We start from the raw sequence: 70,470 nt of genomic DNA, 5'->3' as shown, positions 1-70,470 counted from the left end.
TTCCTCTTCTGACTGTTCCTCGTGTTCCTCCTCCACCTCTTCTTTCTCCTCCTCTCACTTCTCCTCATGTTTGTCCTCCTCCTCCTGTTCTGTGTCTTGTTCCTCCTTGTTCTCATTCTCCTTCTGTGTTCCTCGTCCCCTTCATCCCCTTCCTCCTCCTCCTGCTGTCCATCAGTTCATCCTGTTTGTCTTCCTTCTTGTTCTCCTCCTCCTGTTTGTCCTCCTGTTAATTCTCTGTGATGGGGTCATCACAACGTGGTTGGTTGGGTGCCTGGGAGTCGGTGATAGATGAAGGGATTCCCCGTTTAGAAGCGGCTTTCCATATGCCCTTTTCTCCTGTCAACGTGAGAAAAATGACAGGCTGACAGTGGGGGTTTTAAAGGGTTTGTGGGTTGGAGAGAGCAGGGAAATGAGCTTATTCCACTGGGTACTCTGTCCTGTGCTGCTAAAAGGTGGTCTCGGGCTAATCGATTCTGTGTTACCATTTGTGGTGATAAGTTGATTTTTTCCTGTAGGGCTGTAATACTCCCTGCGGTTTCATTAATGGCTTTTTCTAGTTCTCTTGACACATTTGCAGTAGCTCGCTCTAGTTTTGCAACCCCTAAGCATGGGATAAAAGCTGTTACAGACAGGGAGAACTTAGTGCCACATGCCATCAGAGGGCTGTAACGCTTTTTCCCATAGCTATCAGTAGCTGGGAGCTCCAGAGGCAGAAGTGATGCTGGTTCTAACCTGTGTGGGAGGTATTAATGCACTTAGAATCCACTTTTCAGCTCAGGTGGAAGGTAAATCCTGGAATGCCCTTTCTTCACCTATCCAATATTGCCCTGGTAGTTGTGCAAATAGGGCAGTCTGATCTTCAAAGGAGTCTGAATGATGCAAATGATTTCCTGTGCAAGGGTTAGCATGTGCCGGATTGGGCTGTTCAGGTAAACCAGTGAGGTTGGGACCCAGAGGAGATGGCTCAGAGCATCAGGATCCTCTAGGCCCGTAGTGGCAGCCAAGTACCATTACCTTTAGTTTGATTGTGGCTTCCTGCAGAACAGCAAGTGAATCTCTCTGTGAACATCCACGTTGTCTGGCAGTGTGCAGGGCCGGATGAACTCCCTCCAGGAAGAAATGGCCAGCGTGATGGCTTATTCGAATGGGTTTCACGTAAGGGCTTCTGGAGAATCTCCCTTGCCCGCTCAGTGGATGTGGTAGATGGGAAGGTTTGGAGGAATGTGTGGAGGAATGGCGATTGCCTTTAGGGAGAGCTCAGGGTTAGGAGGAAGAGGGCGGGGCCGCCGTGCCCCCATGACGCGGGCCTTTTGTCATAATGCGCTGGGTGAGGTGAGGCGCTGGCGGCAGCAGGAAAGCCCTGGGTGGAACGCTGAGGCCAGGCGCCCGAGTGGCCGTAGTGAGCGGTCGGGCCTGGGAGCGCTGTGTGCGAGGGAGGGAGCGGAGGAGGAGCCGGGGCCGCAGGGGCCTCTCCCCATCGTGTGGCCGCCCGGCCGGGCTGCGAGGACGAGCATGTCGTGCGTCCACTACAAGTTCTCCTCCAAGCTGAGCTATGATACTGTCACCTTCAGCGGCCTCCACATCCCCCTCTGCGACCTCAAGCGCCAGATCATGGGCCGCGAGAAGCTGAAGGCGGCCAACTGCGACCTGCAGATCAGCAACGCCCAGACCAACGAAGGTGCGTGGGGGCGGCAGGCGCGGGGCCTTGGGCACCTAAAGCTGCCTGTTTATCTGCAGATGTGTCCTGGTTTTGTCTGGGCCAGAGCTGGTTTTCTCCCTAGTAGCTGGTGTGGTGCTGTGGTTTGGATTTAGCATGAGAATAATGTTGATAGCACACTGATGTTGTAGTTGTTGCTCAGGAGTGTTTGTGGCAGTCAAGGACTTTTCCGCTTCCCATGCTCTGCCGGGTGCAGAAGAAGCTGTGAGGGGGCAGAGCCAGGAGAGCTGACCCAAACTGGCCGGAGGGCTGTTCCATACCATAGGGCGTCATGCTCAGTATAGAAAGTGGGGGGAGTTGGCTGGGGGGCAGTGATCGCTGCTCGGGGACGGGCTGAGCATCGGTCGTCGGGTGGTGAGCAACTGCGTTGTGCATCACTTTGTGCTTTGTATGTTCTTCTATCATTAGTAGAAGCGGTATTACTATTTCTCTTCCTCTGCTGTCCTATTAAACTGCCGTTATCTCAACCCATGGTTTTTACCTTTTTTCCCCCCCAATTCTCTCCTCCATCCCCACGGGGTGTGGGGGGAGGGTGAGCAAGTGGCTGTGTGGTGCTTAGTTGCCAACTGGGGTTAAACCACGACAAGATATTTAAACTATGTTCAGGAGAATGTCTGTGAAGAGACTTAAGAGCACACTGTTAGGGGTCTCAGGAATGCCATTGGATTGCATGGCACGCGTAGGTAGAGATCCATTTCAGAAGTCTTGTATTTTTCTACTACTGTTGAATGAAATTGTCAAGAGCTTTTGAAAAATGGTTACTTTGCCTGAAGGGCTTTGCTGCAGAAGGGTCTGTGAATGTTGTCTTGGGTTGCTAAGGTACTGTCAGCTTCACACATGCCAGCAGGCTGAGTGGCCAACTGGCTGGCGTCACTACTGGAATGGTTGGGTCTGTGTCAAACAGAGCCTTAAAACCAGACTGATGGATGGTCCTAAATGTGATGGAGCCCAATTCTTATCCCCAGGAGAAAAAACGTTTTGAGATAGGCCGAACATGTGGCTTTTCTTATAGCAGGTGAGGAACAGAAAGCAAAGTTTTAGAAGAAAAAGTGATGCTCATAAAGATGTTCCCCCATAAAGTGTTACTCTAATGTACGTCATACCAGTTTTACAAAGTGTGTTGCTTTGTTTCCATACGTAATCAGAATCCGGTGAAGAAAAAGTGTCTGCTTCACTAGGTTCTGTTAAGTGTGGTGTTCCCTAAATGTGAGGTTAAACAAGGAGTATCTGTTATGCTTTAAAGAGCATCCCTCTTGTTCACCAGTGAGCAGATCCTCCTCTAGGTCGGTTGTGTTGCCCTTTGACCTTTGTAAAAGGAGTCTAAAATTTTCAACTTGGTCTATTAGTGACACAGGTGCTTCCTGAAGCTTTCCTAAGGGTGTTTCCCATGTGAAAATGCAAAAATCCCCCCGTGGTTTTCAGAGCAAAGCTAGAGAATACATTTCAGTGTAATGTATACGTATGCCAAATTTTTGCTTGAAATGCATAACCATGAATTTCAGTTTTTATTCATCAGATGTAGATGCTTAAACTCACTAGAAGTAAACAGGATTTTAAATATGACTGGAAAAAAATGATATGATGGACTCTTTTGAAGATCTGGGAAGGCAAACTGGATGGTTGAGACCTATTTTGAATGTTGGGGGGGCAGGGGTGTCCTCTTCCATGCTTCCTCTAGAGGCGTGTTCTATAAAGGCAGAATTCCCTTCAAAAAGCCTGCACTCAGGAATGATGCATTTCAGCTTGCCTCCTCCTCTTAATGTGATCTGAACTTCTTGACCTGTCTTTTAGAATAGATGTTCTCACAGTGTTGTGGAAGAACTGTGAACTGCAGAGCTCAGGATTCCTGAGTGCTCTTTCCTGCCCTGTAACATTCTGACTCCAACCCCTTGGAGCATGTGCTATTCTGCTTCTCAGGCAAGAGACAACAAACCAACAACCAAACAACAAACCCCAGCTGGGACCTGACCTGGTCTTAGTGCAGATGGCAGGCTGTCTTCTGTGTTCTGTCAGTCCTGAGTGACCTTGGAGACCAGTGTGCTGCTGGCATTCAAACTGTTTTAAATGAATGGAAAAGATTTTGCTGCTGTGTTTGATTATCAAACGTGAAGACTTCTAGGAATGTCCCATTAGTGTGTTGAGACGATAAAAGCGCAGTGTTACATAGAAAGCTTTGCTTTCATCCCTGTGAAGGGATTGCCTGAAGTGCTATGCTATTACATAGTAATAGACATTCTTACAAATTGACTAATGTCTTTTTCCATATTTGTGTTGTTTTCAGAATACACAGATGCTAATGCACTGATTCCAAAGAACTCATCAGTGATCGTTCGAAGAATCCCTGCTGGAGGAGTCAAAGGCACCAGCAAAACCTATGTTGTGTAAGTATCCATACAGCTTTGTACCCTTTGTTAGGGCTTTCAGTGTGTTAGCTGGTTTTGTGGATATTAGTTTACAGAGGCATTCCGATTGCATCTTTGTTGTTAAAGGTGCTGTTAATTTTGGTTGTCATGAGGTAGATTGTAATGTATCTGTCCCAAAGTCGACTGGGACATGGGGTTTGAACTGGAGCAATGGTAACTTTTAAGATGAATCTCTTGGGCTTCTTCTTGGGCTTGATTTTGCTGAGACCCAAGTTGTAGGTGCTGTTTCCTCTACCTGAGTGGTCATTATTAAATCTTCTTGCTTCTATTGCTTTTATAGTGAAGAGAGATAGGCATTGTAGTGTGAACTGAGAATTTGTTCCCATGTCAGAAGAGTCTGATTGTTGGGGTTTGACTCTTTCTTGCCTTTGGGGGAGGGAGGGTGGGATATGGCAGGTATTCTTATGCCCCAGGTCTGGGGTTTTGCATCCTAGCTGTAGAGGAAAGAGCAAGGGTTGCCAGCTGGCGAACCATGCAAACAAGAAGTTCCATTCATAAGGGATTTGTATCAGTTTCCTAAAGACAGCGTCCGTTTCAGGCAAGAGAAAAAGAACAATATCCCAAAGTGTATTGCCTTTTGAGCGAGTACAATGAAGGAATAGTTAATCCTTTCCAAACCTGAAGCGCAGGAAGCAGTTTAGCACATTGCCAACTGTTGCTAGTTCTCTTTCTACATCTGTTTTTACCCTAAGCTGATATCTGTGCTCCAGGTTTTAGTTCTGTATTCCCAAGATTTATGGAGGACAGATAACTGGGTGTATTGATTAAAATGACAGCCACTCAAATGCCATCCTGCCTACAGCATCATTGCTGTCATTTCTGTATTCACACAGTCCAGTTGTGTATCAGCTGCATTAGCACTGTTTGAATGGTCACGTTTTCCAGCCTTCTTAAAGATAGACCTCTCCACCACAGTTAGTAGGTGTTATTAGCTTGTGGTTTTGCCATGTCCTTCTGATGTGGGTTCCCCATAAATAAAGTATACTGATGAGTTACAGTGTGTCTCGAACAGACAGTACAGCAGCATCCTGGTGCCCGTGAAGCACTTGCAAGCAAAAAAACCCTGAATTTGTGTGGCTCTGCATGTAAACTTTGGGCACATTACTGCAGCAGTTGTTGCAATGCTTTCAGGCACTACTGAGTAATTCTGGACGCCACGGCGTTGTGCTTATAAAAACGTGGCCTTGTTTTGGGGGTTAATTTAAGGATGTATGCTCAGTGCTGCCTTGTGAATGCATCCTCCGTTTCTGGTTGGGTGGCATCCTCTCCTGGTATTGTAATGCTGCCCTAAAGTGAGAGGACAGATGCTGCTGGCATCAAAGCTCAACTAAATCCCTGTGTGTGGGGACAAGGAAAGAATGGCACTGCTGTTGTAACGTTGAAAATTAGCCGTGCAGATTAGCTTTTGATTCCTCCAGCTGGAAACATTGCAGAAACTGCTGGTAGAGTGGTTAATGTTAGGGAATGATGAATGCATGCTGTAATGGTGGAGAGGCCTTGAAAATGTGTTACTCGCCTTGCAGTATGTTCTTGAAGGGAAATGCACGAAGAAACCACTGTGTGGTAATCTACAAGTATTTCCTTGTACTTCCTCATCTTCAGGAGGTATGGGCTCTATTTTAAGTTCTGATCACCTCCATTTCTCTTCCAGAAGTCGAACGGAGCCAGTGAGTGGACCATCAAAACCAGTACGTAAAAACACAATCTCACACTTTTTTCTGCACACTGCACTTAATTCTACACAATGTAGCCTGGTATAAATTTTCCAAACAGTAACTTAATCTATTTTCCAGTGGAACATAGTATATGTTGTAAATAGAATGTATTTGATTCAGCATCGTAGTGTGTATGTTTGTATCGGTTGTTGTGTGCTTTTGTTCCTTGCAACACAAATTGTCTGGAGTGCATTTTTTGCCATTTTCACATTGTATTACTTAGCTTTTGTATTGAAACACTTTTTTTTTTTGCCTAATGTTTTTTGAAAATCCATTATTGTTCAGCTTGGTACTGTTCCTTAGTTCTGATTTGGGGGTTCAAACAAATATGATAAGTCACATATCCCATACATTTTGAGGACAGTTCTGTGCAGCTAAATGATTCCTTTCCATGTCCTTAAATACCTGGGTATTTGTTCCTAAAACTGAATGATTGAAGTGATATTGCTTGGGCCCCTCTGAGTGCATAAATGTCTTTCATAGATTGCTGTGAATTTAAACATCGTTGCTACACAAAGTGCTATTGTCAAGTTCTGCATTTGATCTTTCCACTTTCTCGGATGAAGCAGTTTAGTTGAATAGTTTGTCTGCAAATGGAAATACCTAAACCCCAGTGTACAAATGTTGGCACAAGTTTAGAGCCTGGTGCATTTGTGGGTGAAATCCCTGTGTTTTGTCTTAACCTCTGCCTGCAGTATGCTTTTGGAGCTGGGTGACTTCAGGGTTGGATGCTGCTTCAATTTCGCAGAGGTTAAGCCTGTCTTTAGTGTACCACCATATGATGCTAAACATATGGAGAAGGAATGATGGAGTGAGGAATCTTTTTCTGCATGCAGAGATCTTTTTTCCCAGAGTCTGCTAAAAACTGCTGCCTTGAATTCTTCCACTGCATTAGGCACTAGCCCTTCTGTAGGTAGCTGGGAGGGAGGAGTGTGGCTGCAATTTATTCTCAGAAATCCCTTTTTAGCTGCAAATTGGCAGCTTCCTTACCCCTGTGACTCTTAAGCAGTTGTGAGCATTTGACAAGGGTCCCTCTCTGAGATAGTCTGGAGCAGTAAGTTGATCTCAGGCGGGTTTGGTGAGTTTGGTTTCTTCTCATTAACCACAGAGGAGCTGTCACAGGTTTGGACGCTTTTTTGAACAAATACCGATTACACTGGGTTGGAAATGCCTCTTTCAGTGACACTCAGAGGATATGGTGCAGCCTTTCAGACTGCAGTAGAGGTGAACTATTGCTGTGTTTTGATTGTAGAACTTGAATATGTGTTTAATGTTTTGTGCACAGATCAATGACTCTTCTGGATCTATTTCTCTGGCCCAGCTTATTAAGGTATATCTAGATATATTCTTGTCAAATGCTTAAAACCAAAAGTGTTTGCTTTGTATTTTAAAATCTTATACGGTGATCTATGGCTGGATAACTCTTGTAATGTGAACAGAACTTTAATTTAGATTTTACTAATTTAAAAGTATTTATCTTAACTGTAAAATATGTGCGTATTTTGATACTGTCCTGTAAAGAGTAGTTGCCAGTCTGGGAAGATAGAAGGGGAGTACCTTATCAGCCTCAACGTAATGTTGCCATATTACTCACCTTCAAGACACAAAGAAGCAGCACTGCAGAAGCTGTTTACCGTTTTTCATACGTTTCATTCATGTTGTGTTGGAAACTAACACAACTTTCAGAGAAGAATTATATGGTCTGTAAGTTATGGACATTTCAGGGCGGGTTGCAACAGCCAAACGAGAAGCGTTTCTGGAACATGGACGATTGCGTGGCTATTTTTGAATTTCTAGTCACGATAGTTATAGTTCCGTTCTGTGAATGCTGCAGAGTTTCATACATCGTAGTACATCTACAGTGGACAGCACAATCTAATTTGTTTGAGCGCAGGCTGTGTCAATTGTGTAAATGTACCTGACTGTTTATAGGAATATGCCAATGTGTACGTGTGGCATATTAGCAGATGTGACCTTCTGAAACTGTTGCAGTGCCGTGTTTTGCTGTGGAACTGCTTGCGTTCTGTGCTCAACAATGTGTAGCTTTGCCTGGTGATTGCACTAGTGATTGCACTAGTTTGTGCAAAGGCGTAGTGCTAGCCAATGGAATGAGTGGTCTTTCGAGTGACAAAGATGAGAGAAGGCCGGGCCTAGTGCAGAGGAGCTGCTTCTTTCTTCTGAAAATAAAGGCTGGAGTTCATTTCCAAGAAAGAGAAATCTCTTCCCACTCGTAACTTCTTCCCTCACTCACTGCAGAAATTACACTGTGTACCTTTGGCCAAAAAAAAACCCAACCAATTAGTTTGGAAGGTATCCACCAGAAGAAATTGGACTCCATTAGTGCTGTGCCTAAATGTGTCCTTGATTCTGTAAACTCATGTGAAGTTTTCCTGTGAAATGTGAAAAACTGTCCAAGTGGTGTAGACATTTCAGCTTTTGAGAACATTTAAAGAAAAATACAGGAAAATAACATAAAGCAGCTCAGAACTGTTACTTGCTCTGACCTCCTGAGTGCAGACTGGCTTAGCATGGAGGCAATGTGTTGTAAAAAGTTTTCCGGTTTGTTATTCCTATGTATTAAATGCCCTATTTGAGTTTTGGTCTATTCCTAGGATGTGTTATTTTGTGTTTTGGAAGTGTTCTGTAAACCGTTTGGGTTCAAACAAACTAGTCAAGTATCTGTAAAGTTGTCTGTAAATGTTAATGGCAGTGACTTCATAGATGTTGATCTGGATGATGTTACAGTTGAGAAAAAAACTGTCTATATGAATGACTTGACAGATGTTGATGTGAATGATGTTACAGTTGAGAAAAAAACTGTCTATATGAAACAACCATTTAATAAAATACTGAAACTAGATGGTTGCTTTTGTGAATGAATGCATCTAAAAGCAAAAACATGCGCTGTTGATCTGAAAGATAGGTGCTTGAAGGTCCAAGTCATTTACAGTCCCTCCCTTCGTCCCTGCTTATGTCTGGACTAGCGTGCAATAAAAAAATCTGACCAAATACTGGTTAAACAAAAGCAGCTGGCTTCAAGAATTTGAAGACGTAGTTGTGCGTAAGGTTTATGAAGAAGTTAGTAGGGGGGAACATGCAGTTTGGACTGCCTACAGCACATGATGGTGACATTTCTACTGAAAAGAATCCTTTGTCTTGCTGAGGGATTCTAAAAAGCTTGATTCCTTTTCATGCTTCTGTGTCTGAAGCTCAGTTTCAGCAAGCAGAAACCAACTTCCCTGACTGCTAAGTTGAGTGTCCTTTTAATGCTGCAAAAGGTAAATCATGATAGTGGCATACATCTTTCTCAATTAAATGTACAGCGGAGATCTTCTCCTTCACATAGTCTGGAGCTTAATATCAGTTCAAAAATACTGGACAGTGTAATTGTTTCTACGCGGAGCTTGAGTCCACGTGGAAGAAAATGGGACTGGTTCCACAAGCCTTTATGTAAGGTGCAGACAGAGCCTAAGGTTTTGGGTGCCCAGGAATGCTCTTGTCAAGCAGGTTACCGGGCACCCAACCCCCACGTAAGGGCGTAAGGACTCCCCAGAACATCTTCAGCACAACTCTGTTTTATATGAGTAGCTGTTTTGGTGCATCCTCAGCTGGCGTTGTGCTGCTCTTTATGGGACTGGGTGAGTGCTGTGGTCTTTGGCCGTGGGGGCTTCACTGTGTTTCTCATGCGTGTGTCAAATCCTGACCTGTTAAACAGACTGCCAATCTGGCTGAAGCCGATGCTTCCGAAGAAGATAAAATAACAGCAATGATGATACAGTCTTGCCAGGAATATGATCCATCCAAGTAAGTGTTGCTGATGTCAGATCTGTTCTTTGAAGATGATGGAAAAGCTGCAGAGATGCTTGTTGGAACAAGAGAGACACCTTTGCATACCTTTTTCTTTCTTTCCCCAAAATCTTTCAGTTACCTGAAGAAAGCCTTGGGTCCACCTCCACCATCTTACACTTGCTTCCGTTGTGGAAAACCTGGCCACTATAGGAAGAACTGCCCAACACATGGGGTAAGATTGTGGGGGACTGCTGGTGTTCGGTAGTTTGTCATTGTTTTTACCTTGGCAGTCACGGAACAAATACAGAAACACTCCTATTAAGAATTGTTTCTCTTGGGGTGAAACTCAGAGGTTACCTGGCAATGTTGCAAAGCCCTTCAAACTTCCAGGGAAACCTGCAATTACAAATGCAAAAATGTCTTTTTTCCAGGCCATAGACATTAAATATGTCCATAGACCTTTCTCTGTGGACTTTCACGCACATTTTTGTATATTTCAATATCACTGGAAATGTTTCTGGTTTTAGCTCTTTTTAATGACTGGTTGTAGACAGGTTTCAGGATTCCGTCTAAACCCAAGATGTTTCTCTTGACCCCATCTTGTGACTATGTGCGTGTTTTAGGTACACAAGCCTCTGGTTGAGTATTCATGCCATTGAACGTTCGTCACTGAATGCATATGCATGAGGTCTGAATTCAGCCTTCATCTAGAGATGGTGAACACAGGTTTCCCCAGCGAGTGATTCAGAGCAGCGAACTGAGCTCTCGCGCTGAATTGCGCTGGGGAGGAGGAGCGGGTTTGTGTCTCTTCTCCGAGTGGATGGCGAGCGCAGGGGTATTTCCCCCTTCAGGAACCTGAAGTTAAGCCAAAGAATGTCAAATGAGTTCAAAACGCTGCTCAAGCCTTTTGAACGTCCTGGCTCTGTTCTTTTAGGAAAAGAAGTATTTTAGTTGAGCAACCCTTACGCTGGGTACAAGGAGAGCACTAAAGGCTTTTGCTGCTTCAAATAGTCCTTGAAATGTCATTTGAAGTGTGGGTCCTGAGATGAGATATGTCTGCATTTCTTTCCTTAACAGGACAAACAATTTCAGTCTGTTCCGAGAATTAAAAAGAGCACAGGAATTCCCAGGAGTTTCATGGTGGAGGTGGAAGATCCCAACACCAAGGGTGCTATGCTGACGAAAAGTGGAAAATACGCAATACCAGCTATTAATGCGTAAGTAGGGAATTAATTGGACTGACCACAAAGGTAATAAGAGAAACCATGGGTAAATGTTTGCATGGCAATGCAACCAAGTTGGCCAGCATCTGGAATTACGGGGGAGGAAGCATTGTCATTGTAGCTTACCCTTAAAATCTGTGATACTTTCTACCATTAAAATAGGGCGGTCCTTCTGTTCCAGCCCCTGCAAGTTGGTGAAACTTGCGGTATGCTAAGAATCTGTATTTCTGCAAAACGTTTCAGTAGTGTTTACAGCGGAGTCGGTCTCTTTGAATGCTCATTTTGCTTCTGGGTTATGCTTCAAAGGCTTCCTGCAAAATGTAACAAAGAGCTGTTGGACTGAGCTTTCCTGCCCCCCTGACTTTTATCCAATCCCATGTGTGAAACAGACTGAAGTTTTCCTGAGGCTATAAATTAAGAAAACACTACTGTGTGCTGACAAGAGTGGCTGTTTTCAAATGCACTTGGTAGCACTTGTGTTTTTCTGTCATGGATCTCCTTTTGTAGAAGCTGTAACACAGGCTTCCTCCATTAATCAAACGTAATTACTCAGAGACTAACTTTACCCTGAGCCTGCAATTTACACTTACCCTCTGGCAAAGGAGAGGTGGGATTCATTTCACCTGATTTCTAGGTGTCAAGGAATTCTTTTTCCAGTCTGAGCTGGTTTCTGAGTTGATCCAATGAATGGGAGAGTTCTGCAGAAGGAAAATTCTTCCGCCCCTCCCTCTTTTAGTGCTGTGGCTACAGAAAAGTAGTTCAAACGAAATGCCTACATGTTAGAAGGCTAATGGGGAGTGAGAAGGATTCCATCTATTCTCTTCCTTTGGTAAAATGCTCTCAATTCCAGACCACATTCACCCATTAATCATAGACGTGTTTTGAGAATTGATTAGAAGCCAACAAATGTCCTCACTTTGGCTAAAACCTGTTTTGATGGTTCTAATTATTCACAGGCATTAGAACAGCGTTGCTGGAATCTGAGGAGCATACCTGCCCAACGTGCCACCAGACAGACGTTTCGCCTGATTCTTTAATTGCCAACAAGTTCCTACGCCAGGTGCCATGATGCCTTTTACGTAAACTGTTTGTAAGACAAGTCTATTTGTGAAAAGGTGAAAGGGAAGCAAATCCTAATTTACATCTCCTTTAAGCAAGGCTAAATGGAACAAGGCCAAATTTACTTTTGAAATCCATGATCTGTTGTTACAGAAGCTTACAGCCTGGCACATTCAGGTCACACTTTTGTTTAAGATGATTGCCTCACTTTCAGATTTGGTGTTAACACTGAAGGACTTTAAATACAGATACTCTGAGTCACCAGTCATTAATATCAGTGTCTAATGGGATGTGTTCATATATCTGTATGGCGATTTATTTTACGGTTGATAGCATTTACAGGAATACAAAAGCAATTTTACTCTGTGGAGGCTTTTGTTGGTGTATCTCCTGAAGTTCCATATTACCTTTTTGTCAATGTTTTTCTGCCTCTAGGCTGTGAGCAACTTCAAAAATGGAACTGGCTACACAAAAAGGCTCCATACCCAGATTCGGCAGCAGCAGCAGCAGCCACCACCACCACCACCACTCCTGCCCGTCACCCCTCCTGCTGCTCTGGTGAGTGCCGCTCAACTGTCTAAACCTTCCCCTCTGTCAATCAGCAGTCTGTTGGAAGAGAAGGTAAGTTTTGTTTCAACATATGTGCTGATTCCTGTATTTTCATAGAGCTTATTTTCCAACTGTTTGCATTTATTCACAAGGGCTACCAGGTTCCTGTACAGAGACAGCCAGCAGTAGCAAGTGTTCTGGGCCCCCAAGGACAACCAATACCCACAGCTGGTAAGTAACTGTAACTTCAGGATTTCCTGAAAAGAATTATCTTCAGACCAACTGAATGGATTTTTTTTTTTCATTTTGCCTCCCCACTCCAGTAGATCATCCAGTGAGAGCCAGAACAATTTGCTCAGCAGGTGGCAGAGCAGGTTGGGAACTGTGAGTATTTTACAGAAATTCAGTAGATGACCACTTGTAACCTGTTAAACGAGGCCGTAACACATGACTTGTACAGCAGCTGCTTTATAATGAACTGAGTATGCACAGATCGCTGTTTACACGTGCTTTTGCTAAGGAACTGATGAACTATAAGAAGATTCAAGAAGAGCGTGGGCATTCATTTTGCAGGTAACTGCTTTCCATGTCCGTAAAGGAGAAGCAGGTTGTCTGGAAGAACCAGGAGGAGTTCCACTCCACCTCTCTCGTTAGGTGGATTGGGTGACTCAAGGGATCAGCAGTGATAGGAGTTGCACATGTAGGTTGCTAGCTCAGCTCTGGCAGAGATTCAGGTTGACCGATAGTTGTCCTTTGGCAGCCGTTGTTAAGGAACAGGCGTCTCTTTTCCTAAAGCTGCTCTGCAGTGACATCCTTCACCTCCTGACAGCCGTGAGAGGCTGGAAACTGAGTAGTGTAGTTGCTGGATTTTCTGTGTCTCCCTATTCTGACTGTAACCATGACCTCAAAGCACTTTGGAGGAGGTATGTGAGAGAAATTGTCTTCATTTCCTCTTTTGTTTATTTCTGGAGGATACATGGAGAGATTTTAACCTGGACTGCAAACTGGTGGCTTTCGCTAGTATTCTGTTGACATTGTTGAACTTTTCGTAGGAATTAAAAGATCAGGCTTGTTTAAGGAAGTCTTAAATTGGTGAAGGACTTTGAGAGGAGGAATGACGCTAATGGCCATAGGCGGAATAATGTGAAATAATGTTTCTTTAAAAAACTAATAAAAGAAAAACTTGTGAAGAAAAAACTCAGGGTAGCTGATGTTTTCTATTCCTCAAAATCACTTGGGCAGGAGTCTGAATAACTCTGTTGTTCATGCTCTCAGGATCTTTCCTGGAGTAATGGCATTGAGTCACATGTAACCAATCAACAGCTGTGGTAGTTCATGTGGTAGAAGTGAGTGGAAATAGCCTTACCCTTCCTGGATGTTTTTACACTAACAAAGCAGCAGCTGTTGTGTCTTGTAAGCAGAAACTCTTACATGTTAGCAAGTTCTTTGCTTTGCAGTAGCATCATGTCAGCAGCTGAAAGCTTTGATGTAAGCATATGGAGAGGAAAAAGTAACCCAAACCAAACTTGGGAGGAAAAAACCTGGGAAGAATGACTGTTTTGACTTACCGTCAGTATTCTTTTCTGTGTTGTGGTTTTTTTAAGGTCCATGTCTCCTTGCAGTACTTCATCTTGCTCTAGAAGTTCATATACCGACTCCAAATCAAGATCTGGTTCTTCCCACACTCGCTCCTCCTCTCGATCATATAGACGTTCCTGTTCTCGTTCCTACTCAAGATCACCACCATATCCAGGAAGAGGCAAAGGGAAGAGTGGCAGCTCTCATTCTAGGTCAAGGGCACATGGTTCTCACGGGTCAAGGTCAAGGTCACCCCCATCCAGAAGATCCCGTTCACGGTCAAGATCACCAGTATTTAGAGGCCAGTCTCCCACTAAACAGACAACACCTCAAGGGCAAGGAGAAAGGGGGTATTTTAACAGACAGAGAGAAGTTCCACCGTATGATAAGAAAGCTCCCCATGGCAGATCTGCTGCCTTCCGACATCCATCTGAAAAGGAAAGATACAGCGCGTGGGAGAGGAAGGTGGACACCAATCATGAAAAATCTGCTCACATGGAACCTCCTGTGAAAAAAGTGAAGAAGGAGTAGCCAGACACAGACATTGTTAGAACATCTTCCTTTTAAAAGGATGAGAATACTTTGATACTATCTGTAAAGAGTAATTCCCACTTTGGGAAAATAGAAGGGGAGTACCTTTTGGGGAGGGGGGTGTTGCAGAAGCCGTTCTGGAACATGGACAGTTGCATGGCTATTTTTCTCTTTGTTTGCTAGCTATACTTTACTAGTTATACTTTGTGTATAAACACAAATCACACGTTGATAAATAAAGTTAAGATTCTTTTAGCCTCGTCTATTCCCTGGCATGTCTGTATTACATTTCTAAGTAGCATCTTACCATAAGGGAACAGAGAAGTCTCAAAAAAAAATTAAACCAAAGGAAAAATCCTGGAGTGGGAGGGAAGACTTAGAGTTAGTTAGAAGGAATTCAAGTAAATGAAAGAGAAAGCAAACCCATTCCCTTCTTGTTTGCTCTGACTGTCCCTGATTTGGGCTGTGGGTGGCTGTCGGCAGGGTGGAAGCCTTGCATCTCTCTTCACAAGTCCTCTCTCCCTCCCCTGTAAAAGCTCTGCAGCCTCAGGTGCTTCTGGGCTTGGAGGCACAATGAGCTGCATTCTTAAAGCTACCTCAGGTCTTGGTCTACAGAGAGGGGGTTTGGTCTTGGTTTTGGTTTGGTTTCTTTTTTTTCATACACATATCCCTGTATGAACTTCAAAGCAGAACCTGGATCTGTGTGTGGCAGGAATAAATCACTGGAAAGCTTGCCAATTCTTGTTGAACAGCAAAGCAGCAAAACTAAAATTAGTCAAGATTTTTTTGAAAAGAAGATGCACAAAAGCTTATGCTTTGTGTATTTCTTCATTGCCTTATGTTTGCTGTCGTTCTACACTTGCAAATTTGTGCTGCCGTCCTGCTGTTCCTGCAGCCAAAGCAAGCAAGTGGATCCTTTTTGGTTTAGTATGACTATTTCAGTAAGTGCAGGGATCTCTGGTTGGTGTTTGTCCTTAGAGGCTGCAGAAATGCAGAGTCATGCCCGTTGTTTTAGCGTGGTCAAGCACAGCTGTGATCCTTCCTGGCTGAACTTTGAGTTTAGCCAAGTTATTGGGTTTTAGGAAACCACTGGAATTTACATGCAGCACTGCAGCAGTGAGATTAGCCTTTTCCTGCTATTTTCTGTCCCCTTTCCCACTTGCTCTGTGTTCGTTTCTTTTTAGTCTTCTGTTGGAAGTGGGAGTTAATACATTGACTGTCAGTTCTGGGTTTTGGGAGTTTGTCTTTTCTTCTTCTGGTTTTTTTTCCCCAATTCTTCTGCAGTATTATCTTCGGGTTGTATCCAAGCTGCATACATCACCTGAGGATGGAAACATTTACCCTGCTCCTGGGAGCAGGGAGGGCTCAGGAGCATATCTGAAATGCTTGTACCCCAGGGCAGGCAGTGTGAGAAACAACCAAGCTGAACTGGAAGCCTGGGTCCATTCCCAGAGCTAGGATATCATTGGTATCGGTGAGACTTGGTGGGGCAGCCGGGTGTCAGCTACAGCTGCTCACATGCTGGAGTGCAGGGCAGTCGCGGGAGAAAAGCGGGAGCCAGGCACGTGCGTTGCATTTGCTGAGCAGGGCTGGGTCCCTGGAGGGCAGAGAGCAGTGGCTTGAAGAATGGCAGCCTCAAAGGGCGTGCAAGGTGCGGGAGCTTCCTGCTGCCACCCTGGCTTGTGGGGATAGAGCTGAGGCACCCAGCCGAGTGCAGCCTGGTCCCTAGGATGGCAGGGCAGGCTCTGCCTGAAAGTGGAAGAGCTGCTCTCAGGGCCCTTGAGGCGTAGCATGGCTTCATGGGCACCAGAGCTGGGCCCCAAACCAACTGGCTCAAGGCTGCTTTGGATTTTGGAATGGACCTGAAGGTGGTGCCCAGTATCTGCTCAGAGCAGACAGAAGGCGGCCTTAGAGCAGACAGCTTGTCTCCTGTGGATACTCTGCTGTTGCAGCCCCAGATTTTGCAGGTGGTTAAGGGGGATGGATGTGAGAGGTGGCCACACTGGACAGCAAATTGAAGGAGGAGTTGGGGTCTTTTTGGGGAGAGGAATCTGGCAGGGACAGCAGTACCCGGGAAACCCCATCAGTAATGGCATGGAAGTCCAAGAAGACCTAGCTAACAGCGCCTGAAACACCACATCTGTTCCCAGGTGTGTCAAACGTGGGAGGAAGGGGGAAAAATAAGCAGGGGTAGGTGCCTTGTTTGGGAGGGGGCATGGGCGCAGAAAGGCAGGAGCCAAGGAAGCTGAGGGGGATGTACAAGCATGGAAAGTGGAGAGGAGTGGGGATCAAGGATCCAGCTGCTGCTTGGTTTGCTGGTTTGACTGAGCCCTGCACCTAATCCCCACAGCCCGTCCGACCTTCTTTTGGAGGGCGATTCCAAATCCTTTTGTGCGTGGCCCCACTCTGTGTACCCGGTGCGGGGGTGGGTGCAGAGGCCTGGCTGCTGCAGTGGCAGAAGGGAGCACAGGGCATGGGGACCCAGCAGCTGGAAACACCGAGTGTCCAGGGCCAGGTACTGCTGGAGCGCTGTGTGTGTGCAATTCGCGAGTGAACTTGAAGCTGGACGAGCTGGCGAGCAAAGAGGAGAGACCCTTTCAGTCATGTGGATGGCATGTGGCTGCAGCACGGGTACACAGGGTTATATGTTGTTATTATTATTAATACTACTACGACTATTTTACTTAATTTATTTCAATTATTAAACTGTTCATATCTCAACGCACGAGTCTTCTCACTTTTAACCTTCCAAATCTCTCCCCACGCCACCGGGACAGGGGAGTGAGCGAGCGGCTGTGTGGTGCTTAGTTGCTGCCCAGGGTTAAACCACCACACTCTGTGAGCTGCTCCCTTAGAGCCTGCAGTCACCTGCACATGTCTGGGGCCACCTCCTGAAGCCCAAATGTCGCCAGGTGTTTGTGCCTGAACAGCTCCCTCCTGGCCTCCATCTCCATTATCGCCATGGGAGCTGAGACAAGGAGCTCCCATGCAGGTGCCCATGTTGTGCCCACCTGAAGTGAGGCAGGAGGAATCCCCCCTCCTGTGGGTTTGTGCTCTGCATGGGAGGGAGCTGAGAGCCCTTGCAGCCCCAGGACTCCAGGCCCAGGATGAGATGGCTCCACTGACTCTGCTGAACCCTTCCCTCAGCAGGACTAAAGGAAATCCCTCCCTGTCACTGCCTGGGTGTCCTATCTAATGCGGAGACAGGGAAACATGATTACAGGTCATAAATCTGACTCTGGTGAGAGAAATTACACTGCTGGAAGTAGGAGTCTCTCCCCAGCTGCGGGAGGGAGCATCAGCGATGGCTTCAGGCTGTGTCACAGCAGGTTCCCCTGCAGCCCCAGGGACAACACAAGGCAGCCCAGAGGGGCAGAGCAAGGGCTGCCTTGGGCTGGTGCTGTGCTGCTGAGCTGGGCCGGGCTCCTGGGACGCAGGCAGCTCCTGGCAAGCGGGCAGCGCTGCAGAGAGACAGCTCTGCCCAGGAGCAGCTCCTGTGCCAAGCGCAGCAGGGCTGAGGGCAGTGCCTGCAGGCAGGGAGGGGAGAGGAGGGAGGCAGACAGGGGTTAAAGGCAGTGTGGGGTGGGAGGGTGCTGAGACCTCACTGCGGGAGAGATCTTCACAGCCCTTGACACAGTAAGTCTGTGACTGCAGGGCTATGCAGCTGCATTTCCTTGAGGGGTCTCCTAAAGCTGGCACATGCCACAGATGACAGGATCTGTAAGTACAACTCTCAGAGTTTCTCTGTTGTAGAGAAGAACATGCTCCAGAGCAGGGCTTCCCTGCTGCACCATGAGAGACTGGGACAAGGCATGACGGCTGCCTTCTCCAAAGGATGGCTGCAGGGGTGTGAGGGTGGGTGTGCAGCCAGGGGTGCCCAGGGCTGTCCTTGTGAGCAGGGTCCCTGCACCCCAGGGTGCTGTGTGCCGGGGCAGGGACTCCGCTGCCTGCCAGGGTCAGCTCTCAGCCTGCCCAGGGAACTCCCCATGGTTGTGCAAGGAGAAGCTGTGGGTGGACAGAGTGACCCCAGCAAGGCAGGGTCCTTCTGCTGGTGAGAGGGTGCTGCGTGGGTCAGGGCTGCTCAGAGCTTCAGCCTCATCTCCAGAGTATTTCCAATAGGAGGTTTCAAGGGGAAGATCAAGACAAGGATTACTATAAAGAGAAGGAATTTCCCTGTGCCTTCAATTCCCTTCTCTTGGGGAACAGCAGGTGAGAAATGATAAAGGAGTTCTTAATATTGACAGAGCACTGAGACTGCTGAACTGTAACTCTGAGTGATCAGCAGGTTTTCCAGGAGTCTCCCAATGAGTTTTCAGCCACTCCTCTGCCCGTGGACAGAAACAGGATCACCTTTGATGGACCCATCAGGCTTAATCTGACCTGTGATTTTTTCTACCTGCAAACAGGACCATGCGCCCAGCCAGTGCCCTGCACACAGGCAGGTTTCTGGAGGGCTGAGGTGAGTGCACAGATATTGCGATGGGGTCTGTGAGTGCTGGCAGGGAAAGACATGGCACAGGGAAACACCTCCCAGGAGGGAAATCTCCTGGCAGCAGGGATATCATCAGGGAATGTGAGGAAATAAAAACGTAAAATGTTTTAAAGGAGGGAGAATTCAGAAACCTCCGTCTCATCCCCTGCCATGCAGAGCCCTTCCCCTGAGCAAGCCCCCTTGCCTCCTCTCCCAGCCAGCAAAGCCTCTGCCCCAAGGGCTGGGGGCTCCAAGGCGCGAACCAGCTCCTCGGCAGCCAGAGCTCCAGCAGAGCCGTGCTGCAGCTCTCCAGCCCCGCGCCCAGGGCCCTCTGCAGAGCACAGGGGCTGAGAGCAGCTGCCCGGCAATGCTGGTGCCTGGGATGTGGCAGGCACAGCTGGGGAAGGGCAATGCTGGCCTGAGGGCCCGCCTGCCTCTGCCCTGGCCTCTCTTGCCCACACCCGCACTCCAGTTCTCCTTCTTGCTCCACTTGTCCCTGTTAGTGCTGGGGTTATTTCCTTCTTGCTGTCAGGCTCCCTGGGCAGATGGAGTTTCAGCTGCAGAGTCACACACTGGTCTTGTGGGTCCCCCCCATGCCCGTGTGTCCATGGGAACAAGTGTCCCAGCTTTCCTCTAAGCTGTGGGGCAGTGGGCAATGCAGTCAGTGCATGGAGGCAATGAGCTCAATCTCCCTTACTCAAATGCCATCACTAAGACACTTGGCTATCTCCTTGAGGTGTCCTTCCAAGCTGTGAGCTTCCCTCCAGGATGAAAACCTATCTCATAGCATCTTTGTGTTATTTGAAACCCCAAGGGAGAAGCACAGAGATGCTATGACATAAAAAATGGCATTGGGTTTGTGCAATGAGCCATGCGTGTCCTTGGCTAGAAGTGGGGTGCTGAGACCTTGAGAAAGGCTGAGACATTTAGTGGTCTGTGGAAGATCCATCTGCTCTCAGCAGTGCCTGGTGGCTTTTCAGGGTAACATGGGAGTGTGATCAGCCTCCAGTGTGATCAGAAAGTTGCAAGCCTGGAGAAACTGGGACCCAGACAGAGGGACAGAGCAGCTGCCCTCACTCTGCACGGAGCCACAGGCAATCCTCTTGCCTCACAGAACTCGCTCTGTTCTCCCTTTGTGCAGCAGAAATGCTGGGGGTTTCTGACATCCAAGAATGCTCCCCAGGGCTGATGCGGGGGAGCCGTACAAAACCCTAGAGCTCTTAAACTGCCTTTACCATGCCCGTTCCTCAGCCCTGGGAGTGCAGATGCTGACACGCCCTTCTTCGTTAGCAGTGGTTCCATCTGACACAGTTGAACACCAGGACTGGTCCCTGTCCCTGCCCACTGCTGCAGAGCAGGGCTGACTTCTCAAGAGCCCGTGGGCAGATGCCCTGCTCCTCATGGCCCACACGGCCAGCACCAGCCAGGGCTCTAGGCACAGAGCTCAAGGAAGGGCTGCTAGAAAAAGAAAAGTATCTCTTGTGTGTGAGAGGGGGAGGGTCTATGGGAAATAGCTTTGATTTTGCTCAGAGATGTCTCCCCTAACTTGTCACTGTCTTTTTCTCCTATGACAACACCCCATGCCCAGAGGCAGCAGATGTCCAACAGCAGCTCCATCACTGAGTTCCTCCTCCTGGCGTTTGCAGACACAAGGGAGCTGCAGCTCCTACACTTCTGGCTCTTCCTGGGCATCTACCTGGCTGCCCTCCTGGCCAACGGCCTCATCATCACCGCCATAGCCTGCGACCACCGCCTCCACACCCCCATGTACTTCTTCCTCCTCAACCTCTCCCTCTTCGACCTGGGATCCATCTCCACCACTATCCCCAAAGCCATGGCCAATTCCCTGTGGGACTCCAGGGCCATCTCCTACTCAGGTTGTGTTGCCCAACTCTTTCTGGTTGTCTTTTTCATCTCAGCAGAGTATTATCTTCTAACCATCATGGCCTATGACTGCTACGTTGCCATCTGCAAACCCCTGCACTATGGGACCCTGCTGGGCAGCAGAGCTTGTGTCCACATGGCAGCAGCTGCCTGGGGCAGTGTTTTTCTCTATGCTTTGCTGCACACAGCCAATACATTTTCCATACCCCTCTGCCACGGCAATGCTGTTGGCCAGTTCTTCTGTGAAATTCTTCTGTGAGATCCTCAAGCTCTCCTGCTCACATGCCTACCTCAGGGAAGTTGGACTTCTTGTACTTAGTCTTTCAGTAGCATTCATCTGTTTTGTTTTCATTGTGGTGTCCTATGTGCAGATCTTCAGGGCTGTGCTGAGGATCCCCTCTGAGCAGGGACGACACAAAGCCTTCTCCACGTGCCTCCCTCACCTGGCCATGGTCTCCCTGTTTGTCAGCATTGGCAGTTTTGCCTACCTGAAGCCCCCCTCCATCTCTTCCCCATCCCTGGACCTGGTGCTGGCAGTTCTGTACTCGGTGGTGCCTCCAGCAGTGAACCCCCTCATCTACAGCATGAGGAACCAGGAGCTCAAGGACACAGTGTGGAAACTGATAGCTGGATGTTTTTCTGAAGCAACAATCTTCATCTCCAGAGCAGTTATACTGTAACTCAATACAGGCCCACAGTTGTTTGTGGTGGTTTTTCACTTGTGATAATGTTGTCATGCCCTTTCTAAATCACTCTCTGATTTTCTTTTCATTACGGACAGACTGTGTAAATGAGGAACCCTCCCCTTTGTATGTGTTTCAACACAGTAAAGCGCCCTTCAGTGACCTTTTCTTGTCCTTGGATCCTTCCTCCAAGGCCTTTTTGGAGCTGCAGGGACAGTTCCTGTGTGCACCGGTGGAGGGGAAAGGAGTGCCAGCATGGCAGCACTGCCAGGGAGCAACAGCCCTTGCTCTTCCAGGGCTCTTCTCTTTCCCCTTCTACACTCTCATTCTGATCCCTTGCGTTGCTGTAAGGCCTGAGTGCTCTGGCAGCTTGGTCACAGGCGTGCTGCGTGGTAGTGCTGTGACCGCAGGCAGGGACAGGCCATGGGCACTTCTGTGACAGAGCTGGCCTCCATACCAGCATTTCCATAAAGGAAGGTGATGTCCTCAGGGCACTGCCTGAAGCCTTAGGTCTGCTTTCAGAGTTGCTCTCAAGGAGACACTCAAGCAAGTGCTGTGTTGAGGGCAACACCAGTGAAGAGCTCAAGTGTGTGAGTGTGCAGGACGGGGGCACACAGCAGTGTCCCTTGCACAGCCAGGCCTCCAGGGATCGCCTTGAAGGACCAGCAGAGCAGGGTCTGCTCTGTGACCTTGTTTGCTGGACACCGCGGGCAAGGTGCCCCAGGGCAATGGTCACAGAGCAGCCCCTTGCAACCACCCTTCCCAGCACTGGCCTCTCACTCCACCTCGGACATGTTGTTTGTCCAGAGGAGACTTAAGCATGCCCATGGTGTGCGTGTGGGGAGATGAACCCGAGTGAGCACCAATGCCATCAGCTATTGCCAGAGGTGCCATGAAGGCCAGTGGGACAGACAGTGCCTCCAGGTCACTGCACCTGGAGAGTAACATCCCCGGGGAAACCACCTGAATGCAGCACTGGGATGTGCTCCCTTGACCCGAGGTGCCTGTGTCCATTCCCCCTGCCGTGGGGCATCTCAGATGGGTACAGAGCAGGGCGACCCACCGCAGGGCTGAGGTGCCTCCCAGCCTCTGGCAGTGGCAGCAGGAGGCCAGAGGGTCATGATGCTTGCTGCAGTGCACAGCCTGCGCGTGTGCAAGGGCAGGACTCGTGCCTCTGCACAGCCCTGTGTGTGTGAGGAGTGCAGGAGGCCAGCTCCGATGGGGACACCTCAGGGGGCCCTGCCCTTCCTGGGTGTGACTCCAGGAAGAAACCCCACTGTGCCAGTGAGATTCATCTCACCTGCCTTGGACAGGCTCATGGCAAATGCTGCTGTCTGCTCATGTCACCCTTTCTGCATTGTGCCCTCCAATGTGTCAGAGCAATCAGAGAGGTGCTGGGCTCCTTGCAAAAGGCAGACATCAAACTTTTCTTCCAGAAGTGCAAGAAGGTGCATTGGGAGAATTACAGGCTGGTCACCTCATTCCCTGCGAAGGTGATGGGCCAAATACTCATGCAACCACTTCCAGGTCGCTGTAGGACAAGAAAGGGATTGCTGAACCTGGATTGGTAGGGGAAAGCAGGGATGTTTTGTAACTGGACGTTAGCAAGGGTGTTGACATGATTTCCCATAGTCTCTTTCTAGCCAGATTGGTGATACCTGGAGTGAAGCAATGGATGATGTAATGAGTGGGAATTTGGCTGGTGGCTCAAGCCCAAATGTCACTAGTGCTAGAGTCCTCCTGGTGGCCACTTCCTAGAGGCATACCTCCGTGCAAGCACTTGCAACAACATGGTTGAATGTGTTTATTAGCTCCCTGCTTAATGTGATGCAGCCTTTTCAGCTCCTTTGTGGATGACGCCAAACTGGGCAGAGCCTTTGAGCAACCTCATGGGCTTAAGTCTGACTTGAGCAGGAGAGCCAGACAAGGTGATGTTCAGGGGCCTCTTCCAACCTCAGTTATTCTATGATTCAATTAATCTTTTCCTTGGACACCTTTCTGAAGAGAGACTAGAGAGAGAAGTAAATATAGAGAGTCAGAAGTAGACGTATAAAATGCACCAACAGAAATACAGCAGTTCCTATGAGGAAAGTTTCTCCACCCAAACTGTTGGTAGGAAATCTATCAGATTAATTTAATGAAACAAACCTAATTTTGTCTGCTAATGTGGTGGATCACAAGTAGGGTGATGGCTGGGTATGGTATCATGTGGTCAATTGTGTCTCAGGAGCTCCTAATCCAGCCAATGGCTGTGAAGGGGGCTGTGAGGTCACTTCTGCCTCTGCAGGTGACAGGCCAACAGCAGGACTGTGTCTGGGAAAGGCCACTTCTTTCTGAAAGAGCTGATAGGTCAGCCCTTGACTCACAGCTGGGATCTGTGCTTTGAAGCGCACATCTACCAGCGTCTCTGACAGGCCAGCAGAAGGCACCTGGTTGGCACATTGACTGGGAGATGCTTTCTGCCCAAGGACCAAGGCTCACTGCAGGAAGGGGGCTTCTCTTTTGGTTGTCATGTCTCTCCTGCCTGAGTACATGATGGGACAGCAGCAGGCACGCAGCTTGGTCATGTCTATCCGAGAAGCTGAAAGGGCAGCAGGCTTGGAAGGTGGTGGTGAGGTTTCTTCTGTGTGGTGAGGTGAAAGGCCACAAGAAGGCTGATGGGTTGGGATGCCTGCTTGAAGGTTGTTTCCCAGATGCTGCAGCTTTCCTTGGAGGTAGAAAACAGCAGGAGAGAGAAACACTGCCACACAGTGCAGCTGGGAAGGTGGGGACTGGACATGAGGAGGAAGAAATGTCACTCAATGTGTAGTGCTGTGGGCCATGAAGTCCTCCAGAAGGAGTATGACATCAGTCCATCTCTCCGTATTTCAAGGAACAGAGTGTGAGGGTGGACAGACGTCAGTGAATGCATGGAAATGCCAGGGTGAGAGCAAGGTGGGGAAGCGAGGTGGGTGCCTACAGCCTGCAGGGAAAAAGAAGCAGCTGTGGCACAGCGCAGGACAACCTGTGTCAGAGATGGCAAAGAGCACTGGCAAGGTTGGAAGTCACCAAGAGGACCCAAGCCTTTGTGCCCCTGGGTATGGCAATCGCCTCTGCCACCAAGGCCCATGAGCAGACATGTTGTGCTAAGGCACTGGGGGGGCCTCATGGCCTCCTTGCACACCCCCAGGAAGCCTGGAAGCTGTCACACCGTCGGCCTTCACTCAGCATCACACCCCCCACAGCCCAGTGCCCCAGGAAGGGCCCAGAGCAAGGTGTGAAGGACAGGATCTGCCTTCCATGGGGCTGGGGGTCAGGCCTTGGCCTTTCTGCTTCATCAAACAAAGCCAGGGCTTTCTCAGCAGCTGAGCTGCCTGCACATTACCTTTGCCTCCCTGCAATCACAGCCTCCAGTTCTCTGCTCTAATGAGCGAGCCCCTTGGGAGGCTTTGTCAGTAATGGTCCTCAGTGGGACTCATTAATGCTTCAAGGTACTTTGGGCTTTGCTTTTGACATTAAGCCTTGGAGAGGTTTGTGCAATCTCCTCTCAGTACCTGAGCATCAAGGACTCAGGATCGAATACACCATAGCACTCATTAACACCAAGCAAGCCCGAACAAGCTGTGTCTCTTCCTGTAATTGTCTTCTACTCTTGTACAGTTCATTAGAGAGGTTTCCTAGTGCACTTCTGGAGAAAGTTTTCAAAGAACTTCTAATAAAAATGATTTTTTGTTTTAAAGGGTGTAGTTTGTTATGTTTCAGTTTAGAGAAGAGAGGATAGCAGCCTTCTTGGGGTGCTATTGACCCAGGGTCTCTGCTAAGGAGGTCTGGACTGGTAGGAGAATCTGTCCCTTGAGCTCTGACACAGCATGGACACCCTTGCTCCTCACCTCCCCAAGCCCATCATGGCTCTCATCATCCATCTGGCACTTGCATCCCTTGTCCTTACGTCAGACTTCTCCTCTGCACTCTGCAGCTGGATGGTACAGCTCCTTTGTGCCAGCTCCCACCTGCTTGCCTTCGAGACCTGGCTGCACAAAGGCAAAGGGGGATTGCTCTCATTTTTGAACAAGCAAAATAAGACTGCTAAGATTCACCATTGCAATCAAACACCGTCCTCAACTGTATGCCAATTACAAGCTGCCACCAATGAGGTTCACCTTCCTTCATAAGGCATAATCATGCCAGAAATGTTTGAGACAGAAAGGAAGTGGTAAAATACAGACAACTAAAGAGCTGTCTAAAGGCAGAATTAGACAGACTACTGAAAGATAGGCAAGCTTTTGACTCCATGGATCTCAAGGCTGCTATGGGATTGTTGAGAGGTGTCTGAATGATCAAAGGGTAAGGGGAAAGTAAGTCTAAGGACCAACTGCAAGTGTTTCTGTGCAGATGGGCTGCTGGCAAGGGGACTACAGACATGGTCAGTTTAGTTAGGACAGGTGGAAATAGGATGAGTCACGCTCGGAGGTGTTGACCACTCTTGCCTGATGCAGGAAAGTAGGGTACAAAGCTTCAGTGAAATGCTGTCTTCTTGGATGGCCAAATTTGCACTCTTCTCATCAAATCTGTGCTATCTGTCTTTCTATGTGAGCATATGGAAAAATCTGAATGTATAGAAAAATGTATAGGTGTGTCCAGTTACTCAGCAAACTACATTTCCTAGCAGCACCCTCAAGGGACAATCTTTGCTCTGAGGAATTACTGTATTTCTGTGGCTTTGTCGCTCCGTCCCCTGCCCCACTGGGCACGGGGAGCAGGGTTCCCTCAGCTGCCTGCCTTGTGCTCACAACACACTCAGAGAAGCCCCTCTGGGTGCCCTCCCCATGCACGGCCATTTCCAGCCACCGCTGAGCTTGGCCTTTGCTGGCTCCACCCGTGCACCCACAGGCCAGGGGTCCATCTGCCTCCTGGGCAGCCTCTTCCCCCTCCAGCCTCCCAGACCTTCCTTCTGCAGGGTCACCTCCTAAGTCACGGGGGTCCCTCTTCATCCACGCTGACCTCTTGCCAGGCCCTGCTCAACTCCCTGCACATCTGACTGCCTTCTTCGTGGGCTTTGAGGACATTGTCCCTGAAGATCCAGGAGGGACTCACAGCCCCTGTGTCCTCCAGGACAGGCCAAGCACATCCTCAGCTAACTGCAATCAGCTCTCCTGCACTCCGCCACTGTCATTCTGCTACTTGTCCTCCTTCTCCACCACCTCATGGTCACTGCAGCCATGGCTGCCCTCATCCTTCACACCCCCAGACAGATCCAGCTGTCAGTAACTGAGACCAGCCCTGGTGAGCTCGTCATCGACTCCCTGTGTCAAAATGTTGTCTTCCACACCCTCCAGGAATCGGCTGGCTTGCTTGTGCCCAGCCCTGTTGCCCTCCCAGCAGACTGTGCAGTGGTTGAAGCTGCCATGTCCCTGAGGAGCTGGGACCATGAGGCTTCCTCCAAGGCAAGGCTCTGTGCACGCCAGCCTCCCCTTTGCACAGAGCTCACCTCCACCTCCTCACGCGCCCACCTGCCCTCCTGAGGAGCCCTTGGCGACCATGGCTGCCCTGCCATCACTCGAGCTGTGCCAGCAGGGCTCTGCAGTGCCCGTGGGGGAGCACGTTGGTGCCTGCCCAGCAGAAAGGAGAGCGCTGGGGAAGGGAGAGGAGAGGCAGGGAAAGGGGAAGGGTTGTGGGAGGTTGGCTGGGAGGTTCCTGCTGTTGCCAGAAGAGGACGATGCAAGGAGAGGCCTGGTAGCTGGGAGGTGGATTTTGAAGTCCCTTCTTTGGAAACAACCCAATTGGGCCGGTGCTGAGGCAGGCCCCAAACTGTCAAATTTGGGTACAAATGGAGAAAAGCTGAGACTGTTGAGGAAAAAGTATCATCTGAGGGTGTCAATGAACTGGGGAGGAGAGTGGGGCAGAGAAAGGGAGGGATGGGGGTGCAAGGTGGAAGCAGCCGCCTGTGGAAGAGGGGTCAGGAGGGGGATTGAAGGGGCCAGGTGCCCGTGGGGAGGGGCTGGGCAGTGCTGGCATGGCCAAACCCTGTGCCTGATCACCGTGCTCTGTCCTGCTTATTGTGCTGGTTTCAGCTGGGGTAGAGGTATCTTCATAGCAGTTTGTATGGTGCTGTGTTTTGGATTTGTGCTGAGAACAGTGTTGATAACAGGGATGTTTTTGTTATTGCTGAGCAGTGCTTGCACAGCGCCAAGGCCTTTTCTGCTCCTCACACTGCCCTGCCAGCGATTTGGCTGGGGGTGCACAAGAAGTTGGGAGGGGACCCATCTGGGACAGGTGACCGCAAGTGACCAGAGGGACATTGCAGACCGCAGGACATCGTGCTCAGCAATAGGTGCTGGGGGAAGAAGGAGGAAGCGGGGGTGTTTGGAGTGATGGCATTTGTCTTCCCAAGTAACTGTTATGAGTGATGAAGCCCTGCTTTCCTTTAAATGTCTAAATACCTGCCTGCTGGTGGGAGGCAGTGAATGAATTCCTCATTTTGCTTTACTTGTGTGCACAGCTTTTGCTTTACCTATTAAAATATCTTTGTTTCAATCCGTGAGTTGTCTCACTTTTACGTTTCCTGCTATCACTAGTGTGTATGTGTGTGTGTGTGTGGGCGTACCTGCTTTGCTGGTCAAGTGGGGCTAGTGAGGAGGAAGAGGAGGCCACCAGGATCTGGAGAGACCCAGGGTTGGAACTACCAAGTGGGTGATATCTCTGAGAGGGGGCAGACCCAAAGGCCAGGCCCACAGTGGGAGATCCGATTTTCTTACAGAGATGCTAGGAGAGTGTCTGCTCTGCCCCAGAAACACACACTTTTCTATCAGGTCCAGGTGAGACAGAGCAGGTTCATTCCTCAGTAAGAATAAGAGAAATGCCAACATTTCTGTAGAAACTTAATAAACACTCAGAACCATACAGATAATGATAACAGAAATGCTACACCACCAGCCCCTCCCCGCAAAAGACAGGCCTGCAATGCTACACCCTGAGAATCATTTGTGAACAGCAATGGAAAATTTATCAGTGTTGAATATTATCCATGAAATCACTTTCTTAAAGGCCTCCTTGAGCTCCTGGTTCCTCATGCTGTAGATGAGGGGGTTCACTGCTGGAGGCACCACCGAGTACAGAACTGCCAGCACCAGGTCCAGGGGTGGGGAGGAGAGGGAGGGGGGCTTCAGGTAGGCAAAACTGCCAGTACAGAGAAACAGGGAGACCACAGCCAGGTGAGGGAGGCACGTGGAGAAGGCTTTGTGGCGTCCCTGCTCAGAGGGGATCCTCAGCACGGCCATGAAGATCTGCACATAGGACACCACAATGAAAACAAAACATCCCAATCCTAAGCAGTCACTAACCACAATAAGGCCAACTTTCCTGAGGTAGGAGTGTGAGCAGGAGACCTTGAGGATGTGGGGGATTTCACAGAAGAACTGCTTCACATCATTGCCGTGGCAGAGGGGTAGGGAAAATGTATTGGCCGTGTGCAGCAAAGCATTGAGAAACCCAGTGCCCCAGGCAGCTGCTGCCATGTGGACACAAGCTCTGCTGCCCAGCAGGGTCCCGTAGTGCAGGGGTTTGCAGATGGCAACGTAGCGGTCGTAGGCCATGATGGTTAGAAGAGAAACCTCTGCTCCAACCAAAAAGAGAAAGAAAAAGACCTGTGCAGCACATCCCAAGTAGGAGATGGCCCTTGTGTCTCACAGGGAATTGGCCATGACTTTAGGGACAGTGGTGGAGATGGAGGCCAGGTCGAGGAGGGAGAGGTTGAGGAGGAAGAAGTACATGGGGGTGTGGAGGCGGTGGTCGCAGGCTATGGCGGTGATGATGAGGCCGTTGGCCAGGAGGGCAGCCAGGTAGATGCCCAGGAAGAGCCAGAAGTGCAGGAGCTGCAGCTGCCGCCTGTCTGTGAATGCCAGGAGGAGGAACTCAGTGATGGAGCTGCTGTTGGACATCTGCTGCCTCTGGGCATGGGGGACTGTCCAAGAGGGAAAAGACAGTGACAAGTTAAGAGAGAATTCTCTGAGCAAAATCAAAGCCATTTCTCATAGAAACCCACCCAAAGGTTCTCTCTCTGTTCAGGAGGTCCTTTGGCAGGTCCTGTTCACAAGCCCTGGTTGGTGCTTGCTGAGGGTGCCCCAGGGAGCAGGGGCTCTGCTGTGGGCTCTGCAGGACTCAGTCCTGCCCTACAGCAGTAGGAAAGGGGGAACACAGGGTGATTTCAAGTTAAATCCCCTCGTGACATCAAAGAGCTTTTCAGCATTGTCGCTCCCGATTTACCCAAGTTTAGAGCAGAGCTGTGGGGATTGTGTTTTGTCTCTTCTGCTCTGGCTGCCCCACCACAGCTGAGGAGTGTTTTTACTGCAGAAACCCCTGGCATTCCTGCTGCCCTGCAAGGGAAACCGTGTGGGTCCTGAGAGGCCAGGGGAGGGTCCCTTAGTGCCGAGTGAGGACAGCCGCTCTGTGCATCAGCCCTGATCTCAGCTCCCTGTGCTGGCAGCTCTTTCAGCGGGAGGACTATCGCCCTCGGCTCTTCCCCCAAAAGAACCAGGACACTGCTGGGAGCAGAGGAATCCAGTTTCCAAGGGCAGACGGCCAAGGCCCTCAGCCCATCTCCTGGTACCTGCGGAGGATCTCAGCTCTGCCCTGCCAAGCAGGGACGCAGAGGGCTCATTACAGCTGCCGGCATGCAGCCGCCCAGCAGCATTTCAAGGGCCTTAGCACCCCGCTGGCTTCTCCATGGGGCTCCTGTGCAGCAGAGAGAGGCCATGGGAGAGCTGTGCCCTGCGGGAGGGCAGCCTGCAGCCCAGCAGCACCTCCCAAGGAAAGACTCACCTCTCCTCAATTCCTTACGTCCTGAAGAGAGGGTGAGATCCCTGCCAGCCGCACACACTGCAGCACCCAGAGCCCCGAGGGTTAACAGGGGGCAAGTTGGGTGCTTTTCCTCCATGGACACAGGTGCATGACAGCGCTGGTGTCTGAGCGGCACTTGAATCCTCACCCCCACACCCCAGTGAGTGTGACAGTCAGAACTGTAAGGGCAGCAGGGAGAAGAGGAGAAGATGCCAAATGAGGCCTTGCAAGGGAGGCAGGGGAGGGAGGCACAGTCACACACTTGAGTGTTTCTCCTCTTTGGTGGTCAGGCTGCTGCAAGGGCAACTCCTGAGCATGTCCCCATGATAGGAAGGGCAGGGGCTGTGCTGTGTGAGTGAGGAGAGCAGGGGCTTGCTCCCGGGAAAGCGTCTGCACTGCAGGGGATGGCAGGGAGATGCGTGAATGCCTCCTGCCACGGCATTTCTGGCAGCAGGTCTCTCTGCCTCCCTGCCCACCTCTCTGCTGCCTGCAGCTCTTCTTGGCCAGGACCTGTTTCTCTCTCCCCACGTCTCCTCCCTCTTCATGCTCACAGAGCCCGTCCCACGCGCTGTGTGCTCAGCTCTGCCCTGCACACCCCTCCTGGCAGCAGGGCACTGCCCAGGGACATCTCTGGGGGTGTGCAGGGACCAAGGAGCAGCTCAGACAAGTCCTGATGAGAACTGGGCTCTCACTGCCTACTCCAGAGCACAGAAATACATTCCCATCTCCCACTGCCCATCCAGCCAACTGAGAAGAGAAAACCCAAAGGACAAATTTCTACCCTTTCAGGTAATCCCCTACCTTGACATCCATCTTTAAAACAACCCCCTGCAAATGTCCTCTGGCTGATGTAGGAGTCTGAGCAGCCCTGACCCATGCTGAACACTCTGGACAGCAGAAGGACCCAGCCTTGCTGGGTGTCCCTCCTTCCACCCACAGCTTCTCCCTGCAGCACCGTGGGGAGCTGCTTGGCAGGCTGAGAGCTGACCCTGGCAGGCGGCAGAGTCCCTGCCCCAGCACACAGCACCCTGGGGTGCAGGGACCCTGCTCGCAAGGACAGCCCTGGGCACCCCTGGCTGCACACCTCTCTTCAAAACCCTGGAGCTGTCCCTGGCAGAATCATAGAAGGCAGCTGTCATGCCCTGTCCTTCTGATGGTACAGCAGGGAAGCCCTGCTCTGGAGCACCTCCTCCTCCTCTGCACTAGAGAAACCCTGAGAGTCCTCCTGAAAGATCATATTTGCTGTGGCATGTACCAGCTTTTGGATATCCCTCCAGGAACACCAGTTTCATTGCCCTGCAACCAGAGTCTTACCATGCAGAGGGCAGTGAAGATCTCTCCCGCAGTGAGCTCTCAGCACCCTCCCACCCCACACTGCCTTTAACCTCTCCCTGCCTCCCTCCTCTCCCCTCCCTGCCTGCAGGCACTGCCCTCAGCCCTGCTGCGCTTGGCACAGGAGCTGCTCCTGGGCAGAGCTGTCTCTCTGCAGTGCTGCCCACTTGCCAGGAGCTGCCTGCGTCCCAGGAGCCCGGCCCAGCTCAGCAGCACAGCACCAGCCCAAGGCAGCCCTTGCTCTGCCCCTCTGGGCTGCCTTGTGTTGTCCCTGGGGCTGCAGGGGAACCTGCTGTGACACAGCCTGAAGCCATCACTGATGCTCCCTCCCGCAGCTGCAGAGAGGGACTCTAGTTTCAGCTGTGGCATTTCTCCTATCAGGAAAAGATTCTTACCTGCAAGAATCACCTTTTCTCCACCCATCTTCAGGCATGATAGTCAGAAAAGGACAGGCTGGGATCTCCTTTACCCCTGCTGAGGGAAGGAATTCATCTGGGTCAATCAAGGCTTCTCATCCTGGGTTTGTAGTCCTGGGGCTCAAGGGGGATTCAGCTCCCTCCACACCTGCCACAAAGAGGGATTCCTCTTGCCTCACTTTATGTGGGCACAAAGTAATTACCTGCACGTGAGGGCAGCAGTGAGGTGTTTTGATGTAGTGTCTGGTGACCTGTGAGATGCCAGATGTTGTCTAGGAGATGTGCATGTCCCTGCAAATTCAAATGGAGCAGTTCATAGACAAGTAGCTGGTTTTTATTCCCACCTCACATCAACTGGCCGGTTTGGCTCTTGCCCCTCCTGGGTCATCTGGTTTTCCCCAGTCCTGCTTGGGGCAGTTAGTTTTACTCCTGCCAAGCTCAGGATATTTTGTTTGGCTCCTACTCCACTTAGGGAGGCTCTCTCTTTTTATCCTCAGCTTGGGGATTCCAGTTTGGCCACAGCCTTGCTTGGGTGGCTTTTTTTCATCATGCCACTCTCAGGACAGCTTTTTATTCCCCTTTCTTGCTTGGGGAGGCTCATTTTGCTCCCTCCTGCCCTGCTCAGGTGGCTCTTTATGTCCCTGCCCAAATCGGAGTGGCTAGCTTTGCTCTTGCCCTGCGTGGGGCATTTAGTTTTTCCCTGTCCTGCTCAGGGCATCTCATTTTGGCCCTGCCCCCACCCCACTCACAGAAGCCATTTTTGCCCCTGCCATAGCAGGACTAGCAGGGCTCCAGAACCATTTCCCTGGGACCAGCCGCCGGCCGAGTGCTGTATTTCATTGTCACACCACAACCTCTCCTTGCAGGACAAAGTCAGCTTTGCTTCCAAGCCTCCCCTGACACTGTTCCTCCAGCTGGCATCTGACCTTCATAGGGGCAAAGTTACCTCGCTGCTGAACTCATCACAGGCTCAGGGCTCAAGGGCTGCAGCACCCAATGCCACCCAGGGAAGCAGAGGATCCTAGCAGCTGGATGTTGAGCAGGGTGTGCTTCCACCACCCGCTCCTCACTCACATGCTTTAGCTACAGCTCTGGTGCTTGGGCAGCATGGCATTTGTTACCCTTCACAAAATGCCATGGCAGGTGGGCTTGGCTGGGTGAATGTGGCTGAAGAATGCCCATGCCCTGAGGGGCTTCTTTTACAGAAGGCATCTTGTCCATATGATGACTTGGCCACAGTTTTTTCTTATTTATCTTTTTAGTAGTATTCTTCTGAAGATGCCTGAAAAAATGAAAAATAAGACAGATTTTAAAAAAAAAAAAAATTATTTCACTGCTGTTATTAGTAAAGGCAACAAGGAGCCTGACCACAACCATCTGCCAGGGCTTCCAGGCTCTAGGAAGCTCTGTCAGACCTGTGCAGTTGGGGTCTGCCCTCATTAGACATTACTGACGTTGGAAATGCCAACTTGCAAAGCTATCTGCACACTTGATACATTGCCCGTCACTGTGGTACCTAACAATGCTTCAACTGAGATAAACAAAAAAAGAAGTGCTCTAACTTTGCTGTCTTTTTTTACTCCAAAAGCTGCTGCAGTGATCCAAAGCTTGACACTTTGGCATTGTCTTCTTCAGGAATAAATACTCGCTGGCTGGATTTCAAACACACACATTGGGTCACCTGCAAAGGATCTTCTTGGCCAAGACGTTTTGTCATGTCTGTAGCACTCTGCAAGTTCAGAGCAGAGGAGTAGACGCAACTAGTCTGTGATGCTCCTGCCTCACAGGCACCACAAACTGTTTACTAGCATCACTGCAACCCAATGACTTTGCTAAACACAGGAGTGACCGTGCAGCCCAGGAGAGGATCGCCTCTTTGCTGTCACTGCCTGCTCCTTTGCAACATCCCAATGTTTCACTCCAGCACCTTGGGACTGCCTCCAAAGCCATGGGGATGGAGCACAGAGGAGTGACCCACAACGGGGCAGCAGGAGGGGGCTGCTTTTCAGCCTGCTTTCAACAAACCTCTTTTCTGCCTCTTTGGCCTGGTTTCCAGGTGCCGCTCTTGATCTCGATGTGCTCACAGGAGGTGGAGCATCATCAGGGCTGATGGGGAAGCAATGAGGTGTTCAGATGCAAATGTGACCTGTGAGATGCCAGAAGTGGTCTAAGATATGTGCAGGTCCCTGCAAACTCAAATGGAGCAGGTCATAGAGACAGGGCAACATCTGCGGGCATCCTCTTGGAGGCTGTTGGGAATTTCCTTTGGCCAACCGAAATGGCAGCTGATGCCCAAAATGAGGGCAACTGAACCTGTCCCTCCTCATTAGGTTCAGGGTGGCCTCTACAGGTATTCATTGGAATGATTCATGTGCCATGGGGAGAGCTCAGTCCCTCTCTTCTCCTTCTGCTGTATTTACTAGATCTCCACTAACTACGTTGCCAGTTGCCTCACATTCATCCCCACACTGACATACAGAATTCTGTAAGATTCTGTGTCTACACAATTTCCTGTTCAACTCCAGGCCCACAAAGCAGCATGAGCTGCCAATGCTTGCAGGAACAGCAGAGGACCTACAGGAAAGCAATTCCCATTCAGGGCGGGCGTGTGACAGACACCCCAGGCGGCACCACAGGTACCCAAGGGTGCTGGTCAGCAAGGTCAGCTCATGTGGCTGACTGAGCACAGCCACCCCCAGCAGTGGGCGTTCCCCATCGGTCAGGCTGAGGCATGCATACCAGCTGGAAGCATCTGTATCAGCCCTGACTGGCACAGGAGGGACCTTCCTTCCTGCTCTGTTCTCAGGACAATCCTCTTCCTCCTCCCATACCTGCAGACATCCACTGCTTGCCATTGCTGGGCTCAGACACTGTTGTAAGGATTTGCTGACGCCATCAGCCATCACCCTGTCTCTCACTGACAGCCCCCAACCCTCTGTCCCAGACCTACACCCTGCCAATAGCTGCTGCTCAGGGCCACTTACTCTTCACAAGAGCCTGGAGCTTCCTGGGTTTTCCTGGTGATTATTACAATGCTCCCAGCTCCCTCCAGAGCTCATGGGGAGCTTTCTTGGCCACAACAGGGCCTTAGGACCATCTCTTCGGAAACGGTTGCCTTTTTACAATCTTGCGTGCAGAAAGTATAGTTGTGGAAAAGCACCAACTCTCTCAAAAGGGATGCCGAGTGAATTGCCAGTAAGGTAGCCCATGGCTGTGGCTTCCTGGCAAGGAGTCTGTCCTGAGAAGGGGATACAGCCTATGCTGCTCTCTGGAAAGAGAAACCAGCAGTGTCTATACCTGGGGACACCAAGGGTGACTTTTGCAAGACCACCCTTCATCTGAACCGCTTCAGATATGTGCTTGGGGATTGGGTGTTTATATTTAGGCAGATTAATGCTTTTGGTTGTGGAGGTGGTGGTGGTGTACATACTGATATTCTTAGGGCAACCACACAAACACTTGAAGGATAACTGGAGGATTCCCACCTCAGTAGCATCAGCAAGGGAAAGCGTACGTTCGGGAAGGGGGGAGAAGTTCCCCTCATTCTGATCCCAACGACAGCTCTCAGTTCCCTGTCCCCCCATCACCCTCCTATTTTGTCAACCTCCCCAGAACCCAAACCTTTCCCCAGCTGTATCCCACGAGGGGCTTCGCAGACAGCCCTTCTCTGGGGTCTGCTGGGCTCTGGGCCAGGGGAGATGCTGAGCAGGGCTGGCACTTCCCCTGATACCGGCACTGAGCCTGGGGCACTCAGGCAGCTCCAGCTGCCCCTGCAACACAGCAGCCTGCGCTGGGCTGGTGCATGCAGAAATGGGTTTCTCTGTGTCATTTGTTCCCCCTGGACACTCAGAGTTGCTCCTTTGCTCTTCTCCAGGGACATCCCAGCCCCCAGGGAGCCTTTCCCCAGGGCAGCGTTTCTGTGCTGGCCTGGCCGACCATTCCTGCTCCAGGCAGGTGGTGTTGCTCTGAAGGGCAAGAGGCCCATGGTGCCTGGAAGCCATGGGGAGATGGTCCCAGGCAGAATCCCAGAGTCTCAAATGCTTCCTCCCCCCGCATGTGGGGCACGAGGGCCACCTTCGTGGAGCAGGAGCAGAGGGCACCTAGCCAACATGGCCCAAAGGAGCCCTGGCAAGGGGCCTTGCTCAGTGCTGCAGAGGAAGGCAAAAAACACCCAGGCACACTTGCTAGCCCACCTTGGGGGGGAAAAAAGCCTTCCTCCCACCAGCTGCAGGGCACGAGAGGCCATCTTTGGGGTGCATGAGCAGCAGGCAGTAACCTGGCCAAAAGGGACCAGAGCAGCCCTGCCCTGACAAGCGGTCAATGATCAGTGCTGCAGAGGAAGGCAAAAACCCCCTGGGAGCAGTGCCAATCTGCCCCGGGGGAAAATTCCTGCCTGACCCCAGAGCTGCCCATCGGCTGTTCCCTCAGCACGCCAGCAAGACCTGCCTCCTCCTCCCACAGCCTGCTCATGCCTCCCAGCAGATGCCCAACCCCTCTTCTCCCTCAACCTGGAGCCACCTCCGGGCCTTCCCAGAGTGCCCAAATGCCCCTGTGTCCCATCCAGGAGGAAAAGCACCCAACTCGCCCCCTGTGAACCTTCGGGGCTCTGGGTGCTGCAGTGTGTGTGGCTGGCAGGGATCTCACCCTCTCTTCAGGACGTAAGGAATTGAGGAGAGGTGAGTCTTTCCTTGGGAGGTGCTGCTGGGCTGCAGGCTGCCCTCCCGCAGGGCACAGCTCTCCCATGGCCTCTCTCTGTTGCGCAGGAGCCCCATGGAGAAGCCAGCGGGGTGCTAAGGCCCTTGAAATGCTGCTGGGCGGCTGCATGCCGGCAGCTGTAATGAGCCCTCTGCGTCCCTGCTTGGCAGGGCAGAGCTGAGATCCTCCGCAGGTACCAGGAGATGGGCTGAGGGCCTTGGCCGTCTGCCCTTGGAAACTGGATTCCTCTGCTCCCAGCAGTGTCCTGGTTCTTTTGGGGGAAGAGCCGAGGGCGATAGTCCTCCCGCTGAAAGAGCTGCCAGCACAGGGAGCTGAGATCAGGGCTGATGCACAGAGCGGCTGTCCTCACTCGGCACTAAGGGACCCTCCCCTGGCCTCTCAGGACCCACACGGTTTCCCTTGCAGGGCAGCAGGAATGCCAGGGGTTTCTGCAGTAAAAACACTCCTCAGCTGTGGTGGGGCAGCCAGAGCAGAAGAGACAAAACACAATCCCCACAGCTCCGCTCTGCATTTGGGTGAATCGGAAGCGACAATGCTGAAAAGCTCTTGGCTATCATGAATGGATTTAATCTGAGATGACCCTGTGTTCCTCTTTACCTACTGCTGTAGGGCAGGACTGAGTCCTACAGAACCCACAGCAGAGCCCCTGCTCCCTGGGGCACCCTCAGCCAGCACCAAACAGGGCTCGTGAACAGGACCTGGTAGTTTGGAGTAGGGGGATATGACAAATATCTTTGATTTTGCTCAGAGAAGTCTCCCCTAACTTGTCACTGTCTTTTCCCTCTTGGACAGTCCCCCACGCCCAGAGGCAGCAGATGTCCAACGACAGCTCCATCACTGAGTTCCTCCTCCTGGCATTCGCAGACACACGGGAGCTGCAGCTCCTGCACTTCTGGCTCTTCCTGGGCATCTACCTGGCTGCCCTCCTGGCCAATGGCCTCATCATCACCGCCATAGCCTGCGACCACCGCCTCCACACCCCCATGTACTTCTTCCTCCTCAACCTCTCCCTCTTTGACCTGGGATCCATCTCCACCACTGTCCCTAAAGCCATGGCCAATTCCCTGTGGGACTCCAGGGCCATCTCCTACTTGGGATGTGCTGCCCAAGTCTTCCTGTTTCTCTTTTTCATGTCAGCAGAATTCTGTCTTCTAACCATCATGGCCTACGACCACTACGTTGCCATCTGCAAACCCCTGCACTACGGGACCCTGCTGGGCAGCAGAGCTTGTGTCCACATGGCAGCAGCTGCCTGGGGCACTGGGTTTCTCAGTGCTGTGTTGCACACGGCCAATACATTTTCCATACCCCTCTGCCAAGGCAATGCTGTTGGCCAGTTCTTCTGTGAAGTCCCACAGATCCTCAAGCTCTCCTGCTCACATGCCTACCTCAGGGAAGTTGGACTTCTTGTACTTAGTCTTTCAGTAGCATTCATCTGTTTTGTTTTCATTGTGCTGTCCTATGTGCAGATCTTCAGGGCTGTGCTGAGGATCCCCTCTGAGCAGGGACGCCACAAAGCCTTCTCCACATGCCTCCCTCACCTGGCCGTGGTCTCCCTGTTTATGATTACTGGCAGTTTTGCCTACCTGAAGCCCCCCTCCATCTCCTCCCCACCCCTGATGGGGAGGTTCTGGTGCTGGCAGTTCTGTACTCAGTGGTGCCTCCAGCAGTGAACCCCCTCCTCTACAGCATGAGGAACCAGGAGCTCAAGGATGCCCTATGGAAACTGGCGCAACTCACCCTCTTCCACTGACAATAACCTGCCACCCCTTTTCTGAACATTTCCCAGGGTTTAGCTGAGGCCAGGAGTCTACTGACTTTTCCCTGGTGATAATCATAGTTTTACATATTTTTGCTGGGCTTTGACTGCTTCTCTTGAGGTTCATCCTGTTGTGTCTGACCCTTGCACAACACTGTGTCTGGTGTGAGCTGTCCAACAGCAACTGTTTAATAAAAGGGGATTTCCTGGGTGCAGGTGCTGGCTGAGCTATTCCTACAAAGTTGCTTCCAAGAAAAAGTGTAAGGAATTGGTCTTTTAATGTGTCTTTTGTCCTTCGGTGTTCTCCCTGTGCTTGGGGTTAACCTCATGGTCACGCTGGGTTCCACTGGATCAAAAGTTCTGGTTTTAAAGGCTCTCTGCTTGGAGTCCAGTGGCAGTGGAGATGGTGCATGAGCTGCCCATTACCTCCTCAGGCTGCCTCATGTATGACAGGGCTGACAGCATATAGTAGTCTGTCTGGAAATGAATTTGGAGGGGTCAGGAGAGGATGGGGACTCGCCACGCACCCTTGGTTGGCAGTGAATGAAGACTCAGGCACTGAAACATCTCAAAAGAGAACTCCACCCAAAGTAAAGCACTACATCGAGGTATCCATGAACAAGGACTCTGCAGTGCCATGGCAGCCCATGGGGATCCAGTGGGCATGGGAAGGGGAGACTGGAGAGATGCAGGAGGTGCATGAAAAGTGCCAGGGCCAGGACTCTTGTCCTGTGCTGGGGAGTGGGGCTGGTGGGGGCAGAGGTGGGGGAAAATGCTGGTGGGGTTGGGGAGCACCTACGATATGAATGCAGGAGAGCCAGAGCTTGAGCAGTCTCTGTTTCGTCGTGCCCTTGGGGCCAGCAGCAGCCCTGGGGCTGATGGGGAGGCTGCCCTCCCTCTCTGCCCCCCAGCAGCTGCTGTGCCCTTCAGAGGGGCTGGGGCTGAGTGCCCAGAGCACAGCAGCACCCTGCACTGGGCACTGCTGTGGGGCCAGGGCAGGAGGCTGTTGGCTTTTTGCATGAGGCTGCACTGCTGGCTCCTGCTCCTGCTCCAGCCGTTCCACACATGGGGTTCAATCTCTTGGTACCAGCTTTCCATGTGACAAATCTGCTTTTAGCCGTGGTGCCACAGATGGGCACCAAAGCCCACAGCCTGGGGCACAGACAGGAGGAGCCCCGTGTGCCATCACAGCGCTGTAACATCCGTGCAGTAAGGGCTGAGGTGGGGAAGGACAGCTGCCATGGCTTTTGTGGTGGATGGAGATACGGCATCTGGAGGAGAGAGCGTCGGGGAAGAGAAGTAGGGGAGGATGCCCTGTGTGATGACAGGGCAGCTCAGACCTATGGAGATCCTCTATGGCACAGGCAACAGCTTAGGTGGGAGCTTGTGTGTGTGTAGGTGAAAGGAGAGGCCAGAAAGGATGACACTGTGGTAGGAGTTAGTGGTGGTTTCACCCAGTGCTGGTGTAGTAACAGACGCAAAGCAGAACACCCTGCGGTCTGCTATGAAGAGAATGAACTCCAGCCCAGCCTGCTCCAGGACACAGTTACAGGTCATACAGTCAGGGAGAGGAAGGAGGGATGGCTTTTTTAAATGACCTGAGGAAATCTGTGGACCACAGATCCTGGCTCTAATACAGGACTCACTGTCCCGGGTATTCACTGGTCAAGTGAGACAGCAGGATGCAAACAGTCCAGGAGGTTTCCTGTGGTGTTTGTGGAAAAGTTCTTAGCACAGCTGCCAAAGGGGCCACCCAGGCTGATGCTCACCTGGACCTGGTACTCCCAAAAGAGGACAAGATGCTCAGGGATGCGAAGAGCAGTGTCAGCCTTGGCTGCAGTGACCATGAAACTGTGCTCTCCCGGATCCCCAGGGACATGGCAAATGAGAGGAGCAGAGCACAGACCCTGCACCTGAGGGAAGGAGAATTTGGCCTAAGGAGGACACTGGCAGGTGGGATGCCATGGGTGCAGTGTCAGGGTCCTGAGACCATCCATAGGCCTTCATGTCCCTGACCAGCATCACCTGGGGCCACCCACACCTCTGTTCCATGGGCCCAGGAGAACGTTTAAGCCCAGGCCTGAGTTTCAGCTCCAGCTTCCTCTATTGCTGTAGGTGTACTGGTCTCCAGACACAGCCAGAGACACGACCTTGCCTGCCCATGGACCTTGTTGATTTGGGCTTGCAGACTCACTTCTCAGCTTGATTCTTGATCAGGTGTACAATGAAATGACATTCATTGAATGCCCGCCAAGTGCCAGAGCCCAGCTGATTCACAGAGGCCTAGGGCCTTTCTGCTTCCTTTCTTCCTGTCACTTGGTCACGTTTTGGGAGGAGAGGAAGGAAAAGCAGGTGAGGTTTGGGTGCTGATGATTGGAAGGGGCTGAAGCAGAGCCTTCACATGTGACATGATCTAAAGGCCATGCTAGTTCAGAAGTGTTCTCTTCTGCTCCTATCTCCGAGGCCTTCAATCTTCAGCAGGAACCTGGAAGCTCTGAGATCCCTCCGCCTCCCTAACCTTTAGCTCTTAAGTTGATAGTAGCCAAGTCAGATCCTTTCTTTCAAGTTTCTTTACAGTCTAAAGCACCCCATGGTCTGGTTATATGCCAAGAAACTTGCATAAGAATTGCAATCCTCTGGTGGATGTTCCCGGAAATTTAAGGAGGCATGGCATACCGATAGCTCTGTTCTGCGAGGTGGTCAAATGCATCGTCTCCATTTCTGTTCTGACTGTACTAACATCTTATTTGCATGGTCACAGGCGACCTGAGAGCTTTCCCTACAGTCATCAAGGGCAGACCCAGAGGGGAAGGAACCACAGCATCATTTAGCTTTCTGGTCTCCTGAATGGGACTTCAGGAGGTCTCTGCTCTGGCCTCCTGCTCACAGTGGGATCAGCTGTGGAGTCAGAGCAAACTGCTCAAGGCTTTACCCAGTGGGAGCTGGAAAACACCCAAGGACAGAGAAGGCACAATGTCTCTGGGAAACCTGCTCCAATGCTTGGATACCCTCATGGAGAAAGAGGTTTTCCATATCTCCGTCCTGAACCTTCATTATTTCAACATCTGACTGCTGTCCATTATCTTACTGCCCAGCACCACCATGACAAGACCCACTGCATCTTCCTGAAAACCTCCCATAAGGACTGTGAGGCTGCTACAAGGTTCCCAAGGCCTTCCTTTCTGCAGGCTGGTGTCGTTGGACATCTGCTGCCTCTGGGCATGGGGTGTTGTCATAGGAGAAAAAGACAGTGACAAGTTAGGGGAGACATCTCTGAGCAAAATCAAAGCTATTTCCCATAGACCCTCCCCCTCTCACACACAAGAGATACTTTTCTTTTTCTAGCAGCCCTTCCTTGAGCTCTGTGCCTAGAGCCCTGGCTGGTGCTGGCCGTGTGGGCCATGAGGAGCAGGGCATCTGCCCACGGGCTCTTGAGAAGTCAGCCCTGCTCTGCAGCAGTGGGCAGGGACAGGGACCAGTCCTGGTGTTCAACTGTGTCAGATGGAACCACTGCTAACGAAGAAGGGCGTGTCAGCATCTGCACTCCCAGGGCTGAGGAACGGGCATGGTAAAGGCAGTTTAAGAGCTCTAGGGTTTTGTACGGCTCCCCCGCATCAGCCCTGGGGAGCATTCTTGGATGTCAGAAACCCCCAGCATTTCTGCTGCACAAAGGGAGAACAGAGCGAGTTCTGTGAGGCAAGAGGATTGCCTGTGGCTCCGTGCAGAGTGAGGGCAGCTGCTCTGTCCCTCTGTCTGGGTCCCAGTTTCTCCAGGCTTGCAACTTTCTGATCACACTGGAGGCTGATCACACTCCCATGTTACCCTGAAAAGCCACCAGGCACTGCTGAGAGCAGATGGATCTTCCACAGACCACTAAATGTCTCAGCCTTTCTCAAGGTCTCAGCACCCCACTTCTAGCCAAGGACACGCATGGCTCATTGCACAAACCCAACAGCATTCTCTCTCTTGTAGCATCTCTGCATTGCTCCTGAGTCTTTCAGATAACACAAGGATGCTATAGGAGAGATTTACATCCTGGAGGGGTGCTCAGTCTGGAAGGAAAACTCAGGGAGATAGCCAAGTGTCTTAGTGATGGCATTTGAGTAAGGGAGATTGAGCTCATTGCCTCCATGCACTGACTGCATTGCCCACTGCCCCACAGCTTAGAGGAAAGCTGGGACACTTGTTCCCATGGACACACGGGCATGGGGGGACCCACAAGACCAGTGTGTGACTCTGCAGCTGAAACTCCATCTGCCCAGGGAGCCTGACAGCAAGAAGGAAATAACCCCAGCACTAACAGGGACGAGTGGAGCGAGAAGGAGAACTGGAGTGCGGGTGTGGGTGAGAGAGGCCAGGGCAGAGGCAGGCAGGCCCTCAGGCCAGCATTGCCCTTCCCCAGCTGTGCCCGCCACCTCCCAGGCACCAGCATTGCCGGGCAGCTGCTCTCAGCCCCTGTGCTCTGCAGAGGGCCCTGGGCGCGGGGCTGGAGAGCTGCAGCACGGCTCTGCTGGAGCTCTGGCTGCAGAGGAGCTGGTTCGCGCCTTGGAGCCCCCAGCCCTTGGGGCAGAGGCTTTGCTGGCTGGGAGAGGAGGCAAGGGGGCTTGCTCAGGGGAAGGGCTCTGCATGGCAGGGGATGAGACGGAGGTTTCTGAACTCTCCCTCTCACAACATTTCTGGTTTTCGTTTCCTCTCATTCCCTGATGATATCCCTGCTGCCAGGAGATTTTCCTCATGGGAGCTGTTTCCCTGTGCCATGTCTTTCCCTGCCAGCACTCACAGACCCCATCCCAACCTCTGTGCCCTCTCCTTAGCCCTCCAGAAACCGGCATGTTTGCAGGGCACTGGCTGGGCGCATGGTCCTGTTTGCAGGTAGAAAAAATCACAGGTCAGATTAAGCCTGATGGGTCCATCAAAGGTGATCCTGTTTCTGTCCTCGGGCAGAGGAGTGGCTGAAAACTCATTGGGAGACTCCTGGAAAACCTGCTGATCACTCAGAGTTACAGTTCAGCAGTCTCAGTGCTCTGTCAATATTAAGAACTCCTTTATCATTTCTCACCTGCTGTTCCCCAAGAGAAGGGAATTGAAGGCACAGGGAAATTCCTTCTCTTTATAGTAATCCTTGTCTTGATCTTCCCCTTGAAACCTCCTATTGGAAATACTCTGGAGATGAGGCTGAAGCTCTGAGCAGCCCTGACCCACGCAGCACCCTCTCACCAGCAGAAGGACCCTGCCTTGCTGGGGTCACTCTGTCCACCCACAGCTTCTCCTTGCACAACCGTGGGGAGTTCCCTGGGCAGGCTGAGAGCTGACCCTGGCAGGTGGCAGAGTCCCTGCCCCGGCACACAGCACCCGGGGGTGCAGGGACCCTGCTCGCAAGGACAGCCCTGGGCACCCCTGGCTGCACACCCACCTTCACACCCCTGCAGCCATCCTTTGGAGAAGGCAGCCGTCATGCCTTGTCCCAGTCTCTCATGGTGCAGTAGGGCAGCCCTGCTCTGGAGCATGTTCTTCTCTACAACAGAGAAACTCTGAGAGTTGTACTTACAGATCCTGTCATCTGTGGCATGTGCCAGCTTTAGGAGACCCCTCAAGGAAATGCAGCTGCATAGCCCTGCAGTCACAGACTTACTGTGTCAAGGGCTGTGAAGATCTCTCCCGCAGTGAGCTCTCAGCACCCTCCCACCCCACACTGCCTTTAACCTCTCCCTGCCTCCCTCCTCTCCCCTCCCTGCCTGCAGGCACTGCCCTCAGCCCTGCTGCGCTTGGCACAGGAGCTGCTCCTGGGCAGAGCTGTCTCTCTGCAGCGCTGCCCGCTTGCCAGGAGCTGCCTGCGTCCCAGGAGCCCGGCCCAGCTCAGCAGCACAGCACCAGCCCAAGGCAGCCCTTGCTCTGCCCCTCTGGGCTGCCTTGTGTTGTCCCTGGGGCTGCAGGGGAACCTGCTGTGACACAGCCTGAAGCCATCGCTGATGCTCCCTCCCGCAGCTGGGGAGAGACTCCTACTTCCAGCAGTGTAATTTCTCTCACCTGAGTCCGATTTATGACCTGTAATCACTTTTCCTTGTCTCCGCATTAGACAGGACACCCAGGCAGTGACAGGCAGGGATCTCCTTTAGTCCTGCTGAGGGACAGGTTCAGCAGAGTCAATGGAGCCATCTCATCCTGGGCCTGGAGTCCTGGGGCTGCAAGGGCTCTCAGCTCCCTCCCATGCAGAGCACAAACCCACAGGAGGGGAGATTCCTCCTGCCTCACTTCAGGTGGGCACAACATGGGCACCTGCATGGGAGCTCCTTGTCTCAGCTCCAACAGCAATAATGGAGATGGAGGCCAGGAGGGAGCTGTTCAGGCACAAACACCTGGCGACATTTGGGCTTCAGGAGGTGGCCCCAGACATGTGCAGGTGACTGCAGGCTCTAAGGGAGCAGCTCACAGAGTGTGGTGGTTTAACCCTGGGCAGCAACTAAGCACCACACAGCCGCTCGCTCACTCCCCTGTCCCAGTGGGATGGGGAGAGATTCGGAAGGTTAAAAGTGAGAAGACTTGTGCGTTGAGATATGAACAGTTTAATAATTGAAATAAATTAAGTAAAATAGTCGTAGTAGTATTAATAATAATAACAACATATAACCCTGTGTACCCGTGCTGCAGCCACATGCCATCCACATGACTGAAAGGGTCTCTCCTCTTTGCTCGCCAGCTCGTCCAGCTTCAAGTTCACTCGCGAATTGCACACACACAGCGCTCCAGCAGTACCTGGCCCTGGACACTCGGTGTTTCCAGCTGCTGGGTCCCCATGCCCTGTGCTCCCTTCTGCCACTGCAGCAGCCAGGCCTCTGCACCCACCCCTGCACCGGGTACACAGAGTGGGGCCACGCACAAAAGGATTTGGAATCGCCCTCCAAAAGAAGGTCGGACGGGCTGTGGGGATTAGGTGCAGGGCTCAGTCAAACCAGCAAACCAAGCAGCAGCTGGATCCTTGATCCCCACTCCTCTCCACTTTCCATGCTTGTACATCCCCCTCAGCTTCCTTGGCTCCTGCCTTTCTGCGCCCGTGCCCCCTCCCAAACAAGGCACCTACCCCTGCTTATTTTTCCCCCTTCCTCCCACGTTTGCCACACCTGGGAACAGATGTGGTGTTTCAGGCGCTGTTAGCTAGGTCTTCTTGGACTTCCATGCCATTACTGATGGGGTTTCCCGGGTACTGCTGTCCCTGCCAGATTCCTCTCCCCAAAAAGACCCCAACTCCTCCTTCAATTTGCTGTCCAGTGTGGCCACCTCTCACATCCATCCCCCTTAACCACCTGCAAAATCTGGGGCTGCAACAGCAGAGTATCCACAGGAGACAAGCTGTCTGCTCTAAGGCTCTAAGGCCGCCTTCTGTCTGCTCTGAGCAGATACTGGGCACCACCTTCAGGTCCATTCCAAAATCCAAAGCAGCCTTGAGCCAGTTGGTTTGGGGCCCAGCTCTGGTGCCCATGAAGCCATGCTACGCCTCAAGGGCCCTGAGAGCAGCTCTTCCACTTTCAGGCAGAGCCTGCCCTGCCATCCTAGGGACCAGGCTGCACTCGGCTGGGTGCCTCAGCTCTATCCCCACAAGCCAGGGTGGCAGCAGGAAGCTCCCGCACCTTGCACGCCCTTTGAGGCTGCCATTCTTCAAGCCACTGCTCTCTGCCCTCCAGGGACCCAGCCCTGCTCAGCAAATGCAACGCACGTGCCTGGCTCCCGCTTTTCTCCCGGGACTGCCCTGCACTCCAGCATGTGAGCAGCTGTAGCTGACACCCGGCTGCCCCACCAAGTCTCACTGATACCAATGATATCCTAGCTCTGGGAATGGACCCAGGCTTCCAGTTCAGCTTGGTTGTTTCTCACACTGCCTGCCCTGGGGTACAAGCATTTCAGATATGCTCCTGAGCCCTCCCTGCTCCCAGCAGCAGGGTAAATGTTTCCATCCTCAGGCGATGTATGCAACTTGGATACAACCTGAAGATAATACTGCAGAAGAATTGGGAAAAAAAACCAGAAATAGAAAAGACAAACCCCAAACCCAGAACTGACAGTCAATGTATTAACTCCCACTTCCAACAGAAGACTAAACAGAAACGAACACAGAGCAAGTGGGAATGGGGACAGAAAATAGCAGGAAAAGGCTAATCTCACTGCTGCAGTGCTGCATATAAATTCCAGTGGTTTCCTAAAACCCAATGGCTTGGCTAAACTCAAAGTTCAGCCAGGAAGGATCACAGCTGTGCTCGACAGTGCTGAAACAATGGGCATGACTCTGCATTTCTGCAGCCTCTAAGGACAAACACCAACCAGAGATCCCTGCACTTACTGAAATAGTCATACTAAACCAAAAAGGATCCACTTGCTTGCTTTGGCTGCAGGAACAGCAGGACGGCAGCACAAATTTGCAAGTGTAGAACGACAGTGAACATAAGGCAATGAAGAAATACACAAAGCATAAGCTTTTGTGCGTCTTCTTTTCAAAAAAATCTTGACTAATTTTAGTTTTGCTGCTTTGCTGTTCAACAAGAATTGGCAGGCCTTCCAGTGATGTATTCCTGCCACTCACAGATCCAGGTTCTCCTTTGAAGTTCATACAGGGATATGCGTATGAAAAAAAAGAAACCAAACCAAAACCAAGACCAAACCCCCTCTCTGTAGACCAAGACCTGAGGTAGCTTTAAGAATGCAGCTCATTGTGCCTCCAAGCCCAGAAGCACCTGAGGCTGCAGAGCTTTTACAGGGGAGGGAGAGAGGACTTGTGAAGAGAGATGCAAGGCTTCCACCCTGCCGACAGCCACCCACAGCCCAAATCAGGGACAGTCAGAGCAAACAAGAAGGGAATGGGTTTGCTTTCTCTTTCATTTACTTGAATTCCTTCTAACTAACTCTAAGTCTTCCCTCCCACTCCAGGATTTTTCCTTTGGTTTAATTTTTTTTTGAGACTTCTCTGTTCCCTTATGGTAAGATGCTACTTAGAAATGTAATACAGACATGCCAGGGAATAGACGAGGCTAAAAGAATCTTAACTTTATTTATCAACGTGTGATTTGTGTTTATAGACAAAGTATAACTAGTAAAGTATAGCTAGCAAACAAAGAGAAAAATAGCCATGCAACTGTCCATGTTCCAGAATGGCTTCTGCAACGCCCCCCTCCCCAAAAAGTACTCCCCTTCTAGCTTCCCAAGTGGGAACTACTCTTTACAGGTAGTATCAAAGTATTCTCATCCTTTTAAAAGGAAGATGTTCTAACACTGTCTGTGTCTGGCTACTCCTTCTTCACTTTTTTCACAGGAGGTTCCATGTGAGCAGATTTTTCATGATTGGTGTCGACCTTTCTCTCCCACGCGCTGTATCTTTCCTTTTCAGATGGATGTCGGAAGGCAGCAGATCTGCCATGGGGAGCTTTCTTATCATACGGTGGAACTTCTCTGTGTCTGTTAGAATACCCCCTTTCTCCTTGCCCTTGAGGTGTTGTCCGTTTAGTGGGAGACTGGCCTCTAAATACTGGAGATCTTGACCGTGAACGGGATCTTCTGGATGGGGGTGACCTTGACCTTGACCTGTGAGAACCATGTACCCTTGACCTAGAATGAGAGTTGCCACTTTTCCCTTTGCCTCTTCTTGTATATGGTGGTGATCTTGAGTAGGAATGAGAACAGGAACGTCTATATGATCGAGAGGAGGAGCGAGTGCAGGAAGAACCAGATCTTGATTTGGAGTCGGTATATGAACTTCTAGAGTAAGATGAAGTACTGCAAGGAGACATGGACCTTAAAAAAAACACAACACAGAAAAGAATACTGAAGGTAAGTCAAAACAGTCATTCTTCCCAGGTTTTTTCCTCCCAAGTTTGGTTTGGGTTACTTTTTCCTCTCCATATGCTTACGTCAAAGCTTCTTTCAGTTGCTGACATGATGCTACTGCCAAGCGAAGAACTTGCTAACATGTAAGAGTTTCTGCTTACAAGACACAACAGCTGCTGCTTTGTTAGTGTAAGAACATCCAGGAAGGGTAAGGCTATTTCCACTCACTTCTATCACATGAACTACCACAGCTGTTGATTGGTTTCATGTGACTCAATGCCATTACTCCAGGAAAGATCCTGAGAGCATGAACAACAGAGTTATTCAGACTCCTGCCCAAGTGATTTTGAGGAATAGAAAACATCAGCTACCCTGAGTTTTTTCTTCACAAGTTTTTTCTTTTATTATTTTTTTAAAGAAACATCTCACATTATTCCGCCTATGGCCATTAGCGTCATTCCTCCTCTCAAAGTCCTTCACCAATTTAAGATTTCCTTAAACAAGCCTGGTCTCTTAATTCCTAAGAAAAATTCAACAATGTCAACAGAATACTAGCGAAAGCCACCAGTTTGCAGTCCAGGTTAAAATCTCTCCATGTATCCTCCAGAAATAAACAAAAGAGGAAATGAAGACAATTTCTCTCACATACCTCCTCCAAAGTGCTTTGAGGTCATGGTTACAGTCAGAATAGGGAGACACAGAAAATCCAGCAACTCCACCTCCTCAGTTTCCAGCCTCTCATGGCTGTCAGGAGGTGAATGATGTCACTGCAGAGCAGCTTTAGTAAAAGAGACGCCTGTTCCTTAACAACGGCTGCCAAAGGACAACTATCGGTCAACCTGAATCTCTGCCAGAGCTGAGCTAGCAACCTACATGTGCAACTCCTATCACGGCTGATCCCTTGAGTCACCCAATCCACCTAACGAGAGAGGTGGAGTGGAACTCCTCCTGGTTCTTCCAGACAATCTGCTTCTCCTTTACGGACATGGAAAGCAGTTACCTGCAAAACGAATGCCTGTGCTCTTCTTGAATCTTTTTATAGTTCATCAGTTCCTTAGCAAAAGCACGTGTAAACAGCGATCTGTGCATACTCAGTTCATTATAAACCAGCTGCTGTACAAGTCATGTGTTACGGCCTCGTTTAACAGGTTACAAGTGGTCATCTACTGAATTTCTGTAAAATACTCACAGTTCCCAACCTGCTCTGCCACCTGCTGAGCAAATTGTTTTGGCTCTCATTGGAAGATCTTGTGGAGTGGGGAGACAAAAAAGGAAAAAAATCCATTCAGTTGGTCTGAAGATAATTCTTTTCAGGAAATCCTGAAGTTACAGTTACTTACCAGCTGTGGGTATTGGTTGTCCTTGGGGGCCCAGAACACTTGCTACTGCGGGCTGCCTTTGAACAGGAACCTGGTAGCCCTTGTGAATAAATGCAAACAGTTGGAAAATAAGCTCTACGAAAAGTAAGAATCAGCACATATGTTGAAACAAAACTTACCTTCTCTTCCAACAGACTGCTGATTGACAGAGGGAAAGGTTTAGACAGTTGAGCGGCACTCACCAGAGCAGCAGGAGGGGTGACGGGCAGGAGTGGTGGTGGTAGTGGTGGTGGTGGTGGCTGTTGCTGCCGAATCTGGGTATGGAGCCTTTTTGTGTAGCCAGTTCCATTTTTGAAGTTGTTCACAGCCTAGAGGCAGAAAAACATTGACAAAAAGGTAATACGAAACTTCAGTAGATAAATGAACAAAAGCCTCCACAGAGTAAAATTGCTTTTGTGTTCTTATAAATGCTATCAACCGTAAAATAAATCGCCATACAGATAGATGAACACATCCCATTAGACACTGATATTAATGACTGGTGACTCAGAGTATCTGTATTTAAAGTCCTTCAGTGTTAACACCAAATCTGAAAGCGAGGCAATCATCTTAAACAAAAGTGTGACCTGAATATGCCAGGCTGTAAGCTTCTGTAACAACAGATCATGGATTTCAGAAGTAAATTTGGCCTTGTTCTATTCAGCCTTGCTTAAAGGAGATGTAAATTAGGATTTGCTTCCCTTTCACCTTTTCACAAATAGACTTGTCTTACAAACAGTTTACGTAAAAGGCATCATGGCACCTGGCGTAGGAACTTGTTGGCAATTAAAGAATCAGGCGAAACGTCTGTCTGGTGGCACGTTGGGCAGGTATGCTCCTCAGATTCCAGCAACGCTGTTCTAATGCCTGTGAATAATTAGAACCATCAAAACAGGTTTTAGCCAAAGTGAGGACATTTGTTGGCTTCTAATCAATTCTCAAAACACGTCTATGATTAATGGGTGAATGTGGTCTGGAATTGAGAGCATGAAGCTATAAAAGTTCAATAGTGTCACAAATGTCTCGTATGCAGCACACAACCGTACAGCTTTGATATTTCACTACTGTCACACCTGAAGATGTAGAGTAGGCTGTGTCCTGATGTCCCCACGAGTCTTTTTTCCACTCTCTAGTACAGCGAGAAGTCACCAACCTCCAGGTTAATGAATAAAACACGTCTCAAAAAACCATTAGTAGGTTTGAGTTCTGAAGGTTTTAACCAGCTCTCCCATGGAGAAGAATGTGGATTAAATGCCTGACTGTCCCTTTGTTGCAGAGCACAGTGAGGCACCAGAGCTGGCTGTATAATTTTGTATGAGGGAAAGGGCTGTGGACAAACTAAATGCATTCCATATCTAATACTGTAATCACCTGCACAGTGATGCACTCTTCTCATACTCGTCCTTTCCCATGTAAAGAGGACTTAACTAGATAGGTAAAAATGGAAAAAAGCTTTCTGCCTTTTTTTTCCCCATTATACGGGAAGCATTCTTTCCTGTTCAGCATCTACGTAAGAAAGTAATTTTGTTATCTCCTATTTCTGCTTTCCGAAGATCAGATGTGATGTTTTGCATGAACAGACAGGGCAGTAACACTTACATTCGTCACAGTAACTGTTCCCACAGCAGGGAATAACAGCTGCATCTGTCATTAGATCTTTACAGATGAGACACAACAACTCCTCTGGAACAGGATCAGCTGAGGAGGAGGAGGAGGACGGCTCCGCTGGTAGGAAGGGAGGCTTTTCCTTCTTGCCTCTAGCATAAGCTTCCCTGGAGGCGGGGTGGGGAAGGAAAAAGGAAAGAGTTAAAGATGGGTAAAGGGAAACTTTTCCAAGCTTTGCATTTTACCAAAGGAAGAGAATAGATGGAATCCTTCTCACTCCCCATTAGCCTTCTAACATGTAGGCATTTCGTTTGAACTACTTTTCTGTAGCCACAGCACTAAAAGAGGGAGGGGCGGAAGAATTTTCCTTCTGCAGAACTCTCCCATTCATTGGATCAACTCAGAAACCAGCTCAGACTGGAAAAAGAATTCCTTGACACCTAGAAATCAGGTGAAATGAATCCCACCTCTCCTTTGCCAGAGGGTAAGTGTAAATTGCAGGCTCAGGGTAAAGTTAGTCTCTGAGTAATTACGTTTGATTAATGGAGGAAGCCTGTGTTACAGCTTCTACAAAAGGAGATCCACAACAGAAAAACACAAGTGCTACCAAGTGCATTTGAAAACAGCCACTCTTGTCAGCACACAGTAGTCTTTTCTTAGTTTATAGCCACAGGAAAACTTCAGTCTGTTTCACACATGGGATTGGATAAAAGTCAGGGGGGCAGGAAAGCTCAGTCCAACAGCTCTTTGTTACATTTTGCAGGAAGCCTTTGAAGCATAACCCAGAAGCAAAACGAGCGTTCACAGAGACCGACTCCGCTGTAAACACTACTGAAACGTTTTGCAGAAATACAGATTCTTAGCATACCGCAAGTTTCACCAACTTGCAGGGGCTGGAACAGAAGGACCGCCCTATTTTAATGGTAGAAAGTATCACAGATTTTAAGGGTAAGCTACAATGACAATGCTTCCTCCCCCGTAATTCCAGATGCTGGCCAACTTGGTTGCATTGCCATGCAAACATTTACCCATGGTTTCTCTTATTACCTTTGTGGTCAGTCCAATTAATTCCCTACTTACGCATTAATAGCTGGTATTGCGTATTTTCCACTTTTCGTCAGCATAGCACCCTTGGTGTTGGGATCTTCCACCTCCACCATGAAACTCCTGGGAATTCCTGTGCTCTTTTTAATTCTCAGAACAGACTGAAATTGTTTGTCCTGTTAAGGAAAGAAATGCAGACATATCTCATCTCAGGACCCACACTTCAAATGACATTTCAAGGACTATTTGAAGCAGCAAAAGCCTTTAGTGCTCTCCTTGTACCCAGCGTAAGGGTTGCTCAACTAAAATACTTCTTTTCCTAAAAGAACAGAGCCAGGACGTTCAAAAGGCTTGAGCAGCGTTTTGAACTCATTTGACATTCTTTGGCTTAACTTCAGGTTCCTGAAGGGGGAAATACCCCTGCGCTCGCCATCCACTCGGAGAAGAGACACAAACCCGCTCCTCCTCCCCAGCGCAATTCAGCGCGAGAGCTCAGTTCGCTGCTCTGAATCACTCGCTGGGGAAACCTGTGTTCACCATCTCTAGATGAAGGCTGAATTCAGACCTCATGCATATGCATTCAGTGACGAACGTTCAATGGCATGAATACTCAACCAGAGGCTTGTGTACCTAAAACACGCACTTAGTCACAAGATGGGGTCAACAGAAACATCTTGGGTTTAGACGGAATCCTGAAACCTGTCTACAACCAGTCATTAAAAAGAGTTAAAACCAGAAACATTTCCAGTGATATTGAAATATACAAAAATGTGCGTGAAAGTCCACAGAGAAGGGTCTATGGACATATTTAATGTCTATGGCCTGGAAAAAAGCCAATTTTACATTTGTAATTGCAGGTTTCCCTGGAAGTCTGAAGGGCTTTGCAACATTGCCAGGTAACCTCTGAGTTTCACCCCAAGAGAAACAATTCTTAATAGGAGCATTTCTGTATTGTTACGTGACTGCCAAGGTAAAAACAATGACAAACTACCGAACACCAGCAGTCCCCCACAATCTTACCCCATGTGTTGGGCAGTTCTTCCTATAGTGGCCAGGTTTTCCACAACGGAAGCAAGTGTAAGATGGTGGAGGTGGACCCAAGGCTTTCTTCAGGTAACTGAAAGATTTTGGGGAAAAAAAGAAAAAGGTATGCAAAGGTGTCTCTCTTGTTCCAACAAGCATCTCTGCAGCTTTTCCATCATCTTCAAAGAACAGATCCGACATCAGCAACACTTACTTGGATGGATCATATTCCTGGCAAGACTGTATCATCATCGCTGTTATTTTATCTTCCTCGGAAGCATCGGCTTCAGCCAGATTGGCAGTCTGTTTAACAGGTCAGGATTTGACACACGCATGAGAAACACAGTGAAGCCCCCACGGCCAAAGACCACAGCACTCACCCAGTCCCATAAAGAGCAGCACAACGCCAGCTGAGGCTGCACCAAAACAGCTACTCATATAAAACAGAGTTGTGCTGAAGATGTTCTGGGGAGTCCTTACGCCCTTACGTGGGGGTTGGGTGCCTGGTAACCTGCTTGACAAGAGCATTCCTGGGCACCCAAAACCTTAGGCTCTGTCTGCACCTTACATAAAGGCTTGTGGAACCAGCCCCATTTTCTTCCACGTGGACTCAAGCTCCGCGTAGAAACAATTACACTGTCCAGTATTTTTGAACTGATATTAAGCTCCAGACTATGTGAAGGAGAAGATCTCCGCTGTACATTTAATTGAGAAAGATGTATGCCACTATCATGATTTACCTTTTGCAGCATTAAAAGGACACTCAACTTAGCAGTCAGGGAAGTTGGTTTCTGCTTGCTGAAACTGAGCTTCGGACACAGAAGCATGAAAAGGAATCAAACTTTTTAGAATCCCTCAGCAAGACAAAGGATTCTTTTCAGTAGAAATGTCACCATCATGTGCTGTAGGCAGTCCAAACTGCATGTTCCCCCCTACTAACTTCTTCATAAACCTTACGCACAACTACGTCTTCAAATTCTTGAAGCCAGCTGCTTTTGTTTAACCAGTATTTGGTCAGATTTTTTTATTGCACGCTAGTCCAGACATAAGCAGGGACGAAGGGAGGGACTGTAAATGACTTGGACCTTCAAGCACCTATCTTTCAGATCAACAGCGCATGTTTTTGCTTTTAGATGCATTCATTCACAAAAGCAACCATCTAGTTTCAATATTTTATTAAATGGTTGTTTCATATAGACAGTTTTTTTCTCAACTGTAACATCATTCACATCAACATCTGTCAAGTCATTCATATAGACAGTTTTTTCTCAACTGTAACATCATCCAGATCAACATCTATGAAGTCACTGCCATTAACATTTACAGACAACTTTACAGATACTTGACTAGTTTGTTTGAACCCAAACGGTTTACAGAACACTTCCAAAACACAAAATAACGCATCCTAGGAATAGACCAAAACTCAAATATGGCATTTAATACATAGGAATAACAAACCGGAAAACTTTTTACAACACATTGCCTCCATGCTAAGCCAGTCTGCACTCAGGAGGTCAGAGCAAGTAACAGTTCTGAGCTGCTTTATGTTATTTTCCTGTATTTTTCTTTAAATGTTCTCAAAAGCTGAAATGTCTACACCACTTGGACAATTTTTCACATTTCAGGGGAAAACTTCACATGAGTTTACAGAATCAAGGACACATTTAGGCACAGCACTAATGGAGTCCAATTTCTTCTGGTGGATACCTTCCAAACTAATTTTTTTTTTTTTTTGGCCAAAGGTACACAGTGTAATTTCTGCAGTGAGTGAGGGAAGAAGTTAGGAGTGGGAAGAGATTTCTCTTTCTTGGAAATGAACTCCAGCCTTTATTTTCAGAAGAAAGAAGCAGCTCCTCTGCACTAGGCCCAGCCTTCTCTAATCTTTGTCACTCGAAAGACCACTCATTCCATTGGCTAGCACTACGCCTTTGCACAACGTGCAATCACTAGTGCAATCACCAGGCAAAGCTACACATTGTTGAGCACAGAACGCAAGCAGTTCCACAGCAAAACACGGCACTGCAACAGTTTCAGAAGGTCCCATCTGCTAATATGCCACACGTACACATTGGCATATTCCTATAAACAGTCAGGTACATTTACACAATTGACGCAGCCTGCGCTCAAACAAATTAGATTGTGCTGTCCACTGTAGATGTACTACGATGTATGAAACTCTGCAGCATTCACAGAACGGAACTATAACTATCGTGACTAGAAATTCAAAAATAGCCACGCAATCGTCCATGTTCCAGAAACGCTTCTCGTTTGGCTGTTGCAACCTGCCCTGAAATGTCCGTAACTTACAGACCATATAATTCTTCTCTGAAAGTTGTGTTAGTTTCCAACACAACATGAATGAAACGTATGAAAAACGGTAAACAGCTTCTGCAGTGCTGCTTCTTTGTGTCTTGAAGGTGAGTAATATGGCAACATTACGTTGAGGCTGATAAGGTACTCCCCTTCTATCTTCCCAGACTGGCAACTACTCTTTACAGGACAGTATCAAAATACGCACATATTTTACAGTTAAAATAAATACTTTTAAATTAGTAAAATCTAAATTAAAGTTCTGTTCACATTACAAGAGTTATCCAGCTATAGATCACCGTATAAGATTTTAAAATACAAAGCAAACACTTTTGGTTTTAAGCATTTGACAAGAATAGATCTAGATATACCTTAATAAGCTGGGCCAGAGAAATAGATCCAGAAGAGTCATTGATCTGTGCACAAAACATTAAACACATATTCAAGTTCTACAATCAAAACACAGCAATAGTTCACCTCTACTGCAGTCTGAAAGGCTGCACCATATCCTCTGAGTGTCACTGAAAGAGGCATTTCCAACCCAGTGTAATCGGTATTTGTTCAAAAAAGCGTCCAAACCTGTGACAGCTCCAGAGTGCCTCTGTGGTTAATGAGAAGAAACCAAACTCACCAAACCTGCCTGAGATCAACTTACTGCTCCAGACTATCTCAGAGAGGGACCCTTGTCAAATGCTCACAACTGCTTAAGAGTCACAGGGGTAAGGAAGCTGCCAATTTGCAGCTAAAAAGGGATTTCTGAGAATAAATTGCAACCACACTCCTCCCTCCCAGCTCCCTACGGAACAGCTTGCAGGAATGAAGTCCTCAGGCCACTGGTTTGTAATGGACTGCTGTGTTTGTTGAGAACTAAGACTGGAGGGCACTTTTTCCACAAGGAAAAAGGGGAACTCTTCGCTTGCTCCTTTTCCAGTATACTCAATTCTATTACGCCACAAGCAGCAGTGAAGCTCACACCAGTAAAACCTTAGCAGAAAGACACTCGAATCACTGCTTATTATGCCTGAAGTTGTTCAAAAGCATAGAGTAACATTTCACAATGTAAACTGAACGGCTCTCCTCAAGGGGTCACTAACTGGATCAGAAGAGAGATTAAAAGCCTTCCGTGGAAAACGCTCTTGTCCTTTAGTGCCTAACGCAGTGGAAGAATTCAAGGCAGCAGTTTTTAGCAGACTCTGGGAAAAAAGATCTCTACATGCAGAAAAAGATTCCTCACTCCAGTTCATCATTCCTTCTCCATATGTTTAGCATCATATGGTGATACACTAAAGACAGGCTTAACCTCTGCGAAATTGAAGCAGCATCCAACCTTGAAGTCACCCAGCTCCAAAAGCATACTGCAGGCAGAGGTTAGGACAAATGACAGGGATTTCACCCACAAATGCACCAGGCTCTAAACTTGTGCCAACATTTGTACACTGGGGTTTAGGTATTTCCATTTGCAGACAAACTATTCAACTAAACTGCTTCATCCGAGAAAGTGGAAAGATCAAATGCAGAACTTGACAATAGCACTTTGTGTAGCAACGACGTTTAAATTCACAGCAATCTATGAAAGACATTTATGCACTCAGAGGGGCCCAAGCAATATCACTTCAATCATTCAGTTTTAGGAACAAATACCCAGGTATTTAAGGACATGGAAAGGAATCATTTAGCTGCACAGAACTGTCCTCAAAATGTATGGGATATGTGACTTATCATATTTGTTTGAACCCCCAAATCAGAACTAAGGAACAGTACCAAGCTGAACAATAATGGATTTTCAAAAAACATTAGGCAAAAAAAAAAAGACTTTCAATACAAAAGCTAAGTAATACAATGTGAAAATGGCAAAAAATGCACTCCAGACAATTTGTGTTGCAAGGAACAAAAGCACACAACAACCGATACAAACATACACACTACGATGCTGAATCAAATACATTCTATTTACAACATATACTATGTTCTACTGGAAAATAGATTAAGTTACTGTTTGGAAAATTTATACCAGGCTACATTGTGTAGAATTAAGTGCAGTGTGCAGAAAAAAGTGTGAGATTGTGTTTTTACGTACTGGTTTTGATGGTCCACTCACTGGCTCCGTTCGACTTCTGGAAGAGAAATGGAGGTGATCAGAACTTAAAATAGAGCCCGTACCTCCTGAAGATGAGGAAGTACAAGGAAATACTTGTAGATTACCACACAGTGGTTTCTTCGTGCATTTCCCTTCAAGAACAAACTGCAAGGCGAGTAACACATTTTCAAGGCCTCTCCACCATTACAGCATGCATTCATCATTCCCAAACATTAACCACTCTACCAGCAGTTTCTGCAATGTTTCCAGCTGGAGGAATCAAAAGCCAATCTGCACGGCTAATTTTCAACGTTACAACAGCAGTGCCATTCTTTCCTTGTCCCCACACACAGGGATTTAGTTGAGCTTTGATGCCAGCAGCATCTGTCCTCTCACTTTAGGGCAGCATTACAATACCAGGAGAGGGTGCCACCCAACCAGAAATGGAGGATGCATTCACAAGGCAGCACTGAGCATACATCCTTAAATTAACCCCCAAAACAAGGCCATGTTTATAAGCACAACGCCGTGGCGTCCAGAATTACTCAGTAGTGCCTGAAAGCACTGCAACAACTGCTGCAGTAATGTGCCCAAAGTTTACATGCAGAGCCACACAAATTCAGGGTTTTTTTGCTTGCAAGTGCTTCACGGGCACCAGGATGCTGCTGTACTGTCTGTTCGAGACACACTGTAACTCATCAGTATACTTTATTTATGGGGAACCCACATCAGAAGGACATGGCAAAACCACAAGCTAATAACACCTACTAACTGTGGTGGAGAGGTCTATCTTTAAGAAGGCTGGAAAACGTGACCATTCAAACAGTGCTAATGCAGCTGATACACAACTGGACTGTGTGAATACAGAAATGACAGCAATGATGCTGTAGGCAGGATGGCATTTGAGTGGCTGTCATTTTAATCAATACACCCAGTTATCTGCCCTCCTTAAATCTTGGGAATACAGAACTAAAACCTGGAGCACAGATGTCAGCTTAGGGTAAAAACAGATGTAGAAAGAGAACTAGCAACAGTTGGCAATGTGCTAAACTGCTTCCTGCGTTTCAGGTTTGGAAAGGATTAACTATTCCTTCATTGTACTCGCTCAAAAGGCAACACACTTTGGGATATCGTTCTTTTTCTTTTGCCCGAAACGGACGCTGTCTTTAGGAAACTGATACGAGTCACTTATGAATGGAACTTCTTGTTTGCATGGTTCGCCAGCTGGCAACCCTTGCTCTTTCCTCTACAGCTAGGATGCAAAAACCCCAGCCTTGGGGCATAAGAATACCTGCCATATCCCACCCTCCCTCCCCCAAAGGCAAGAAAGAGTCAAACCCCAACAATCAGACTCTTCTGACATGGGAACAAATTCTGAGTTCACACTACAATGCCTATCTCTCTTCACTATAAAAGCAATAGAAGCAAGAAGAGTTAATAATGACCACTCAGGTAGAGGAAACAGCACCTACAACTTGGGTCTCAGCAAAATCAAGCCCAAGAAGAAGCCCAAGAGAATCATCTTAAAAGTTACCATTGCTCCAGTTCAAACCCCATGTCCCAGTCGACTTTGGGACAGATACATTACAATCTACCTCATGACAACCAAAATTAACAGCACCTTTAACAACAAAGATGCAATCGGAATGCCTCTGTAAACTAATATCCACAAAACCAGCTAACACACTGAAAGCCCTAACAAAGGGTACAATGCTGTATGGATACTTACACAACATAGGTTTTGTTGGTGCCTTTGACTCCTCCAGCAGGGATTCTTCGAACGATCACTGATGAGTTCTTTGGAATCAGCGCATTAGCATCTGTGTATTCTGAAAACAACACAAATACAGAACAAAACAGTATTCAGTTTGTAAGAATGTCTATTACTATGTAATGACATAGCACTTCAGGCAATCCCTTCACAGGGATGAAAGCAAAGCTTTCTATGTAACACTGTGCTTTTATCGTCTCAACACACTAACGGGACATTCCTAGAAGTCTTTAGGTTTGATAATCACACACAAGCAGCAAAATCTTTTCCATTCATTTAAAACAGTTTGAATGCCAGCAGCACACTGGTCTCCAAGGTCACTCAGGACTGACAGAACACAGAAGACAGCCTGCCATCTGCACTAAGACCAGGTCAGGTCCCAGCTGGGGTTTGTTGTTTGGTTGTTAGTTTGTTGTCTCTTGCCTGAGAAGCAGAATAGCACATGCTCCAAGGGGTTGGAGTCAGAATGTTACAGGGCAGGAAAGAGCACTCAGGAATCCTGAGCTCTGCAGTTCACAGTTCTTCCACAATATTGTGAGAAAATCCATTCTAAAAGACAGGTCAAGAAGTTCAGATCAAATTAAGAGGGGGAGGCAAGCTGAAATGCATCATTCCTGAGTGCAGGCTTTTTGAAGGGAATTCTGCCTTTATAGAACACGCCTCTAGAGGAAGCATGGAAGAGGACACCCCTGCCCCCCCAACATTCAAAATAGGTCTCAACCATCCAGTTTGCCTTCCCAGATCTTCAAAAGAGTCCATCATATCATTTTTTTCCAGTCATATTTAAAATCCTGTTTACTTCTAGTGAGTTTAAGCATCTACATCTGATGAATAAAAACTGAAATTCATGGTTATGCATTTCAAGCAAAAATTTGGCATACGTATACATTACACTGAAATGTATTCTCTAGCTTTGCTCTGAAAACCACGGGGGGATTTTTGCATTTTCACATGGGAAACACCCTTAGGAAAGCTTCAGGAAGCACCTGTGTCACTAATAGACCAAGTTGAAAATTTTAGACTCCTTTTACAAAGGTCAAAGGGCAACACAACCGACCTAGAGGAGGATCTGCTCACTGGTGAACAAGAGGGATGCTCTTTAAAGCATAACAGATACTCCTTGTTTAACCTCACCTTTAGGGAACACCACGCTTAACAGAACCTAGTGAAGCAGACACTTTTTCTTCACCGGATTCTGATTACGTATGGAAACAAAGCAACACACTTTGTAAAACTGGTATGATATACATTAGAGTGGTTTTAAGGCTCTGTTTGACACAGACCCAACCATTCCAGTAATGACGCCAGCCAGTTGGCCACTCAGCCTGCTGGCATGTGTGAAGCTGACAGTACCTTAGCAACCCAAGACAACATTCACAGACCCTTCTGCAGCAAAGCCCTTCAGGCAAAGTAACCATTTTTCAAAAGCTCTTGACAATTTCATTCAACAGTAGTAGAAAAATACAAGACTTCTGAAATGGATCTCTACCTACGCGTGCCATGCAATCCAATGGCATTCCTAAGACCCCTAACAGTGTGCTCTTAAGTCTCTTCACAGACATTCTCCTGAACACAGTTTAAATATCTTGTCGTGGTTTAACCCCAGTCGGCAACTAAGCACCACACAGCCACTTGCTCACCCTCCCCCCACACCCCATGGGGATGGGGGAGAGAATTGGGGGGGAAAAAAGGTAAAAACCATGGGTTGAGATAACAGCAGTTTAATAGGACAGCAGAGGAAGAGAAATAGTAATACCGCTTCTACTAATGATAAAAGAACTTGCAAAGCACAAAGTGATGCACAACGCAGTTGCTCACCACCCGACGACCGATGCCCAGCCCGTCCTCGAGCAGCGATTGCTGCCCCCCAGCCAAGCCCCCCCACTTTCTATACTGAGCATGACGCCCTATGGTATGGAACAGCCCTCCGGCCAGTTTGGGTCAGCTCTCCCGGCTCTGCCCCCTCACAGCTGCTTCTGCACCTGGCAGAGCATGGGAAGCAGAAAAGTCCTTGACTGCCACAAACACTCCTGAGCAACAACTACAACATCAGTGTGCTACCAACATTATTCTCATGCTAAATCCAAACCACAGCACCACACCAGCTACTAGGGAGAAAACCAACTCTGGCCCAGACAAAACCAGGACACATCTGCAGATAAACAGGCAGCTTTAGGTGCCCAAGGCCCCGGCGCCCGCCGCCCCCACGCACCTTCGTTGGTCTGGGCGTTGCTGATCTGCAGGTCGCAGTTGGCTGCCTTCAGCCTCTCGCGGCCCATGATCTGGCGCTTGAGGTCACACAGGGGGATGTGGAGGCCGCTGAAGGTGACCGTATCATAGCTCAGCTTGGAGGAGAACTTGTAGTGGACGCACGACATGCTCCTCCTCGCAGCCCGGCTGGGCGGCCACACGATGGGGAGAGGCCCCCGCGGCCCCGGCTCCTCCTCCGCTCCCTCTCTCGCACGCAGCGCTCCCAGGCCCGACCGCTCGCTACGGCCACTCGGGCGCCCGGCCTCAGCGTTCCGCCCAGGGCTTTCCTGGACGACAAGTGCACGGGCTGCCGCCAGCGCCTCACCTCACCCAGCGCATTATGACAAAAGGCCCGCGTCATGGGGGCACGGCGGCCCCGCCCTCTTCCTCCTAACCCTGAGCTCTCCCTAAAGGCAATCGCCATTCCTCCACACATTCCTCCAAACCTTCCCATCTACCACATCCACTGAGCGGGCAAGGGAGATTCTCCAGAAGCCCTTACGTGAAACCCATTCGAATAAGCCATCACGCTGGCCATTTCTTCCTGGAGGGAGTTCATCCGGCCCTGCACGCTGCCAGACAACGTGGATGTTCGCAGAGAGATTCACTTGCTGTTCTGCAGGAAGCCACAATCAAACTAAAGGTAATGGTACTTGGCTGCCACTACGGGCCTAGAGGATCCTGATGCTCTGAGCCATCTCCTCTGGGTCCCAACCTCACTGGTTTACCTGAACAGCCCAATCCGGCACATGCTAACCCTTGCACAGGAAATCATTTGCATCATTCAGACTCAGGAAGAAATCTACAGGAAGAAATCAACTTATCACCACAAATGGTAACACAGAATCGATTAGCCCGAGACCACCTTTTAGCAGCACAGGACAGAGTACCCAGTGGAATAAGCTCATTTCCCTGCTCTCTCCAACCCACAAACCCTTTAAAACCCCCACTGTCAGCCTGTCGTTTTTCTCACGTTGACAGGAGAAAAGGGCATATGGAAAGCCGCTTCTAAACGGGGAATCCCTTCATCTATCACCGACTCCCAGGCACCCAACCAACCAGGTTGTGATGACCCCATCACAGAGAATTAACAGGAGGACAAACAGGAGGAGGAGAACAAGAAGGAAGACAAACAGGATGAACTGATGGACAGCAGGAGGAGGAGGAAGGGAATGAAGGGGACGAGGAACACAGAAGGAGAATGAGAACAAGGAGGAACAAGACACAGAACAGGAGGAGGAGGACAAACATGAGGAGAAGTGAGAGGAGGAGAAAGAAGAGGTGGAGGAGGAACACGAGGAACAGTCAGAAAAGGAACAGGTGGCACCAGGAGCAGGAGGAAGAATAGGAAGAGAAGAAGGAGGAGCAGGAGGAGGAGCAGAAGAGAGAGGAACAAGACACAGAACAGGAGGAGGAGGACAAACATGAGAAAGAAGAGGAAAAAAGAGGAGGAAGAGGAGAAGGACAAGAAGGAGGAGGTAGAGGGGCAGGAAGAGGAGTAAGAGGAAGGAAAAGGAGAAGGAGAATGAAGAGGAATGGGACGATGATGAGGAGGAAGATGAAGAGAAGGAAGAGGAGGATGACATACAGGATGAACAGACGAACAGAACAAAGAGGAGGCCGTGGAGGAGGTGGGGGAGAAAGAGAAGAAGAAGGAGGAGAAACAAGAAGAAGGTGAGCAAGAGGATGAAAAAGAGAATAAGGACATTTAACAGGAGAAGGAGGATTAGGATGAAGTTGTGGAGGAGGAGTGGGAGGAAGGGGGAGGAAGAGGAGGAGGATGAGGACAACTACAGCAATGACAAACAGGAGGACAGAGAGGAGGAGGAGAAGAAGGGTAAAAGGATAACAATGAAGAGGAGTAGGAACAGGAGGTGGAGGAAGATGATCGGGAGGAGGAAGAGGGGGAGGAGAGGAGGAAGTACTGCGAGCTGAATGTTGCAAGGCACACATACAGCAACGTACAATGAGAGATTACAAATAAACGTACTTGGTAACAAGTCCCCATGGTCACCTTTGCTCCCTTTTTCCCTTCCAGGTGACACCAGCAAGCCCCAGGCACCTGCAGCCATTCGCTGTACACAACTCCCCTGATGCTGGATATCTGATACACGTTTCATAAAACAACGTACCCACAGAGATTTTGGCTGTTCACCTGGAGCTGGGGGGAAGGTGTGTGCGTGGGCGAGGATGATCTGCTTTATCCCTTTAATTTTTACACCTCAGCAAAAACACTGCAAGATTCGGACTAGAGGACAGCACTGAAATCAAAGGGTAAGCAAACAAGAAGGCTCCAACTGCACATTGCCACCCGATTGCCTTACACAGAACACACTTTGGATCCTGACTGCTCACTTCACCCTGGAATAGTCCCATTCCTCATCTGAAAGCTCCTGCGTGCCTGGCCGAGCACAGACACAATCCACACTGACAGCAAGCAGAGCTCAACCCTGCACTTGCCTTGGCCACGTTTCCTTGGAAAACCTCTTTGCTGGGTTCTTTGAAAACCTGTAACCGCAAGAACCAGGAAGAAACCCTCCCTGACAGCTTGACTGGAACTTCCCAGCTGTGGTAAAACCATCCGCCCTCGGCACCCCCATTTCACAAGAGCCAGCAACACAGCCTGGGTGGGGGGAAAGGCACAAATCAGACCTCGGGGACGAGAGATGAGCACAAGCATCTGCCAAGGGAGCTGCATCCAAGCAGGAACGCTCCCCACTCCCAGGAGGGAGAAACAACTTCCGCTCCTCCAAATCCCCATTTATCAAAGGCTGTCAACAGAGATGGGGCTGTCCATGAGCACGAGACCCACAGGAAGGACAGAAGACAGCAAAGGCACCTGGTCTGACCCCACCACAGCATGCCTGCTCCAAAGCTGGCAGCCTCCTGTCGCAGAGGAGGCAACTCTGCCTTCCCCTGCCCTGCTGCCATCAAACATCGGTCTCCAGATGTCAGGGCTCGGGCTGGCGACACTTGGGGTAGCAGCAGGAACGCCTTGGCCTGTGTGCAAAGTGTTCCCAGAGCTTTCTGCTGGCATCTGCACAGCTCACGGCCCAGGACAGAAGTGTCTGTGACCGCCACGTGCTTTTCAGTTTGCCTTCCCAGACCAAGCCAAGCTGTGATACAGGAGCTCTGCTCCTCCCTGTCTCCCAGGGAAAGCTAGAAATGGTGTTAGCACCATCGAGCTCCCGTGGGATATAAAGAAAGCTCATCAGGCAGTGGTTATGTTGTGCTGCGCAGGCTTTGAACTAGCCTGGGTGAAAAAGCTGACCAGCACATTGCGGTACATAAGAAAAGCTCCTATGTAAAGATGGCTTCAAAGACATGCGCGAGAGAACTTGACCGACCGTGACCTCGCCTATACAAGTGGCTCTACTGTTAGAAGAAACCAGACGGAAACCAGCTGAAAGCAGCAAAGTTGCACCAAAAGAGTGCCAACTCAGCTAAGAAATATGCATTAAGTGTTCTTGCACAGGGCTTCATGTGAACAAATACTCAAAAGTGAATGCTAACAGGCCACCTCATGGCCAAAGCCAAGAGCTTTTTTAGACTGTAAAAACAAATACGTGAGTAGCCTTAAGACTGCATATAAGGAATCAAGAACTGTAACATGGCGTCCTTCCTGGGCTCCCAGCCGAGAGGCACCTTTATGGCCAGCAATAAAAAGGGATTTCAGGTAGTCTATACGTCTGCTGCCTTCTTTCCTGTACCCACACATGAACTGAAAGAGAAGTGCAAGCAAATCCATTCTGGTAAAAGTTCAGGTCCACATGTAAACAGCCAGAACTCTGAATGGCTACACTGACTCAGATATTTCTTTTATCTTCCTTTGATAGGTAACTAAGCACATTCCCTCCTACCCACAGCCTGTCCTCCCAGCCTCACAGCTCTCCTACATAAGAAATATAAGCTACAGAAGCTACAAAAGAAAAAATAACCTGCTTTGGTGAACACCAAAACACGCATGACTTTCTCAAACTCTTCATTGCCCCATCTGAGGGTCAAGGGACAGCATCTCCTAAAGGCTCGTTCACAGGCACTGCCCTGAAAACCCCCACCGCTTCTCTACTAGTGCACAAAGAGATGAGGAAGACTTTCATCTTTAACTCTATGCAGACAATTTCTGAAATTAGACAAGTCATTTTAAATGAGGATAAGCCCTTTGCCTTGCATCTGGCAACCAACAGGGACGTGGACCCAGCAGCACAGAGCAGTGCCATGCGCAAACCACCACCCTACCCACAGGGAAAGACAGACAAGTCAGATGGGGCACCCAATATCGCCAAAAAATGGCTCTTCACATCAGTTCTCTCTATCATCAGCTTAGTCCTTTCAGGCAGACACAGAAATCCAAAGTGATTTCCTCTTCTTTTCCTGAAGTAGACTTTTAAGTAGATATTGCCAAAGAATGCAAGAACAACCAAAAAAAGCTAAAGCAGGTCTCCCGTTAAGTCCACTACCCCTCACAAAACAGACAAGTGGCTTCAAGAGATGCCTGCAAAGAAACCGCCAATGGAAGAGAACCCTGATAACTCCCGTACAAGCGGTCAATGTGGAAATGGGAAACGGCACCACTGACCCTTCTCCCACTCCTCCTACCAGCTCTTCGCCAGCCACGTGAAGATGCAAAACCAAGGAAGATCAGAATCAGATCTGACAAGAAATTCACCCCCCACTATCCAAAACGATCAAGAAATCTATCTGAAATACAGATTCACATCCACTAGCATGGATGATGAACCTCGCCCTAAGCACACGTTGTGCCTTGAGACAGGAGCTAAGGACTGCATGCAGTCACCACCACGAGCAGGCGTTCAAACCTGAAGCATCCACAACACCCACACAAACCTCCACCATTTTGTCAGCAATGCTTCAAGTCACACAAAACTCAGCCTAGGACTTTACAAAATGTCACTAAAATTAATGACAGCAGCCTCTTTGCAGGTTGCTCACTCAAAAGCAAAAACCAGAAAGCCACGTACCCTTGGGGAAACCCTTGTCCTTCTGTGCGGCTGGTGTCTTCCCAGGGCTCTTCCTCAAGGCACGAGAAATGACCATGCATTTGGAAGTCCACACAAGCTCAGAAGCACACTTAGTCCTCTGCCAGTCATTACCCATGGGCCAGAAGCCCTCTCACCCCTCCCCAGAACTGCCCGTTAGTCGCTGGCAGTCATGCTCCATGGACCACATGGACCTTCCTACCCACCTACCTACCAACACAGCTACCGACTCACCAGAAATGAGGCAGACCGCACCAGAAGGGACACTGCCTGACATGAAGTAGACATATTACACCAGAAATGACGCTTTCAAGACAGAAAACACAGCACAATCCACCAGAACAGCAAAAAACAACCAGAAGAAACATCGCACACAAACCAAAGGCCCCTTTCCAAACCCTAAAAAGGCAAACAAGCTGAAAAAAAGGACTCGCCACAAAAAAAGACCACACAGAACACAGGATAAGGCAAAAACAACCTAACCCCAAGAGCCCAGGGCCAACAAACCCAGATTCTCTCCATAACAGAAACACGCTTTAATTGTAACTCACTTAAACTCTGGCATACCATAACCCTGTCACCCCATAACCCTAGCACATTGTAGCCCTAAAGTAGCAGAAAACGGATCACAAACTCCCTGGAGATCTCCACCAGGGCCTTCACGTGGCCCCGGATCTCGGACATCACAACTTTGAAGTGGGAGTGAGACAGAGCCACCAGGACATCACCACCATCCATCTTCACACCCTGGAAAAGTGCCCAGCTTAAACGCCCCTGGGGAGAAAGGCTGAGGCACTCGGAGACTTTGACCTGGCCAGCCATGACCACGGGGCTTCAGCTCATCGTTTCTGTGCCACAGCCACCAGGCAGATGACCCCGTCCTCCCCGCAAGACCCCTTGGGGCAGCTGTGGCTGCTCTGGGGGCCTCCAAGAGAACCAGCTCACCTGGGCTGCTCTGCGGCCACCGCGCGCCTTGGCTGTCAGGCGGGTCTCAGCGCGGCTCTGCAATCCGCTGTCACCTCCCTGCAGGACGCTCTCCAGCACACGGGACGTCTCCGCTTGCTCACCCTGGGGACAAAGAGCAAAAGAGAGCGATGGCGTTTGCTTTGTCCCTGTTCCCAGGGTGCCACAAGAGAGACCTGCCACCCCCAAATCACACGCTGGGTGCTGTGGACACAATGTACAAGCTGCAGACGTGGGTCAGGATGGCTGTGGGGAGCGGGCAAGACATTCTGCGGTGCCCCGGCCCTGGCAGAAAGCAGAGATGGAGAGAACAGCGGGGGAAGCCCAGGGCGGACGGCGCTGGGGCCCGGCTGGGTGCAGCGCCCACAGAAATGCCCGGCTCCTTCAGCCTTGGCCCCGAGGCTGCAGCACAGGGACAGCACCGGCTGCGACTTTGCTGGGAAAAGCCAGGCAGGGGGGACCCTCACACCCCACACAGGTACCCAGACCTGGGATTTGACAACCGGTCCCTCTGCCCATTGTCACCATGGCATCCAGAAAGCAGCGCCGCTGGCCCTGCCGTGGTCCTGAGCCATCTCTCCATGGATGAGTCTTTAACCAGCAGGCCTGAAGAGAGGAAAAATTGTCCCCCATTAACCCCTGCTCAAGGTTTTGCAGGCAGGAGGGTTTTTTGAGATGCCTGGTGCTGCTGCTCCTGGAGAGTGCTCAAGAAACAGGGCAGCTGCCTGTACCTGCAGGCAGGTGGTGGAGTGTGCACAGCGGGAGCGAGCGGTGGTTTGTGCGGCTGTTGAATGCATTCAGGCTTGAAATGTGGCCAGCCTGGTACGCCTGCTACCTTTTTCCTTGCAGGTTGTCTTTAGAGCCTAAATAGTATTATTTTGAAAGCAAAACCAACAAGCAAACCAAGAAAAAAAAATTAAATTGGGCAGTTGTTTTCCTCCCAGCTGGGCTTTTCTCCCCACTCCTGGCCACCCTGCAAGGTGATGCCAATGTTAGGGTGCAGGATTAGGCCCAAGGGCAGGCCTTTTGCAGGCAGCACATTTCTTTATCAAAGGCTGTCAACAGAGGTGGAGCCGACCATGAGCACGAGACCCACGTGCAGGCCTGGGGACAGCAAAGGCACCTGCTCTGTCCCCACCACAGCACGCCCGCTCCACAGCCTGCAGCCCTCTCTTGGAGAGGAGGCCACTCCGCCTTCCCCTGCCCTGCGCACATCAGACACCCACCTCCAGCTCTCAGAGCTCGGGCTGGCGACCCTCGGGGCAGCAGCAGGAGCCGCTCGGACCCTGCCTGTGGCCTTGGCCCTGGGGCTGAGCACTCGGGGCTGGGCTGGGGAGCTGGGCCATGCTGGGGCCCAGGGCACTGAGGTCTCCAGATCCCTGTCCCCAGGCCCACCCGCACGGGGAGATTCCTGCTCCTCCTTCTCCTTCTCCTCCTTCTCCTTCTCTTTCTCTTTCTCCTCCTCTTTCTCCTCCTCCTCCTCCTCCTCCTTCTCCTTCTCCTTCTCCTTCTCCTTCTCCTTCTCCTTCTCCTTCTCCTTCTCCTTCTCCTTCTCCTTCTCCTCCTCTTTCTCCTTCTCCTGCTCCTCCTTCTCCTCCTTCTCCTTCTCCTCCTCCTCCTTCTCCTCCTTCTCCTCCTCCTTCTCCTCCTCTTTCTCCTCCTCCTCCCACTCCCCCCCCCCATTTCTCCTCAGGCTGCTCGGCCTCTGCCCCCTCCGGCCCCGCCCCAGGCTGCCTGGGACTGACAGGCCGCCTCCGGCTCCGCTCATTGGCTCAGCTGTGGCCAATGGCGTGGCTGTTGCCAGGCGGGCACAGGCAGCCCGCGCCTCTCCTCCCAGGGCTGCCCTGCGCCCGCTGCCCCCCAGCCCGCAGCGGCTCCTCAGCCCGCCGGGACACTGGGCCTGCGGAGAGACGGCCTGCGAGAAGGGCCATGGCCCTGGGGCTGTTCTCTCAGCAGCGCAAGGGCTGTGCACAGCCCTGCCCTCCCTCAGGGCTCTGCTGGGGGCTGGGCCTGCCCGGGGAGGGAGCTGCCGGGAGGGAGCTGCCCGGGAATTGCTCTGGGCCCCAAGGCTTTCCCAAAATGCAGGCCTGTCTGTGCTGCCAGCCCCAGCCCTGGGCAGGGGGAGCTGCGTGACGGGAGCCGCTGATTTGACTTTCTGGGCAGATGATGGAGTAGGCAGACACAGGCTGTAAGCCTGGGCTGGTCTGTACCTGCAGAGCTGTGGGCTGAGCTATTCTGCCTCTGAAGGCTGGAGAGATACGGGCTGTGGGCAGAGTTACTGTTTGCCAGTTAGCATTTCTTTTGGGGTCCTGTGACGGTGATGGTAAGGTCGCCAGCCTGCAGCTCTGCGGCAGTTAAAACTACGACTGAAAGAGTTTTGATGGTGGATGCTGTTGTGTGTGTTTCATTTTCAATAATTGTTTCACTGAGCTGGAATTATTTCTGTGCGATTAGGTGACGGGGATCTTCTTGCAGTGGTCTTCTGCTTCTGGAGCACGTCCTGACAGCCTTTGTCATGCAGAGCTTTCCCATCTGTTCCCGAGAGGAGTGATGGCCATGATGTGGAGCAACTCCTGTGAGTAGTGGCTTCACCAGTAAGC

At 49.8% G+C, this 70,470-nt stretch overlaps 1 protein-coding gene and 3 pseudogenes across 1 annotated transcript; 2 read left to right on the top strand and 2 right to left on the bottom strand.

Annotated features, from left to right (window-relative positions):
* The first annotated feature begins 20,652 nt into the window (after positions 1–20,652).
* LOC142595825 (olfactory receptor 14C36-like) lies at positions 20,653–21,619 on the top strand (annotated as a pseudogene).
* Positions 21,620–28,578: 6,959 nt separating this feature from the next.
* LOC142595865 (olfactory receptor 14J1-like) lies at positions 28,579–29,625 on the bottom strand (annotated as a pseudogene).
* An 8,090-nt stretch (positions 29,626–37,715) lies between these two features.
* On the top strand, positions 37,716–38,653 carry LOC104026499 (olfactory receptor 14J1-like; annotated as a pseudogene).
* Positions 38,654–47,931: 9,278 nt separating this feature from the next.
* Positions 47,932–62,035, bottom strand: LOC142595824 (E3 ubiquitin-protein ligase RBBP6-like). Its single transcript, XM_075724672.1, has 13 exons — positions 61,870–62,035; positions 59,616–59,715; positions 57,887–57,929; positions 56,181–56,225; positions 53,714–53,802; positions 53,497–53,593; positions 52,513–52,652; positions 51,427–51,599; positions 50,591–50,694; positions 49,968–50,156; positions 49,810–49,888; positions 49,659–49,716; positions 47,932–48,436 (listed from the first exon to the last, which is right to left on the bottom strand). Exons 1-13 carry the CDS (start codon positions 62,033–62,035, stop codon positions 47,932–47,934), a joined length of 1,788 nt encoding a protein of 595 aa, XP_075580787.1.
* Between the last annotated feature and the right edge of the window lie 8,435 nt (positions 62,036–70,470).

Source organism: Pelecanus crispus, chromosome 23 (genome assembly GCF_030463565.1).
Source record: "Pelecanus crispus isolate bPelCri1 chromosome 23, bPelCri1.pri, whole genome shotgun sequence".
Lineage (NCBI taxonomy): Eukaryota > Metazoa > Chordata > Aves > Pelecaniformes > Pelecanidae > Pelecanus > Pelecanus crispus.
The sequence above is the reverse complement of the archived record's forward strand: the minus strand, read 5'-3'. Positions and strand labels throughout refer to the sequence as shown.

Excerpts from the sequence above, each read along its gene's own strand:
- LOC142595824 (XM_075724672.1), bottom strand. The coding sequence starts at position 62,035 with ATGTCGTGCGTCCACTACAAGTTCTCCTCCAAGCTGAGCTATGATACG. Across the intron at positions 51,600-52,512 it reads GCAATACCAGCTATTAATGC|GGAAGCTTATGCTAGAGGCA; the intron begins GTAAGTAGGGAA and ends CCCCGCCTCCAG. Across the intron at positions 50,157-50,590 it reads CCAACAAGTTCCTACGCCAG|GCTGTGAACAACTTCAAAAA; the intron begins GTGCCATGATGC and ends TTCTGCCTCTAG.